Below are 56,552 nucleotides of genomic sequence, written 5' to 3'. Positions count from 1 at the left end.
GTAGTCTTGTAAGCGAAGAGCCCAACGGGTGAGACGGCCTGAGGGATCCTTCAATGATGAAAGCCAGCATAGTGCATGATGATCGGTGACGACATCGAATGGGCGACCATACAAATAAGGTCGAAACTTTGTAAGAGCCCAGACGATCGCCAGGCACTCTTTCTCCGTGACGGTGCAGTTTTTCTCGGCTCTCGTGAGCGTACGACTTGCATATGCTACGACATATTCAGGGAATCCGGGTTTTCGCTGCGCCAGGACAGCGCCGAGGCCTGGGTCGAACTCTTGAGTACCTTCTAGTGGGGCTACCCAACAAGGACGCCGTTCGCGCTGAGAGCCCGTGCTTGGCTGTGACTGTCGCCATTATATATTCTCGCTCGTTGCCGTAAAGGTGGATGGGCACCAGTGCCGATGCGATGCGTAACAACGGACGTGCGACCGAGAGAACTTCGCCCGACATCGAAAGAAGAACGATATTCTTGCAACAGGTCCAGAAGTTGGGAACGCTGTACGGCCGTAAGGTTGTCAGCGATGGAGGGGCCAAATACATCAGCAGATGACGAATCAGAAGTGGAAACAGCATTGATGGTACACGACCTGGGACCGCGCGTGTCATCGGGTACGTCCAGGACTTGTGCGTCGACGACTGGTTCCACTCTGCCGAGACATTCCCCTCGAAGCAAGGTAACAGCATACGGCGACGGGTTGGTTACAAAAATAGCAGTGTTGCCCTGGTTTACCTGCACGGTCGCGAAAGGTACTAGCAACCCTTTCCTGCTGCAAGCGCGGTCAGATGGCGAAACAGGTCCAATGGTGTCGGAGAGACCAGCGCAGTAGACAGACACAGCTGTCGTCGAGTTTGGAGGCACTGTTGTATAGTCTTTCGTTAGAATCTTGCTCAGTGTCGGGGGACTGTCTTCTGGCGTCAAATGCGAGAAGGGTGAGAGCTCAATTCCGGCGGCGGCACAATGGATGACGGCGTCATGGCGGGAGAGAAAGTCCCATCCCAGGATGACGTCATGAGAGCATGCCTGAATGATGATGAACTGGGCGACATACAGAACGTCCTGGATGACAACGCGAGCTGTGCACCCTGCTGTAGGATGAATGCGGTGCAAACTTGCAGTACGGAGGGATAACCCAGAAAGTGGCGTCGTCACTTTTCGAAGTAAGCGGCAGAGTTTTTCGTCCATAACTGATACGGCAGCTCCAGTGTCAATAAGAGCCGATGCACAAACACCGTCCACAAACATGTCAATGACATTCGAGGGGCTGCTCTGAGGGCTTTCACATTGCGATAGCGTCGCAGTCCTTGCCTCGGGGACTGCGACGACTAGTTTTCCCGCTCATGATCTGCCGCACTTGGCCGCATGGGGGACAGGGAACGACATCGTGGAGACGGCGATCGTCGAGATGGACCTGGGCGAGATCGAGGTGGCATAGACGGCGGTTCTTCGCAATAAGGACGGCTGAGTTGGCCAGCAACCGGTGAAGAAATTGGAGCCGGATGTACGCGATGGCAATAACGGGCCACGTGACCGGCGTAACCGCACGCAAAGCAGATGGGCCGGTTGTCGGGTGTGCGCCATCTGTTCACCGGGGTAGGTCTCACCCATGTCGCAAGGGCTGATGAACGGAACGGTGGCTGCATGGTGGACTGAAGCTGAGGCTGAGGGGTTACGTCAACATACGTAGCGGGCACACCCGCTGCAAAGGACGGAGGTCGAGCGGCAGCTTCGGCGTAAGTCAGAGGGGCGGTTGCTGGAACGACTTGGGGTGGCCTGGCGACCACTTGCGCGTAACTCAGGGGCGCAGGAGCCGGAGGCTGTGGGGGGTGGTACGCAGGCATTACCTCCGCTATTTCCTGTTCAATCGCTCGACGGATGGGAGGGAGAAGCGTAGTAGGCGATTGTTGAACAGTCGGTTGGTGGGCGAAGGGCAGGAGCGAGAACTGACGCGCGATTTCCTCACGGATGAAGGACTTTAGGTCTGCCATCAACGCCACTTGGTCACAACTGGCCTCCAAGCCAGCAAGCGTTGCAGCTCGTGGTGGGGAGTGTCGGGTCATCGAACGCTGCCGGCGGAGCTCCTCGTAGCTCTGGCACAGTGTGATGACCTCAGCCACTGTGCCGGGGTTTTTGGCGAGCAGCATCGTGAAGGCATCATCGTCAATGCCTTTCATGATGTTCCGGATCTTGTCAGACTCGGACATGGTGGCATTAGATTTGTTGGATAGGTCCAGGACGTCTTCAATATAGCTGGTGAATGACTCACCAGCCTCCTGAGCACGTTCACGTAAGCGCTACTCGGCTTGCAGCTTGCGAACAGCAGGGCGGCCGAAGACGTTGATGATTGCGGTCTTGAAATCGGACCAGGTGGCAAAATCGGACGCGTGGTTGTTATACCACAAACTGGCAACACCCGTAAGGTAGAATACCAAGTTGGTCAGCTTGCCGTCCTCGTCCCATTTGTTGGGGACGCTCACGCGCTCGTAAATAGCGAGCCAGTCCTCCACGTCAGTGCTATCAGCGCCAGTGAAGATGGGTGGATCGCGGATTCTGGGGACACCGGGACAAGGGGGTGGCATTGGAGGAGGCGTTTGCATAGAAGCGTCGTGGTACATAGTAGATGGCAGGGTACGTGATCGTAGCTCCAAAGGCATAGGCAGGGATCGCAGCACTCTCCACCAAATTGTTAAGGCGTTTACTAGCCGGCAACGAGCGAGAATATATAATGGCGACAGTCACAGCCAAGCACGGGCTCTCAGCGCGAGCGGCGTCCTTGTTGGGTAGCCCCACTAGAAGGTACTCAAAAGTTTGACCCATTTCAGTGTTCGGAGGCTTCGCTACAATATATGTATATATACATGAGATGACGGCAAAAATCAGCCCAAAGCGTTCATATAATTGCACAATAAAAAGAAGTTGCCCAATGAACTAATATGACTGAACAATATAAAACATGTATGAGCGCAAACTCTTTACACTAGCTGGTGATTAAGACATTTAGGTTCACCTACTTGTCTTCATTCACTTCATGAAGATGCATAGAGTTTTTTTAATTTATAGGACATTTTTATAGAGCGAAAAAACACGAATGTTTATTATATATAAAGGTACAAACTGTCTGATCAGATATCTTACAAATTAGGTCTACAATGTTCTCGCTGAAATTGCTTGCACAGTTTGGTTATCACAAATTTAGCTAAAAAACATGCCTAATGACGAATTAATTGTTGTGTTCTGGGGTTTCGGTTTCGATTTGACATGTGAGGATGCCAGGGGGCGCCGCTCTGGCATCCGGGAATTCAAGGCGACTGTAAAATAAAACCAGTGTGTGTTAGGTAACCGTAGAGTGCGGTTGTGTGCTTTTCCTTCGGCGCTGCGCGCCAACCCGCGTGTTCGGGCTGGTCGATGTCCCCGCCGGCCGCGTACGTCTCCGTCGGCCGTCTTCTCCTTCTTCTGCTTCGTCGGGACCAGCCAGCCCCCAACACAGCAATGGCGACGAGGACATGTAAGAACCCGTTTCGTTCTCCGTGTTCGTCTTTTTCTTGCTTGTAATGGACCTACCCGGCTAACCCTAGACGCTCTTTGTTCCCTGCAAGGTGGCTACTGCGTGCTGCGTCGCTTCATTTCTTCATTCAGCTACGCCGCCTCTGCCTTCGTCTTCTAACAGTGTACTGGCGTCATTTTCTTCTCGTGTGCACCTCTCCATTCTTCTTGCTTGAAATGGCGTCTCCCATTCCACCTCCCCTATTTCTTCATTCGCCCGGAGACCCGCCACTTCCGTGGGCGGACTGGAAATTGGTATTTCAGGCTTACGCAGACGCGGTCGGGGAGGACGCCAGCAAGCCCGAGCGTCGCAAGGCCCTGCTGCTCAGCGCGTTGGGCCCTGCCGGGTTAAAGCTTTTCTATACTTTGGAAGCCACCAACGCGTCGCCGACGCCAGCGTCGGGCGATGCCTTCAAGGATGCTGTTGCTCTTTTCGATGAGCATTTCAAAGATGTTTCGTGCGATTATCTCGCACGCGTGAAATTCCAAGAAAGGCGACAATTGCCTGGTGAGCCAGTCGCCGAGTTCATTACTTCTCTTCGAACGCTCGCCACGTCGTGCGGCTTCGGCGCGCTCGAGGACGATATGATCCGCCATCAGCTTTTCATCGGTGTAGCCTCGCAAAACGTCCGCTGCCGCATGCTTCAAAAGGGCTCCTCGATTTCATTATCCGAAGCCCTCTCGATTGCGCGAGAGGACGAGCTTATTCGCTCCCAGTTGGAGCAATTCGCTCTGCATTCAGTGCAGCAACTTTCTGCTGCCGGGGGCCAAGGCGGCGGCTCTTCGTTTCACGAGACGCGTCAACATGGCGGCCCTTCACCTTCGTCTCGGCGCGGCGGCCAACATGGACGCCAGCCTGCACAGTCCTTCCACGGCGACCTCTCTGCGTCGCGGGGGCGAGGAAGCCGACAATATGGCGACCCCATTCCGCCAAATTCGGGTTTTCAGGAACAGCACCGAGCTCCTAATTCGCGTTTGCAACTTTCTTCTCCAAGCGCAACCACGCATTGCTTTCGTTGTGGATCGGCTCGGCATTTAGCCAATTTTGCGCAGTGTCCCGCGAGAAACCGCACTTGTCTTGCGTGCGTAAAAATCGGACATTTTGAGTCCGTATGCAATTCCCGTCCAGCAAATCTTCCGGAACCAGTTTCTTCGTCCGCTCCTTCGAGCGCTGCACAAACCAATACGGTCACTGTTTTAAATTTGGATGGCCTCCACACTAGGCCCGAGCCCAGCATCATAGTTTCAGTGGGCCGTGTGCCCTTGTCATTTCTCGTGGACACTGGTGCCTCAGTCTCTTTAATCAGTGCCGCTGACTTCCATAGTCATTTTTCCAACATTCGGCTTTTACCTTCAAACGTCGTTCTACAAACATATTCCAAGGAAACGATCGATAATTTAGGTCAATTTACAGCTCAGGTTTCCTATCACAGTCGCACTGCTTCCATTACTTTTTATGTAACAGCCAATGGCAGCTCGCTTTTGGGACGTGATGCAATCAGGGCTTTGTCCATCATCATTGGTGCGTCTATGACGTGTGCTCAAGTCGACGTCCAAGATGATCTTCCGGCGAACGCGCCTTCTGAATTCCACCACCTGTTTACCCGTGAACTGGGTTGTGTGCGCGGTTTTGTGCATAAAGTGATGCGTCGACCAGGTGTGTGCCCTGTGCGTGCCAAGCTGCGCCGCATTCCTCTTCTTCTCCATGAGCAAGTCTCTGCGGAACTGTCTCGCCTTCAAGCCAGCGGAATCATCGAACCTGTCTCTGCTTCCGAATGGGTTTCTCCACTGGTCGTCGTCAAGAAAAAAGATGGATCCCTTCGACTATGCGTCGACTTACGAGAACCAAACAAGGCAATCGTCGTAGACGGGTTTCCACTTCCTCACATTGAAGAACTGCTTCATCAGCTCTCCGGAGCAGTATGTTTCTCCAAGCTGGACCTCGCGTCCGCTTATCACCAAGTTGAACTTTCTGAGTGCAGTAGAGACTTGACCACATTTGTATCGCACGAAGGCTTGTTTCGGTTTCGCCGCGTGTGTTTTGGGCTTGCATCTGCCCCTGCAGTGTTTCAGAAAATGATGTCAATTATTCTTAAGGGTTGTAATGGCGCCCTTTGTTACTTGGATGACATTTTAGTGTGGGGACGTACTCGCGAAGAGCATGATGCTAATTTGCATACTGTTCTCAACCGCATCAGTGAATGTGGTATGAAACTTAATAACAAGTGCATTTTTTCTGTGAATGAGTTACAATTTCTAGGACATAATGTCAGTTCCCGCGGCTTGACACCTGTTGAATCTAAAGTTCAGGCCATTGTCAATGCCCCACGGCCTACTGATGTTAAAACGTTGCAATCTTTTTTAGGTCTTGTGGGTTATTATGCCAAGTTTGTTCCCCACTATGCTGATGTTGTTGAACCACTGCGTACTCTACTTCGTCAAGCACAGCCTTTTAACTGGTCAGCTGAAGCTGAGCAGAGCTTCATTCGAGTAAAGTCAATACTGGCCTCAAAGCCAGCTGTTAGTATTTTCAATGAGAAGCTTCCCATCGTCATCACGACGGATGCGTCCGATGTTGGACTGGGAGCAGTGTTTCAACAACTCAGAGATGATCAGCTGATTACTATTGCTTTTGCATCTCGTACATTGACCCCTGCTGAACGCAGATATTCAGTAGGAGAGCGTGAAGCTCTCGCTTGTCTTTTTGCCTGTGAGAAATGGCATGTTTACTTGTGGGGCCGGCACTTCACATTACGTACCGATCACCAAGCACTAGTGGCTCTTCTTTCTGCAGGATCCGAAGGCCGCCGCCCCATTCGCATTTCCCGTTGGTGTGCCAAACTCATGTATTATAATTTCAGTGTTCAATATTGTAAGGGTTCTAATAACGTGGTTGCTGATGCACTGTCGCGCCTTCCTCTTCAGATACCGGTTACTGAAGAGCGGGATGAGGAAGTTGTTTCATTAGTTACTTCCTGCATTACTAAAGCTGAGCTTCAGGCAGCTACAGCTGCAGATTCCACTTTGTCTCAAGTTCTCAAATATTTACGTGAAGGATGGCCTTCCAAAGGTGCTCTTGCTTCTGAATTCTTGCCTTACTTCGCAGTCCGACAGGAACTGTCTTGTGTCGAGGACTTGCTTTTCCGCGATGAACGCGTGATTCCCCCTGCTTCTTTCCGTAACAAGCTAATACAGCTTGCCCATGAGGCCCATCCTGGCATTGTCCGCACCAAACAGAATCTCAGAGACAGGTACTGGTGGCCAGCCTTAGATAAGCAGGTCGAGCATGCAGTTTACAACTGCCATATATGTCAGGCAGCTGACAAGTCTGCCAAACCTGCATTTTCTCCGTTGCAGCCAGTCCAGTGGCCTGATCGGCTTTGGCAGAAACTCGGCATGGACATCATCGGTCCTTTGCATAATGTTCCGCAAAATGCCCGGTTCATTGTTTCTCTCATCGACTACCATTCCAAATGGCCAGAAATTTGTTTCACACATACGGTTACTTCTGAGGTCATCATGGAGTTTCTGTCTTCAATCTTCAGCCGGGAAGGTTTTCCTGATGCCATAGTTACGGACAATGGTCCACAGTTTCAGTCCCAACAATTCAAAGTTTTTCTTTCACAACGAGGAATTAAGCACTTGAGGTCATCAGTTTTCTATCCCCAATCAAATGGCCAAATCGAGCGCTTTAATCGCGTTCTGAAGGAACATATCCAGATCGCCCAATTAGAGCACCGTCCCCTCAAGCAAGTCTTGACGGAATGTTTAGCTTCGTACAGGTTCACACCACAAGGCACCACTGGAGTGTCTCCTGCTCAACTTCTCCACGGTAGGCAACCGCGAGTTGCTCTCGACATAGTGTCTCTGCCTCGCAACATAGCAGTGTCTTCTCCTGATCAAATCCGTACCAAGGTTTTTTCTCAGCAACAAGCAATGAAAAAGTATGTCGACACCCGTCGAGGTGCAAAGCAGTCCAAAGTTCGCACTGGCGATTTAGTCAAGGTTCGTGTGCCAGGGAAGCGGCCCAAGTATCGCGGTCCTTACAAAGTCTTGGGCCAGGTTAGCCCCACTTCTTTTCGCTTAAGTGATGGTAACATCTGGAATGCTTCGTGCCTTGTTATTTTTCATACGGATTCGCCTTCAACACCTAAAAGTCTTCCTCATCACGTTCCGTCCACACCTTTCAACTACGCATCAGATTATTACCTGTGGCCTCCATGTACAGGCATTTCTTCAAGGGGGGAGGAGTTACCAGTCGGTGTCGCTGGTTCAAGTACACCAAGTCATACTGTTCACTTCGAACCTTCAAATACGGCTGATACCGTTGAACCGGACTCCGGTCGGCAAAATTCTTCCAAAGCTCATGCTGCGAGCTCTGATGAGACCGCAAATTTTAACGCTCATTCAGAGCCTTCACAATCTTCCACTGCTCTTGATGTGTCACATCAGAGCAGAAGTGACCAAGGTGCAGAGACACCCGATTCGACACCCAAAAGGGCCCACCCTAAGCGGAAGCGGCAGAAGCCGCGTCGGTTCGAAGACTACGTGACGTAGAACTCTTGTTCCGAACGGTTGTGTACATTTTTTTGCTTGTCAGTGCATTTTCAGGACTTGTAGTGTGTGAGTTCGGTGTGCCGTGTTTTGAATTTCATATGTTCTAACGTTTATACCTTGTATATACTTTTGTATCGATTATGTATAAATATAAACAGTGTATAGGTGTGCTTTTTTCGAGGAGGGGATGGTTGTTGTGTTCTGGGGTTTCGGTTTCGATTTGACATGTGAGGATGCCAGGGGGCGCCGCTCTGGCATCCGGGAATTCAAGGCGACTGTAAAATAAAACCAGTGTGTGTTAGGTAACCGTAGAGTGCGGTTGTGTGCTTTTCTTTCGGCGCTGCGCGCCAACCCGCGTGTTCGGGCTGGTCGATGTCCCCGCCGGCCGCGTACGTCTCCGTCGGCCGTCTTCTCCTTCTTCTGCTTCGTCGGGACCAGCCAGCCCCCAACACAGCATTAATCAGAACACAAAAGTTACATCACTATATGAAATAGTAAACAACGTACATTCGGCCGTGTCGTCGTAGATTTCATCGCCGTAGTTTTTCAAAAAACTCGCAATAGTTAGCAAGGGCACCCTATATTGTCGAGTACTACCAGTTCGACAACCGAAAATAGTTTCGTAATCAGTTTTCCTTCACGGTCTTTGTGTAATTTATTTCGTGTAAATTATCCCGACGTAATCTCACAAGTTAGAAAAGTGAAGAGTTAGATAAGCACCTGCTCGGGCTAAACAGCGCAATGGCCGCCGCTGCTGTTACAACCACATAATTTTTGCCCGTGGAAAACTTATATTTGTGTTAACTCAACAGGTATTCCGACGCCAGTGCGAGTAAGTGTGCACATCATGACGTTGGGCCCAATAAACACGAACAAACTGGTGAGTTTCTGTTACCTGTTTACATTTCTACTCTGTAAATCTAGCCAGATTGTTACCTTAGCTAAATGCTGTACGGCTCGGTGGATCAGTGCTAAGGAGCTCTGCTGCTGAACCTCAGGTCGCGAGTTCGATCCCGGCACGTCAGTCACACTTCAATGGAGGTGAAGTGGTAGAGGCCTGTGTACTCGTGGTGTCGGTTCACGTCAAAGAAATCCAGATGGCGAAATTTTCTGAGCCCTCCACTACAGCATCTCTCATAATCATGTCCCAGTTTCGGGACGTAAAGCCCAAAATAATATCATTATACTTAAGGTATACAGCTGATGGCTCATCGTCTCTTGCCTTTCGTGTGGTTTCTGCACTGTTGCCAACTTTTAACATGACTCATAGTTGAGGAACGCTACCACTGTGCCTCAATGCTTATGGTGCCTCGCTCTTGAACCCAATAACATGAGTTCTATCACGGCCACGGCGATTGCATTTTGATGGAGGCGAAATGATACAAGGGTCTTCAGAGAGGTTGTACTCCAGTTCGCATTACTATAGCATTTTGCTAGTCTCGTAGAAGTAGCATAGTTCTTCGTAATGAAAGTTTGTTTGGTAATTGTGCTTTGTCTAAAAAACCTGATCAACAGGCACGTGTGATGAAGGGTCTCGGTGCACGTTAAAGCCTTCCACTGTAAGGCATGCCTCAAAACCATAAACTAACCAACTGACCACAGTTAAGGGCATCTTTCAATTACATTACATTACGCAAAGCCACGGGATCCACATGGGTTACCGAACACTTGTTTTATAATCAGAAAGATGAGGACAGCCTGTCTCTCTTTCCTGGAGGCATGTTGATCCAGCAGCAAACTTGGAGAATAGGAGGGTTCTTCAGGTTACGCGTTTCGCCGAGTGGCGTTTTATAATGACGCAATTTATGCTTGAGGATCACACTTGGAGTACGGTCGAGAAACAGTAGTAGAAAAAGTAATCGTTAATCGATAGTGAACAGAAACATAGTTGATATCTCTCTGTCCAGAAACTTTTTTTTAAACCACAAGTGAAGTGAAAGTGTTTGCACTTTAACAAAATAGAAAAGAAATTATTCTCGCTGGCGAAGCTTGAACATTTTGATTACTAAGCTGGGTGCTTTTTTGAGAAGATTAGGCACAGATGCATAAGAAGTTAGCGTTGAGGCTGCCTGAAAATATACAAGCAGCATCATAACCTCCCTGTAAAGTTAAGCTGTTTCAATGCAGTAAATGATTGCGCATAGATAATTTTCCTCTTGGTTTTTTGTGACAGATAATACCTCTGAATGAAAACAACTAGCCTATTTTACAAACATTCTTTAGAAGTATCTTTTTTCCCTTCTCTGTTTTGACTAGCGATTAAGGTCAGTTTACGCTGTTTCACTTCTTACCAGTGACGAGCAACCAAAGCTAATTTGTGATCACTGCCCTGTTAGCGTATTTCTAAGTACTTCCATTCCTATACAGGAATATATCAGAGTTCTCTAGTAATTTATACGCTTTCTATGTATGATATTGCGTGTATACTTTTGCACAGTATTAGTAACCTTGCCAGCTTTTTAGATTATTTCATCACGTTTTGCTGTGTTGTTCTTTCATCGTTTTTGTACAACTTGTTTTAGTGTGCCGCTTGAAACTTTGTTCAACTGTCATGAACACACTTCAGCGCACTGAGTAGCTGGAGCCCAAAAAAAAGTCGGCCGCATCTTCCCACTGGGGAACTAGAACGTTGTAGAGTGGCGGCCGCACCGCATGAATGTTCCGTAATTTGGTAATGTTTGGGAATGCTTATTTACAATTTCGTTTTTATTATTCCTATTTATTGAATAAAGGGGAAGCGTTGCCTTCAGAGAGTGGTGAGACGCTGATGTTGGGTTGTGCCCCACTGCTAGATGAAGGTACTGTTGCTTCTATCGCATCTAATGAGTGAAGCAAAGCGTCAAATAAGACGAAAGCCTAGAAAAAAGCCGCCCTTGCCTTTATTTCATACATATGCTCCAGTGTTCGAGGAAGAGGAGTACGGGGGAGAGGTCCACACCCCCACTGCGCATGCTCCGCTTGCTGAACACCTGGTGATGTTTTATCCTTTGATGGCTCCTGCAGCGACAGTTTTGCGGGTGTCTTCCTGGGTCAGCAGGAGACGCAAGCATGTGCCTCTCGGCACGAGAAGCGAGCATGTGCAGTGTAGGTGTGGACAGCGCCACCGACGCTGAAGCGTGTCATCGTGTGACTAAAGGCCTGACCACATGCACCCGATGGAGCGCGTCAGCGCGGAGCTTCTTGAGGCGGCGTCGTGACCTCTCTATATGAAGAGAGGGAGCACGCAACTTCGCCTGGCCACGCGCTCTCTATCACTGTAGGGAGAGCGCACAATGGCACGTCGAAAAGCCCCGCGTGACGCACTGCTACGAAATCGTGTGGTCAGGCCTTAAGAAATGCACTGCATTGAAAAAAAAACGAAGATTGGAGTCAAAGTTGAGCAAGCGTAGGAATGTCTAACAGTGAAACCTAGGCCAACGAATTGAATGACGTGGTTAAGCGCTTGACAAGGACGCGAATTATGTCCTGTGGCTTCTTAACGCGCGTGAAATCTAATTGCCACAATGATGTCGCTTCAGACGTACGACCTGGACATTCACCTGCAACAGTCATGGCACGACCCGAGACTTAACCTGCGGCGCTTTGGTGTCAACCGGACGGTGGGGCTGAACGGTGCAGAGATTGCGGACAAGATCTGGAAGCCCGACCTGTACTTCATGAACGCCAAGCGTGCACGCAAGCACGCCGTCACCATGCCAAATGAACTGGTGGACATCACACCAGATGGTGACGTCTACTACACAATGAGGTGAACACGAGGACATATCGAATTGCAAAAAAAATCACAGCATATCCGCAGAGTGAATGATCATGAGTGGGTCAAAGCGTCCGTCAGTCCTTACATCTATGCGTTTGTTCATTCTTGCTTCCGCCCGTTTGTCCGTCTGCCCGCATGTTCGTCTGTCTGTCCATCCATCCGTCCATCTAGTGCACACTCCAAATACCACCACCTCGCAACCTGTCATCCTATATTCATCTTATACAAGTACCGCCATCCAGCGGACATTGCAAGGACTAAAACGAGAAGTGGCTACTACATACCGGAGTTGCACAACCCACGCCTTAAGGAGCTTCGCCCCTAAAAGACTGTGAAATTTGTAATTTCAGTCTGACGCTTCTCGTAACTTTCATTTTGCCCCGACTCCAGCGTACTCATCTGAAGACGTCACACCCGATCGAAAATGAACTAATTTTATATGTTTTTCTGGCATCATTAAAATTTCTAAATGAAGGGTACTTCGTATGCACCATCATGAAATAAATGGTGTCTGCGAGTGACTGTCAGAGTGACTGTACAGACAATGAAAGTGTCGCTGAAACGATAGGAAAGCAAATAAAACATCTAAACAATTTATAAAGCCTGAAAATCATAATAAGCTAAAATAAGCTAAATGAGGTGCTCCAGCGGTAGTACAATTCGCGAAATCAAAGACACATTTTCGCAATGCCTTGGCTCAAGGGGTCTTCTTGCTCGAGCAAGACATTTGTCGATGCGGCCTCATCAAGTGTTAGGCCTTAAGGACGGCTTGCAGCTCTCCATAGTGGCGTACCATGTACTCTTAATTGTTCACCACTTTTTCTAAACAGAATTCGTCTTCTAGGACCTCAGTCTCTCACCACATGAGACAGCTTATTGCTGTCGCAGACTAGAGTACATCGTGTTCTAAATCATCAAACATTTGCTCTAAAACAAAACCATTCCATTTTCCTAGGATGGCGTTCTGTTCTCCTATAGTAGAGTATCAGGGGCTCTAATTCATTTAACACTTCTTCTAAACACACATTCGACACCTAGCCACATTGATGCCATCGATAACCTGAGACGGCTTTTGCCCTGCCATAGCACCAAGTACCCTAAATCTATATAACCTTTTTAGAAATCCACACTCCAATACACAAAAATAAATTGGTGTTTTAGCGCTTATTAGTATGATTTCTACACTGTTCTTACTTTTTTTCTTGTTTAGTTCCGGTATGTTCAAGTTACATGTACACTAATACTGCCCTTCTCTGATTTCAATACCATTAGCACGTGTTGCTTCCCGCCAAACGCCCGGTCACTACAGCGAAGCCAAACTATTGCTTTTTTTTTTTTAAGTTGAGCTTTTGTGCTAAAGTAAGGAAAATTACACTATCTCCAGCTAAAGGAAACCATGAGCCGATGAGAAGCAGCACAGGAGGTTCATAGCCATTTACGCAAGGAAAAACGCGCTAGCACGTGCGAGCACGTTCTGGCTAAAATACAACGCGTTGTTTTATCGCGCGTCTGTAGAATCTCGTTTCCCGACGTCATCAAATAAATGTTGATAGAGTGTAATGGGGAGTGACCACAGAGTCTCAGGCAGCCTGTAACACAGGTCGAAACGCGCTACCGTGTTCTGACAGTGGTTGTACCAGCTGTCGCGCGTGCAGAGTTAAAAAAAAAATTGGCCTCGTATCTACATGTTACACCATAAATGTCGTCAAAAGACGATAGTCTTGCGTCTGGAGAGAGTGAAAAAAAACGTTTATTTGATGTTCTGCAAGAAAATATGTGAATGATGTTCTGGAGGCGCTGCTTTAGATTTCCACGAGTATGCAGCGTATATGAACGAGCGCATCAAGTCACGTCACATGTGACACATGAGGGCTATCTGGCAGTTATCCTGGAAAACGGGGCGCGCGCCGTGCGCACCCGTCTCTGAGGTGATAAGGTGTAAAACGCAAGGTGACGGGTACGTGCCACCACCATGTCGTCTTAGCAAAGCGTTGGAAACACTTGCCGTTTCGTGCAAGCGTTGCATGGCCAGCGCAGCGTTATAAAGGCTATAATCCTTAAGATTACTTATGTATGCATTTTTCAGTAAAAAATAACATAGACGTAATATTGACATGTTATAGTGCCTCAGATGTGCGCAATAATTGCTTTTTAATTGACAATCGCACAAGTATGATCGCTGAACCTTGATCAATATCTGTGGGCATTGCGGATGTGGTCAGTTAGGTGCCATTTATATTGGTGGGCGCTGCGTTTGGTCACTTAGGCGCCATTTAAGGTACCGTTAAGGGTGGACAAACAGAAAAATACAGAGACACACACACAGACAGACAGACAGACAGACAGACAGACAGACAGACAGACAGGCAGGCAGGCAGGCAGGCAGGCAGGCAGGCAGGCAGGCAGATATTATTGCTTCGAAGGTCCCCATTAAAACCTATTGTCTTTAAAAATTATGCCTGAAACGTGAGGCGCGAACATGCTGCTCTACTTTCTTATTTTACTCTCCCCCTCCGGTACGAAGGCGAACGCCTCTAGCGGCCGCCCCCTGCGAGCACAGCAATGCTCTCACAGTCGCCTCAGAGCAGCTGAGACGTCACTTGAAAGAGCGGTACGGTAACGTCCCGTGACTAAGCGGAACGGAGGCGAGCGTTCGCACGCGGTGGACGGTTGCAGCACGCAGCAGGTGGCATGGCCTCCGAGATTGCGTGTTGGCAGGAAGCTACCAATTGAAAAGAGAGCAGCTTTCCAGGCATACTTTTTCTAGGAGGCGTTGGGTGGTCACACACCGGATTGAACTCTGCCATAGGCTGCTTTGCATCCAATAGCTTTTGCCACTTTCAGATACAAAGGAAGCGCTTGACGTTAACGACTAACTCCTATAATGCTGTGTGTAGCATAGAAGAAGGTATATACTGAATTTTCGGTCTTTGAGAATAAGGGGGCTTCTAGTTTAGGCTTTTGTTCCCCGCCAGTGCTACTAGGCTGCGCGGGCGCACAAAACCATAAGCCACCCAGTACCTGTCTTACCTAATCATCAAGTTAGTGTAAGTTGGAAATCGGGATGGCTATACTCTTCCTCAATGTAGTACGCACTACTCTAAATTGTTAATATATGTTCGAACCACTATCATCGTGATATTTTACCAGCGAAATACGAACCTGCTACCAGTGGAACAATGATAGTGTCACGTCTTGGCCGATGTTTTTTATTCAGATTATCTATGTCCGTCTTCCTATGTGCGATTATAACAACTGTTTACGTTCAACGAGCTGGTTTTCGGGACGTAAAAACCCATGCTTTATTACGTTCAACAAGCAGCTTACGATGGTACTATAGCAATGAAAGAGCGACTACAACACCAGAAAAAGAAATTAAGGCAGCTTCCTCCTGGTGGTGCCAAGACAGATGGATGTGTGGAGCTTAATGACCTTCTTTTTCTTTATCTTTCTTTCTTTTTCTCTCATCTCTGTTTTTTCATGTCCTTTTGTCTTTTATGTTTCACGTTTTTTATGCATTTTTCTTTGTCCCTTTTCTACCTTCCTTGCCTTTTTTTCTCTCTTCTTTTGTATTTCTGGGTTCCTCTTTTTTCTACTTTGTTTTTTTTTTTCGTATTCTATGCTATGCTTCATGCTATCTCTCCCCCTTTCCATCCTCATCACTCTCATTTGCACTTCCGTCCCACTTCCTATGCTATACTCTGCAAGTCTATGTTACGCTCTTCTGTTTAGAAAAAAAAATATTTTCACTATGTACAGTGCATAGGTTATGCGTGACGAATCATTATTTAGGAATATATTCAGACTTTCATAATTGTACATCACCTGACAATCACACAAAAACTAACATTTCCACACAGAGTAAATGGCAGAATCAAATCAACAGAACAACAAACGCATATAACTCACTCACAACTGACACTATAGGAAAATGATCAAATGGATTAATGAGTAGGTACAAACACTCTTTTATAGTATACATCAACATCGTGGTAGAATCACCAGGGCATGAGATACCAAGGTGACAAAATAGTTAAAATTTACAAGGCGACAAACACATCAACTCTCACCTGAAGGTAATGCTTAGCACCATGTTGTTCTGAAAATAAGTTGTGCCTGTTCACGTCCAACGTTGAAAAAAGGGCCTGACAAATAGCACAGAAACTAGAGCTCTCCCAAGAAGAAGAGCCTCTAATAGAGGAACACGAGTATCTCACGCCTCATGGGCCTCAATGTTTACCATAAGGCACGTCTGCAGCCATTCCCAGCGACAACTTTGTAACGGTTGTCGCGATAGCAAGCGCACTTGTTTACTTCCTCAGTCAACTAAATAGTTCGTTATTTTCAGCATTGCGTCTTCAAATCTGATGTAGGGCAGCTTCTTGCGTCTGATGTCGCCCTGCTGTTTAATGTAAACTTTCCAGGCAAACAATATTATTTGAAATGTTGAGGACTAATTCATGCTCGAAGTTAAGTAGTTCGAAGGGCTGATAGAACCATGCTGTACAGCATGAAAGTGCTGGAACCTAGACTTATTAACTTATTGCTCCGTTGAAAAGTCTGCAATGAAAATTATATGAAAAATAAAATTACTGCAAGATAGATAGATAGATAGATAGATAGATAGATAGATAGATAGATAGATAGATAGATAGATAGATAGATAGATAGATAGATAGATAGATAGATAGATAGATAGATAGATAGATAGATAGATAGATAGATAGATAGATAGATAGATAGATAGATAGATAGATAGATAGATAGATAGATAGATAGATAGATAGATAGATAGATAGATAGATAGATAGATAGATAGATAGATAGATAGATAGATAGATAGATAGATAGATAGATAGATAGATAGATACGCTCAAAGTCAGTGAAGTTCGCTAAGAAATGCTTCGCATTTTTTAAAAAAAGGCATGGATATAAAGAACAAGTAAAACTTCAGCGTTCATCTTCGTGCACATATCCAGAATCAGCAATTCCATGAATTCATCATTTATTTCCCGCTAATTGTTTCAGGCTACATAATATTACATCTCGTCTGTTTTCAGGCTCACGCTAGAGTTAGCCTGTCCAATGAGATTCAGGCGTTATCCACTTGACATCCAGAGATGCCCCCTGACCATTAGCACTTGTGAGTATATGACTGTCTGAAAAGCCACTCTTGCATGCATTGTGTAGAAGCAAGCGCACTTCTTAAGCCTTCACACCCTTACTAGATGGAAGATAGTACCAAAAAGTGTAGCTTGGTTCATGTGCATATTCAGGAATATTTATACTGGCGAAAACTGATACTCACGAATATGTAGTATGTCTATCAATGAAACTTCAGTGAATATTCGAATGATGACAGACGTCTATCTGTCAGCAGTCTGTCGACGACTTCTTCATTTGTATCCTTTTATTTTCAATATCCTATGTGTTCACTCTCATATTTTGTCCCACATTTTAATTGCCTTACTGATTGAAAAAGGGGATACACAAGGTTAAAAGAAAAGCTGTTGTCTGCGGTATAACTCTTTAAAGGGCCGCTAAACAGGTCCACTTAATGCAAAGAATTACCGCGCCATTCTCTCCTGGTGGTTGTCTTCTTTTCGACGCCATTCGTGACGCCAGCCATCTGTTCACAAGACGTCAAGAGAAAGTAAGCTCTCGATTGATGCATGTACCAGAGATATCAGATGTTAATTGTTTTATACCTGCATGCTTTGCCATGCAGTCGCACGCCCTTTCTACGTTGTCTTGCATGACCATCACGTATGACCAACTGACATCGCTTCTTTTAAGGCTAAAGCTGTTATGAGGTCACAACACGGGTCACGCACAGTGCCGTACTTATCCACCGCCGCCGCCGCCAGTACACCACTATTGCACTAAATAAGAAAATTTTATAAATACAAAAACATTAAGGACATGGTGGGAATCAAACTCAAGTCCACTGTCTGCCAGCATAGTATTCTACCAGAGCCATGCCGGCATTTGGAATTTGTTTGCGAACTTGCCTCAGGCAGGCTTGATGTGGGAAAAGGAATCACGTCAATAGGAGTAATAACGCGTTTTCGAACGGCAAAGGAACAACAAGGTGTCGTACAATGCCAATTCCGTAACGATTGGGCCGTCCAATACTCCCACCATTACAAAAGCTTGCTCTTTATCACCTGTTAACTGTGGCCATACCCACTTCAAGCCTAATTCTTCATCGTCGTCAGCTACTGCATCGAAAATTGGTCCGAAATTCCTTGCAAGTGTGTAGCGGTTACCCCACTTCTCTGAAGCATGACGAAGGATTGCATAGATTTTAATCCGCTATTTGAATTTCCTCGCCATTTCAATAAGGTAAAACTTCACAAAGTTTTCCAAATCGTTCCCATTAGGTTAATACGGCAGTCTGAACTACAAGCTCAAAAGCATATTACTTGTAGTTTAAATTGACTATATTACGTATAATTGCAATTTAATTTCTTTTTCTGAACGGTTGTAGCTAGGACGCCCTTCCTGTGTCTGTTTTTGTTTTCTTATGAGTGCGCGTGCATTTTTTTCTCTATCTACTCCCTCCTTTTTTGCCCCTACTTCCCCGCCCCCAGCGCTGGGTAGCAAACCAGATGCCAATATCTGGTTAACCTCCCGGCATTTCCTTTCTCTATCTATCTCTAATTTCTTTCTTGGGGCGTTTTTGTCACATACATTACTTAAAATAACATTAAACAGTCTCAAAGTCGCATTCTTGACCAATCTCCCAAAGCGGGTACGTGCCATTTATCAAAGGACACAAAACAAACAAACTAATGAATGCTGGCCTACTACGCAGCAATTTTTATTTGTTTCTTCTCGACTGTGCAAGCGGATATAACAGCGTGTAGCCGGAAATTGCGAAATCTTCATTGCCTAAACGCTTAGGGCTAAATTATGTCCTCATGTTTCGTGAAGAAATAAGTGGCAAAGTGGGAATGGCACCTGTAAAAAGGCTATTAAAGGCGAGAAAGAAACCACTAATTATTCTTTGAAATCAGAATGATTTAGGGGCCCTTGAAAATCTATGACACTTTTTAAACTGGTCAGGTTAGTTTTCTGAAAACATGGCGTTAAGATAATTTTTCAAGTTTCACACAACGACGACGCCCCATACAAATTGCGTAAATTTATTTTCCTGATCCCGCATAGAAAGCACCACCATGGACCTCTAAGTTGCACTTCAAGGTTTAAAAAATTGCCGTTTTTTTTCTGTCTTTTTCTCTGCCGTTCAAGCTTCCACAATTCACACTGCCACAACGTGCTCATTTTCGCAGATTCAGAGACAACTAAAAGAGCCATTCTGGTATGGGAAGACGTCGATCCAGTGTTCTTCGAGGGTGAAGTGCAAATCCCTCAGTTCGACCTGATGGACATGGTCTACGAGAACTTTACTATGTCCTTTGATACAGGTAGGGGGCTCGATGTTGTTTTAGATACGCGAAACTATGAGACAGTATATTATTGATAGAACGTGTGCTAAACACAGAGAGAAAATACAGCTATGACCATCTGAAAAGCATGTCACCGGGTACTTTTCTGCACAGACAGGAGAAACATGAGAACGTGATTACGATAAAATAATGAAAAAAAAGAAGCGGGAAAGGAATGTGATAGTGAGCGCATGCTACCGCACGCAGCTCAAGCCAATGATTATCAATGAGCACACGAAGGTGTTTTCGCTGCTGATTATAATGATCCATAACAGCCACGACAACGCGCCTGCATGAAAGTAGAGGAAGTCTGGACTGGCACTATCTCGCTCGACGAGTTCTGTGCCTTGTGAATAGATTATAGAAGTTACTCATAACATTATTGATTGTACTTATTTTCACCATACCGTTAACCTTTTAAAGGGTTTTTACATGAGCGGGAGCAAAAAGAAAAGCACAAGAATAAAACGGCCACATCACAAGTAGCAACAAAATTTGGTCGGAACAGCGTTGCTGAACAAGTACCAAGTAAGAAGTAGTAAACTACATGCATGAATAAACTGGTAGTACACGCATTAATAACTTTATACAATCGTGAACAAAAGGTAAAGAAAAAGTTAACATATTTGAAACAGTTGATGTAAATACAAATATTAGTAAACAACCCGACACAAAGGGTGAAGATACGGGGTAGTCTCACAAGTATAGGTACACATTCACTTGTTTGTACACACAGCGGTAGCGGTCGGTGATAAACTTGCTTGTACTCGAAACGTTCCATGAAGTCTTCCATCGTCGCTTCATCCCGAGATGGAGCCTCCGAGTGAAAGTTCAGCTCCGAGAGAAAGCACAGGATTGGCCCGGTCGGTGCCCTTCGCCTTTGAGGCTTTGCAGTTTTGGCACTTTCCCGCCGTGCTCACTGTCACCGCTCTCTTAATCGGTGTTGATCGCTTGCTCTCTAGTGCGGCGCGTAGGTGAGGGGCGGTACTGCTGGTGTGGCCGGACGTTCTGCATGTGACCTACCGGTGGTCAACGACCACCATTCCAGGAGGTCTTGGGTTAATGTGACGCTTGAGATGGTCCCATCCTCGTATAGGTGAGCGGTCTTGGTTAGTTTCTTGCACCGCAAAAGCTGGGGAACCACGCATAGCATTCGGGCTTGAAGGGTGCTGAGAATGCGAACCTCGGCGGTTGTTTGTTTCGGACACCATGTTGTGTCGCTCTTCATCCGCATTCGATCACTCGACAGCATTTTCCTCTTCAGTGTTACGCCCTTCCGTATATTCGAAGTCAAGCTGATTGTTAAGCGGAAAATGCTGTTCTTTTTCTGAGCTACAAGAACTTTGTGCTCCATTGCTCATCTGGTTGTTATTGGTGGGTGCATCTACATGATGTATTAATTGCAGTCGGTGGCGCACGCTGCTGTGCCAGCTGTTTTCAGCGGTATTTTTCAAGTCTACTTCGCCCGCGCTTGTTTGATGAGCAGTTGCACACGCTGCGGCCTCATCCCAGTTGCTTTCTCCTTCCGCATTGATGCTGCATGCGCATTCTACTTCGATGGCGACTGCAGTTTCTAATTCACGTGGTTGTGGTTCGTCAGAGTCATGGGTGCGTTTACTGGAGCTAGGCTGTGTGTGGCGAGCGTCTGTTGATTTACGCCGTGACAGATCCAGACGGCATGGTCTCATGAAATTCAGCTTGTCTCGGAGGTCTTGCCACTCGCCAAAATCACCTTCGCCCCCACTCATTGCCTGACCAAACTCGGGCTGTATGGCAGGGTCGAAGTCCTCGAATCTCGAACTCAACCCACAAAGTGGCCTGCGCTGTCGGGAAGCCATGAAACACGCCGACTCACCGAGTATACGTTGAATCCTATTACGAGTCGATGTCTTCGAGGTGACCGGTGGAGCGTTGAGGGTAGCCCTCTCACCAGGCCTCGGCTCGAACAGGGGCAGCCTACCGTTCGAGTCGCCTGCTCACGAGGGCTTGGCTCGCTTAGTGCGTGCTCTTGGGAACACGTGATGGCTCGCGCACGAGATCGCGGCCGCCGCTGCTGCTACTGATGATGTTGATCCGCAGTGTTTTGGGTTTGTGTTTCTACTTCAGACGCTTTGTTAACCCTTTGATGGCCAATATTTTGTTTCAGTGAACAACACTAAGAAAACTTTGGTTTGCATAAGGAAATGATAAATTATGCCAAAAACATTTTTAGGATAAAATTACGCATATTCATTGGCGTGTAATCAGTTTTTTTTCCTTAGCAGCATTGTGAACCTATGGTACTACTTCGGCTGGAATGCCATCCAGCAGTAGCGGCCTGAAATAAGATGTAGAGGCACGTTGCAATATTGAAGAATTAAATTCAAATATACACATCCTACAATTTTGGTTTACATCTGCCCTGCGGGACCTGGATTGAGTTGAAAAGCCTTGGGTAGCCTGGAAAAAAATTTGAAGCTAGAAAAGAGAAAATATGGTGTCGTTTTATATAATGAAAACAATCATTTTAGGTTCTTTATCGTTTAAATCAAAAGGGCACCGAACCACGCAGACACTTTTATAAAAATAAAGTTCATTTTTACATGTTGAACTAATCGGCGCGCTTATTCTGGGATTGACGCAGGCGAGAAAGAAGACAATAAAAGGAGCGCTAACTGACAATCAGAAGTGACGATCGACAAAGTTCGATGAAGTGTCCCACCATTAAATTTTTTTGGACACGCCGGATCTGACGATATTACCCCTCTGTCAATTCTGTGGAGAACTCGAAAAAATTGGCAGATACCACATACAGTGGGAATCGATGATATGTGAAGTGCGCATGAGAAATGTTGATATGTCACTTTAAAAACAGCACAACAGTACGATGTGGAGATAATTGATGCCGTGCATGTCTTCCTTGTCATAATTATCATCATTGGATGTGTCGTTTACCTTCGTCACGTGATACCAAATTTAGGATATACGGAACTAGTGAAACGGCCGCGAGCACGCAATGAGCGTGGTATGTTGTTGTTTTTACATGACGCGCGTGTCAGGATTATTATTATTGTACAAGTCATAAATTTTGTCATCCATTGAAGTCACGTAACATCAGATGTGGTATGTGTGAAGCTACTGAAATGGCCGCGACCACACCATCAGTGTGGCATGTAGTCATGTGATTACATGACACGCATGCCATGATTATCACGTTTGGATGAGTCATTTACCTATGTCATCCGTTCGCGTTGCGTAATACCGAGTTTGGTACAAGTGAAGCTAGCGAAACGGCAGTGAGCGCATCATGAGCATAGCAGGTAGTCTTCCTGCTACATGACACGCATCTAATGTTTATCATGCTCAAAGAGCTTTGTAGTGTTTGTCCCTTGCCATATATGGCACCAGAAGAGTAACGCTGCTGAGTATATTTGTATAAAAATATTTTGAGGGTTGTTGCCCCAGAGCAACAGTGGGCATCAAAGGGTTAAGAACTTTGCGATCATTGCACGGCCCCTCACAGACCTCCTAAAGAAAGACGCCTCGTTTTACCGAGGCCATGACGAAGCGTCATCGTTTTCCAAAGTTACGACGCTGCATGCTTACAACGCCACCAATCTTGGGCAACTTTGATCCATCAGTTACAATCGAGGTTCGCATGGACGCCAGCGGATACGGCATAGGAGCTGTGCTATTGCAGCCACAACGGGGGCACGACCATGTTATAGCCTACGCAAGCTGACTGCTATCTACAGCCGAGCGCTACTATTCCAGCACAGAGCGAGAGTGGTTCACCCTTGTGTGGGCAGTCACCAAATTTCGCCCGTACCATTACGGGCGCTCATTCCGTGTCGTCACCGATCAACACGCGCTCTGCTGGCTAGCCTCCCTCAAGGACCACACAGGACGTCTCACTCGTTGGGCCATAAGCCTTCAAGAATACACGTTCTCTGTAATTTGAAAAACAAGGCATTGACATCAGGATGCGGATTGTATAGCATGTTACCCTGTGCACGCATGCAATCAATACTGACACTATCGCGGACGTTTTTTGTCATGTCGCTGCTACTGAACTTTAGCGAACAGCAACGTCGGAATGCTTCTTTACGAACCATCGTGGACAAACTAAAGTCAATGCCTCGCGACCCGTTCTTACGAATGCTTTGGGCCAAACAACGGGATCCTATAACGCCGTAACCTTGATTGTTTCGGATCTAACTTACTTCCTGTCATTCCAACGCACCTGCGTTCTGTTGTCCTCCACCACCTTCATGGCGTTCCCATGGCGGGCCATTTGGGCGTTTCTCGCACATACGAAGATGTACGATGGCGTTTTTTTTACTTGAACTAGCCAGTTCTGTTCGACGTTATGTCACCGCTTCTGAGCACTGCCAGCGTCTCAAAGCGCCATGTTCCCTTTCAGCTGGCTACCTTCATTCGATCGACGTTCACGCTGAACATCTTTTTCGAGTTGGTTTGGACCTGCTCATCTCTTGTGCACTCTCCACAGCCGGAAATAAATGAATTGCTAATCCCACAGACTACGCAACACGATACGCAATAAATCGAGTACTTCCCCTTAGTTGCTACCAATGTTGCGGACTTTGTGTTGTACAACACAATATTAGTGCACGGAGCTCCCCGCCAACTCCTCATCGACCGTGGCAGCAACTTCCTCTAAGCTGTCGTTAATGAAATCCTGAGGTCCTGCCATACGAAGCACAGATTGACTACTTCGAACCACACCCAGTCGAATGGCATCAACGGAGTGCCTCAAGAGGACCAAATGTGTTGCAGTTGACCACCGCGATTGGGACATTCATTTTCCGCTTGTGACGTTCGGGTACAATTCCTTCCGTCACTACACTGCCGGCTATTCGCCCTTCTATGTCTTATACGGCCATGCCCCAACGCTACCCTTGGACACTTTGCTGCCTTCGGCCACTGTTGGGTAAGCCATCCAAGCGCCGACCACGCGTGCTAAGTCAACCGTAACAGTCAACAGGCCTCACCGCAGCACCAACGGCCCCTCTACGATTGTCACCATAGGGCTGTGCATTCTACCCCTGGTTCGTTCTTGCTCCTCTGGTCACCCACTCGGCGTGTGCGACTTTCTAAGAAACAGTTGTCGCTCTACACGGGGCCTATCGTTCGCGAAGTGACTGACGTCACGTACGAGATCATCCCAACGGATCCAACAAAGTCATCGTCAGCTCCGAGCGACACCGTTCATGTGGCTCGGCTCAAGCTCTATACCCCCCCCCCCTTGACATCATCTGCATAGCTTAAGCACCGGGACGGTGCTTCTGCTATCGGAGGTTATGATGCATAACAGCCACCACAACGCGACTGAAGGAAAAAGCACGATGAAACAGTTTTGGTTGAAGCTCGACTTGCGCTATCTTGTTCGACGAGTTCTGTGCATTGTGAATAGATTATTAAAGAAGTCACTCTTATCATTATATATATTTTTTTCAACTTACTGTTAAGCCTTCGCAGGGTTGTTGCAGGTGTGGGAGCAAAAAGAAAGGCACAGCAAAAAAAACAGCCACATAAGAAGTAACAATAAAATTTGGCCAGAGCAGCGTTGCTGAGCAAGTACAAATAAAGAAGTGAATACATCCATGAATAAAGTTGTAGTGGACGCATTAATAATTTTATACAATCGTAAATAAAGGTAGAAAAAGGTTGACGTATTTGTAACAGTTGATGTAAATACAAACATTGGCAAACAAATTAATACAACGGATACAGTTGCAGGGTAGATTCACAAGCATACGTGCACACGCACTTGATTGCACGCACAGCGGTAGCGGTCAGTGTTAAGATTGCTTTTATAACTCCTCGAAACGTCTATCAAGACTTCCATCATTGATTCATCCTCAGATGGAGCCTCCGAATAAAGTTACTGTCGGCCAGCAGAGGACTGGTGCGGTCGGTGCCTTTCGCCTTCGAAACTCAGCAGTTTTGGCACTTTCCCGCAATGCTCACTGTCGTCGCTTTCTGAATCGGTGTTGATCGCCTGCTCTCTTGTGCGGCCCGTGGTTGAGGGGTGGTACTGCTGGGGTCGATAGGCCAGATGTACCGCTTCTAGCCTACCGGTGGTCAACCACCACCATAGAGGGCGATCTAGGAGATATGTGATGTTCTCCTGTTCTTCGAGTCCCTGCTCCTGGGTGCCAGTGACCCCGGCGACGATTCGTGGGCACATTAGTCGCATAGCTGTGTTCGGGCGCTGGTAGGGCGAAACTCGGCAGTTGTTTCTTATTTCGGGCACCATGTTGTGCCGCTCTTCATCCGTATAAGATTGCTCGACAACAATATCCTCTTCAGTGTTACGCTCCTCCGAATATTCGAAGTCAACCTGGTTGTTAAGCGGAAAATGCTTTCCTTTTTCTGAGCTACAAGAACTTTGTGCTGCATTGCTCGTCTGGTTCTCATTGGTGAGTGCATCTTCATGATACATTAATTGAGGTCGGTGGCGCACACTGCTGTGCCAGCTGTTTTCAGCAGTATTTTTCGGGTCTACTTTGTCCGCGCTTGTTTGATGAGCAGTTGCACACGCTGCGGCCTCATCCCGTTTGCTTCTTCCTTCCGCGTTGATCGTGCATGCGTGTTCTACTTGGATGGCGACTGCAGTTTCTAATTCACGTGGTTGTGGTTCGTCAGAGTCATGGGTGCGTTTACCCGAGCTAGGCTGTGTGGGGCGAGGGTCTATTGATTTACGCCATGACAAATCCCGACGGTGTGGTCTCATAGAATTCAGCTTGTCCCGGAGGTACCTCCACGCGCGAAAATCACCTCCGCCCCCACTCATTGCGTGACCAATCTCGGGCTGTATGGCAGGGTCGAAGTCCTCAATTAGCGAACTCAACCCGCGATGTGGCCTGCGCTGTCGGGAAGCCATGAAACACGCCGACCCACCGAGTCTACGTTGAATCACACATTCCGAGGTCGATGTCTTCGAGGTGACCGGTGGAGCGTTGAGGGTAGCCCGCTTTCTAGGCCTCGGCTGGAACAGGGGCAGCCTACTGTTCGAGTCGCCTGCTCACGTGGGCTTGGCTCGCTTAGTGCGCGCTCGCGTGAACACGTGATGGCTCGCGCAAGAGATTGCGGCCGCCGCTGCTGCTACTGATGGTGATCATCCGCAGTTTTGTGGGGTTGTGTTCCTACTTCAGACGCTTTGTGAACCCTTTGATGACCAAAAGTTTGTTTCAGTTAAAAACACTAAGAAAACTTTCGTATGCATAAGGAAATGATAAATTATGTCAATAACGTTTTCAGGATAAAATTATGCATATTTATAGGCGTGGAATGAGTTTTTGCTTCTGAGCAACATTGGGAACCTATGGTACAAATTTGACTGGGATGTCTTTCAGCGGTAGCGGCCTGAAATAAGATGTAGAGGCACGTTGCGATAATAAAGATTGAAATTTAAATGTATGCATCCTAAAATTTTAATTTACGCCTGCTCTGCGGGACCTGGATTGAGTTGGGAAACCATGGGAAGCCTAGAAAAAAATTTGAAGCTAGAAAAAAGAAAATATGCTGTCGTTTTATGTACTGAAAAAAAATCATTTAAATTCATTATCGTTTAAATCAAAAGGGCACCAAACCACGCAGACACTTTCATAAAATAAAGTTCATTTTTTTATGTTGAATAATCGGCGTGCTTCTTCTGGGGATGACGCAGGCGAGGAAGTAGACGATAAAAGGAGTGCTAACTGACAATCAGAAGTGACGATCGCCAAAGTTCGATGAAGTGTCCCACCATTAAATTTTTACTGGCACACGGCTGATCTGACTATATCACCCCTCTGTCAATTCTGTGTAGAACTCGAAGAAATTGACAGATACCACATACAGTTGGAATCGATTATATGCGAAGCGCGAATGAGAAATGTGGATATGTCACTTTAAAATCAGCACAACATTACGATGTAGAGATAAATGATGCCGTAGATGTCTTCCTTGTCATGATTATCATCATTGGATGTGTCGTTTACCTTCGTCATTTATTCACGTCACGTGATACCAAATTTAGGATATACGTAGCTAGCGAAACGGCCGCGAGCACGCTATGAGCGTGGTATGTTGTTGTTTTTACATGACTCACGTGTCAGGATTATCACGTTTGTACAAGTCATAAATTTTGTCATCCATTGAAGTCACGTAACACCAGATTTAGTACATGTGAAGCTAGTGAAACGGCCGTGAGCGCATCATCAGTGTGTCTTGTATTCATGTGCTTACATGACACTCATGCCATGATTATCACGTTTGAATGAGTCATTTACCTATGTCGTCCGTTCGCGTCACGTAATACCGACTTTGGTATATGTGAAGCTAGCGAAACGGCCGTGAGCGCATCATGAGCGTAGCAGGTAGTCTTGTTGTTACATGACACGCATCTCATGTTTATCATGCTTGCACCAGTATCATAGCTTCGTCTTCCATTCACTATCAGTAATACCAAATTTGGTAAAAGTGAAGCTAGCCAAACGGCCGCCAGCGCATCATGAGCGTGGCATGTAGTCATGTTGTTACATTACATGACCTCATATTTATCATGTTTGCACCAGTACCATACCTTTGTCAACCATTCACGTCCCGTTATATCAAATTTGGTAAAAGTGAAGCTAGCGAAACGGCCGCGAGCGCATCATGAGCGTGGCATGTAATCATGTTGTTACATAGCACACATTTCATGATTTTCATGTCAGGGTCTGTCGTTTGTGTTCGCCATGCAACCATGCCATACCATACCAGTTTTTCAAGATGTCATGTGAACGAAACCACCGCAAGAGCTGCGGGACCATGAAATAAAATTTTGACATTCATGAAATAGATTTCATGATTTTGATGTTATGACTAGTCAAATATGTTCTTCTTCATGCAGTCATGATATGCAATACTAAGTTGGGTATTGATATCATTATCGAAACGGCTAGGAGAGCTAAAAGTCGTAGGTGGCTAGATAGGTAGATAGATAGATAGATAGATAGATAGATAGATAGATAGATAGATAGATAGATAGATAGATAGATAGATAGATAGATAGATAGATAGATAGATAGATAGATAGATAGATAGATAGATAGATAGATAGATAGATAGATAGATAGATAGATAGATAGATAGATAGATAGATAGATAGATAGATAGATAGATAGATAGATAGATAGATAGATAGATAGATAGATAGATAGATAGATAGATAGATAGATAGATAGATAGATAGATAGATAGATAGATAGATAGATAGATACGCTCAATGTCGCCGAAGTTCGCTAAGAGCTGCTTCGCTTTTAAAACACTGCACATCACTTTTTGTGATGTTTAAGATACTTTCGCGTTAGAACTAGACTTCTAATTATTCTTTTTAAAGAATTAGGCTTGACGTTCTCGGACCAAATAATTTTTAAGCTTCGGTGCCTCACGCTTGCGATATTGCCGCAGGAATACCTTTGATGCCGTGTGTAATTTCAATATAACTACTCAACGAGTACTATTTTAATCTGGTATGTAAAATTATTCGTCCTTTCATTGGGGTAACAAAGTTTTCAAAATTGTTCACATCAGGTTATTACGGCAGTCTGATATACAAGCTCAAAAGTATAATTCTTGTAGTTAAATTGAATATTTTACGCAATATTGCCATTTATTTCTTTATTATTGGTTTTCCATTTCATAGCTTACTTAAAACAACAGTCAACAGGATTCTTAGCCAATCACCCAATGTGGCTGCGTGCCATTTCGATCGGGAAACAAACAAACCGACTTCAATAGATTTCTTTTTCTTTCACACTAAAAGCATCGAATTTAACAGCTGTGCCCACTGTAAATTATTACAATCGCGTCTTCTCATATCTCCTCATACTCCAATATATGCCCACTATTGCTCATGACCAACAACCCATTTGGTATGAAGACTTCTGAGAATTAACTTGTGACCACACTAATCAGCATGTTCATTAATGCCCTACAACGCCTTTTGTGTCATTTTAGGTGTTATGATATCGCAGTAGCATCCTGTCCCACAGATTTTTTTTTATTCGAAAGAATGCCCTTTGGTATAATCTACCGCTGTAGTCGAATAAGCCTCCCTCCGTACGTAGAGATTTTTTTTTACTACATGTCAGACGCTAGAACAAAGCACTAAGAAAACGTGATGCAGTTAGATGTACGCATTTTTTAAAGCTCAAGGAGCTTTGTAGTGTTTGTCCCTTACCATATATGGCACCAAAAGGGTAACGCAGCTGAGTATATTTGTATAAAAAATATTTTGAGGGTTGTTGTCCAGAGCATCACTGTTGATGCCCCAACAGTGGGCATCAAACATCACTGTTTGAAGCCCACTGTTGCCCCAGAGCAACAGTGGGCATCAAGGGGTTAAGGACTTTGAGATCATCGCACGGCCCCTCACAGACCTCTTAAAAAAAGACGTCTCGTTTAACCGAGGCCATGACGAAGCCTGATCGTTTTCCAAACTTACGACGCTGCATGCTTACAACGCCACCAATCTTGGGCCACTTTGATCCATCAGTTACAATCGAGCTTCGCATGGACGCCAGCGGATACGGCACGGGAGCTGTGCTATTGCAGCTCCAACGGGGCACGACCATGTTAAAGCCTACGGAAGCTGACTGCTATCTACAGCCGAGCGCTACTATTCCAGCACAGAGCGAGAGTGGCTCACCCTTATGTGGGCAGTCAACAAATTTCGCCCGTACCGTTACGGGCGCTCATTCCTTGTCGTCACCGATCAACACGCGCTCTGCTGGCTAGCCTCCCTGACGGACCCCACAGGACGTCTCACTTGTTGGGCCATAAGCCTTCAAGAATACGCGTTCTCTGTAATTTATAAAACAGGGCATTTACATCAGGATGCGGATTGTATAGCATGTTACCCTGTGCACGCATGCGATCGATAATGACACTATCGTGGACGTTTTTTGTCATGTCGCTGCTACTGAACTTTAGCGAATAGCAACGTCGGAATGTTTCTTTACAAACCATCGTGGACAAACTAGTGAAAGCCTCGCGACCAGTTCTTACGAATGTTTCGGGCCAAAAGAACGGGATCCTATAACGCCGTAACCTTGATTGTTTCGGATCTAACTTACCTCCTGTCATTCCAGCGCACCTGCGTTATACTGTCCTCCACCACCTTCATGACGTTCCCATGGCGGGCCATTTGGCCGTTTCTCACACATACGAAGATGCACAACGTAAATTTTTTTTAATTGAACTAGCCAGTTTTATTCGACCTTATGTCACCACTTATGACCACTGCCAGCGTCTCAAAGCGCCGTGTTCCCTTTCAGCTGGCTACCTTCATTCGATCGACGTTCTCGCTGAACATTTTTTTCCAGTTGGTTTGGACTCGCTCATCTCTTGTGCACTTTTCACAGCCGGAAATAAATTAATTGCTAATCCCACACACTAAGCAACATGGTACGCAATCAATCGAGTACTTCCCCTCAGTTGCGCTACCAACGTTGCGGACTTTGTGTAGTACAACACAATATTAGTGCACGGAGCTTTCCGCCAACTCCTCACTGACCATGTCAGCAACTTCCTCTTAGCTGTTCTTGATGAAATCCTGAGATCTTGCCATATCAAGCACAGATTTACTACTTTGTACCACACCCAGTCAAACGGCATCAACGGAGTGCCTCAACAGGACCAAATGCGTTGCAGCTGACCACCGCAATCAGGACATTCATTTGCCGTATGTGACGTTCGGCTACAATTCCTTCCGTCACTACACTGCCGGCTGTTCGCCCTTCTATGTCTTATACGGCCATGACCCAACGCTACCCTTGGACACTTCGCTGCCTGCGGCCACTGTTGGGTAAGCCATCCCCGCGCCGACCGCGCTTGCTATGTCAACCGTAACAGTCACTAGGCCTCACTGGAGCACCAACGGCACCTCTACAATTGTCACCATAGGGCTGTGCATTCTACCCCTGGTTCGTTCGTGCTCCTCTGGTCACCCACTCGGCATGTGTGACTAAGAAACAGTTGTCGCTCTACACGGGGCCTATCGTTCGCAAAGTGACTGACGTCACGTACGAGATCATCCCAATGGATCCAACAAAGTCATCGTCAGCTCCGAGCGACACCGTTCATGTGGCTCGCCTAAAGCTCTATTACCCCCCCCCCCCCCCGCCCTTTGACATCATGTGCGTAGCTTAAGCCCCGGGACGGTGCTTTTGCCATCGGAGGTTATGATACATAACAGCCACCACAACGCGGCTGTATGAAAAAAACATGAAAATAGTTTTGGTTGAAGCTGGACTTGCGCTATCTTGTTCGACGAGTTCTGTGCTTTGTGAATAGATTATTTAAGAAGTCACGCTTATCATTATATATAATATATTTTTTTCAACTTACTGTTAAGTCTTCACAGGGTTGTTGAAGGTGTGGGAGCAGAAAGAAAGGCACAGCAAAAAAACGACATAAGTAACAATAAAATTTGGCCAGAGCAGCGTTGCTGAACAAGTACAAATAAAGAAGTAAATACATCCATGAATAAAGTTGTAGTGGACGCATTAATAATTTTATACAATCGTAAATAAAGGTAGAAAAAGGTTGACGTATTTGTAACAGTTGATGTAAATACAAACATTGGCAAACAAATTAATACAAGGGATACAGTTGCAGGGTAGATTCACAAGCATACGTGCACACGCACTTGATTGCACGCACAGCGGTAGCGGTCAGTGTTAAGATTGCTTTTATAACTCCTCGAAACGTCTATCAAGACTTCCATCATTGATTCATCCTCAGATGGAGCCTCCGAAGGGAGTTCCTGTCGGCCAGCTGAGGACTGGTTCGGTCGGTGCCCTTCGCCTTCGAGACTCGCAGTTTTGGCACTTTCCCGCAGTGCTCACCGTCGTCGCTTTCTGAATCGGTGTTGATCGCCTGCCAGTATCTTTCGAGTCTACTTTGCCCGCGTTTGTTTGATGAACAGTTGCACACGCTGCGGTCTCATTCCAGTTGCTTTCTCCTTCCGCATTGATGCTGCATGCGTGTTTTACTTCGATGGTGACTGCAGTTTCCAATTCACGTGATTGTGGTTCGTCAGAGTCATGGGTGCGTTTACCGGAGCTTGGCTGTGTGTGACGAGCGTCTGTTAGTTTGCGCCGTGACAGATCCAGACGGTGTGGTCTCATGGAATTCAGCTTATCTCGGAGGTCTTGCCACTCGCGAAAAACACCTCCGGCTCCACTCATTGCGTGAACAAACTCGGGCTGTATTGAAGGGTCGAAGTCCTCAAATCGCGAACACAACCCGTGATGTGGCCCGCGCTGTCGGGACGCCTTGAAACACGCCGACTCACCGAGTCTACGTTGAATCACATATACCGAGGTCTATGTCTTCGAGGTGACCGGTGGAGTGTTGAGGGTAGCCCGATCACTAGGCCTCGGCTGGAACAGGGGAAGCTTACCGTTCTAGTCGCCTGCTCACGTGGGCTTGGCTCGCTTAGTGCGCGCTCGCGTGAACACGTGATGGGTCGCGCAAGAGATTGCGGCCGCCGCTGCTGCTACTGATGGTGATCATCCGCAGTTTTGTGGGGTTGTGTTCCTACCTCAGACGCTTTAATTACCCTCCAATGTCCAAAAGCTTGTTTTAGTTAAAAACACTAAAAAAACGTTCGTATGCATACGGTAATGATAAATTATGCCAAAGACGTTTTTAGAATAAAATTATGCATACTCATAGGCGTGTAATGAGCTTTTTCTCCTGAGAAACATTAGGAACCTATGGTACTACTTCGGCTGGAATGCCTTCCAGCAGCAGCGGCCTGAAATAAGATGTAGAGGCACGTTGCAATATTGAAGATTGAAACTTAATTGTACACATCCTAAAATTTTGGTTCAAGCCTGCCCTGCGGGACCTGAATAGAGTTGGGAAACCATGAGAAGCCTAGAAACAAAAATTCAAAGGTAGAAAAGAGAAAATATGCTGTCGTTGTATATAAGAACAATAATTTAAGATTTATTATCGTTCAAATAAAAAGGGCACCGAACTACGCTGACATTCTTGTAAAATTAAAGGTTCTTTTTTCTCTATTCTGAACTAAACGGCGCACTTATTTTGGGAATGACGCAGACGAGTAAGAAGATGAGAGTGGTGCTAACCGTTCCTTCACTTTGATAGATTTCTTTTTATGCCATACTAGAAGCATCGAAATTTAACAGCTCCGCGCAGAGTAAATATTACAATCACGTCTTCTCGTATCTACTTATACTCCCATGTATGTCAAATGTTGCTCGTGCGCAACAACCCCTTTGGTATCAAAATTTCATTGATGTAACTTGTGAACACTAAACAGCGTGTTCATAAATATTCTACAACGCCTTTTTCAATCATTTTGGGTGTTAGAGATATCACAGTAGCATCCTGTTTTGCTGTAGATTTTTTGTCGTTGTTGTTTGAAACACTGCCCTTTGGCATATTTTCCGCTGTAGTCGAATAAGTTTTCCTCTGTGTGTGGAGCTTTTTTTTACTTCATGTCAGACACTGCAGCAAAACACTAAACAAAATGTGCGTTATAGCTTGAAACAAAATCGAAAGAATCGTTTATACTTGTCCCAAGCGAGGCAGCTTCACAATCTTAGTCTTTTTTTACTGTTAAATCACTATTACCACATAAGACAATCAAAATCTTCCCTGTGTTTAAGGCCTAAAGTACATTTGTTTCAAAGGTAAAGTCTTGACAGCTAACGCTGTATCAATAACTGGTATATATATATATATATATATTAAAATAGAGGTGTTGTACGTCGAGAAACGTTCAGCCGCAGCTTGGCAAAATGAGCTTTAACAGGCAGGTCTGGCTAATGGCGAACGGCGTGCGCGAGCTACCACTGCAGCCACCGATCATCGTCGTCTTCTTCATTGCCAGCAGAGCGTCCGTTATTTAGATTCATTAATTCATTACAATTACTCCCCGCGAAATAAGGAGCCATCCTGGCGACCTATGGACAAGTAAACACGGGAGGGTCGTAGCAGGGCTTAAGTCTCGAGACGTGGACAATTTCCTGGCCACGACGACGTTGGTCAGAAGATGGTTCCAGTGGCTCGATGAGGTAATTCACCGGTGACGTTTTTTGTAGCACACGATATGGGCCGTGATACTTGGGGACCAACTTGGTAGAAAGGCCAGGTGTAGCCGAAGGGACATGTAGCCAGACGAGTGAACCTGGATCGTAGGAAGTAGTGTTATTTGATGCGTCATGGTGGTGTTTTTGGCGTCCTTGGTCTTGAGTTGTGAATGATCTTGCAAGTTGGCGGCATTCTTCAGCGTATGTAGCGGCTTGAGACAAAGTCGTGGACTCTGAGGAGTCAGGTTTGTACGAAAGGATGGTGTCCATAGTGCAAGAAGGTTCGCGTCCGTAAAGGAGGAAAAAAGGAGAGAACCCAGTAGTGCTTTGAATGGCGGTATTATAAGCGAACGTGATAAACGGGAGCACTCGGTCCCAATTGGAGTGGTCTGACGAGATATACATAGACAGCATGTCACCAAGGGTGCGGTTGAAGCGCTCTGTCATTCCATTGGTCTGGGGATGATAGGCGCTTGTAGTGCGGTGAACGACGTGGCACTCACGCAGCAATGCTGTGATGACGTCTGACAAGAATACGCGACCACGATCACTCAGTAACTCCCGAGGTGCTCCATGCCGTAATACGATGTTGTGAAGAACGAAAGTCGCAACGTCCTTTGCTGTAGACGAGGGAAGGGATGAAGTTTCGGCATACCGTGTGAGATGGTCGACGGCAACTATGATCCAGCGGTTACCGTCAGCGGTGTTGGGAAGGGGACCGTAGATATCGATGCCGACGCGGTCGAATGGTCGGGACGGGCATGGTAAGGGTAGCAAGGTACCGCTGGCGTGACAAGGGGGAGTTTTTCGTCTCTGGCACGTCGAGCAGGCCCGAACGTATTGTCGTATGAAACGATACATGCCACGCCAGTAATATCGGAGACGTATGCGAGAATAAGTCTTCAAGAAACCTGCGTGGCCACATTGGGGGTCGTCATGAAACGTGGAACAAATTTCGGATCGCAGATGACGTGGAATCACGAGTAGCCACTGACGTCCACCGGGTGCGTAGTTGCGTCGGTACAGCACGTCGTCGCGAGTGGCGAAGTGCTCGACTTGCCGACGCAATGTGCGAGAAGGGGGGGAAGCCGTGTGCCCAGCCAGGATGTCTAGAATCGAAGCAACCCAAGGGTCCTTGCGTTGCTCAGATGGCATCTCGGCGATGGTGACGGCAGTGGCATCACAGGTTAGACTTTCGCAGCAGTCCGGGTCAGGGGGTAGCGGCGAACGGGATAGGGCGTCTGCGTCCGAATGTTTCCGGCCGGAGCGATAGACCACGCGAATATTATATTCTTGGAGGCGTAATGCCCATCGGGCGAGGCGACCGCTTGGATCCTTCAGTGACGATAACCAGCAGAGGGCGTGGTGGTCAGTCACGACGTCAAAAGGGCGCCCGTACACGTAAGGTCGAAATTTCTCTATCGCCCAAATAATGGCGAGACATTCCTTTTCTGTGACTGAATAGTTGGTTTCGGCTTTGCTAAGAGTTCGGCTTGCGTAGGCAACCACGTACTCTTGGAAGCCGTCTTTCTTCTGTGCAAGAATAGCGCCAAGCCCGACACCACTAGCGTCGGTGTGGATCTCTGTGGGTGCCGATGGGTCGTAGTGTCGCAGAATAGGCGGCGACGTGAGGAGGCGGCGCAGTTCATTGAAAGAATCGTCACAGGTGGCAGACCAGGCGGAAAGGTCTCTAGAGCCGGCGAGGAGCTTGGTCAAAGGAGCGATGATCGTCGCGAAATTGCGGACAAAGCGCCGGAAGTAAGAGCAAAGGCCTATGAAGCTTCGGAGCTCTTTCATGGTGGTCGGTTTGGGAAACGCTGAAACGGCTGTAAGTTTGGCAGGGTCAGGAAGAATGCCGTCTTTTGAAACCACGTGGCCAAGGATCGTAAGCTTTCGAGCAGCGAAATGGCACTTCTTCAGATTCAGTTGCAGCCCCGCGGCAGAAATACACGCGAGTACTTTCTCGAGGCGGGTTAAATGGGTTGCGAAATCGGTTGAAAAGACGACAATGTCATCTAAATAACAAAGGCAAACGTTCCATTTGAGGCCTCGAAGGATAGAGTCCATCATCCGCTCGAAAGTAGCTGGTGCGTTGCAGAGGCCGAAGGGCATGACTGTGAATTCGTAAAGCCCGTCGGGCGTGATGAAAGCAGTTTTTTCACGATCGGCCTCTGCCATGGGTACCTGCCAGTATCCAGAGCGCAGATCTAAAGAAGAGAAAAATTCGGCTCCCTGTAGGCAGTCTAAGGCATCGTCAATGCGTGGCAGCGGATAGACATCCTTGCGCGTGATTCGGTTGAGACGCCGGTAGTCCACGCAAAACCTGATGGATCCGTCCTTCTTCCTCACCAACACAACTGGAGAGGCCCAGGGACTGCTTGACGGTTCGATTATGCCACGTGTCAGCATGTCGTCAACCTGTTCATTGATGGCACGGCGTTCGGTAGTCGACACACGATATGGACGCTGCCGTATTGGCGTCTCTTGACCGGTATCTATACGGTGAACAACAGATGACGCTCGACCTAAGGAAGGCTGATTGTCGTCAAACGAGGCTCGAAAACGCTGTAGGAGCTTGATCAGCTGTTCCTGCTGCCCAGGGGTGAGGTTACAATCAATGGACTTGCGGAATACATCTATAGGTTCATTAGCGTCCGTTGCGGGTGTAATGGCACAAGTCGGTAAAAATGGCTTGTCTGGATAGATCGGGTCTTCGAAAATACAATTTAAAGTCTCGAGGCTTCCCAGACACTCGCCGCGTAGCAGGATGTACGGACATGCAGAAACGTTGCACGCATAAAGTACCGCCGAACCATTGGAAAAGTTGATGACGGCAAACGGGAGGACGATGGTTCGGTGTTGCACACTAGCTATAGTTGGCTGGAACAGGAGCGTCGAGTTAGTGGCAGCAGGAGAAAACACAGGCACTAGGACGGCGGACAACGGCGCGATGTGGACGTCAGCTGCGGCAAACACTTTGGAGGGACTGTGGTGGTCGATATCAAGACACGGATTCGTCAACGTGAGTTCAGCACGAGCGCAGTCGACGAGGGCCTGATGGGTAGAAAGGAAATCCCATCCTAGTATGACGTCGTATGATGAACGTGGGAGAACAACAAAGTTGACGGCGTACCAAACATCTTGAATAAGAACGCGTGCTGTGCACTGAGCTGTCGGCGCGATGAAATGGGAGGTGGCTGTACGCAGAGCAAGATTCGTAAGCGGCGTTGTAACTTTTCTCAAATCGCGACACAGTTTTTCACTAATTACAGAAACGACGGCGCCTGTGTCGACAAGTGCACGTACAGCAACACCTTCTACTAGCACATCAATTTCGTTGGTCGGACAAAGAGGAGGTCTTAGAAAGTTCGACGACGACGCAGTTCTTGCCTCCGGAACTGCGGCTGTCAGTTTTCCTCTCGAGCGGGGCTCGTGCGCCGAAGCATCGGGGAGACAGATCGGCGACGGGGCGGTAATGACCGGCGAGAATCGACAGGGCGTCGTGGGGACAATGAGTCGGTGATAGGAGAAGATGGTCGCCGGGGATTCTGGGCAGCCTGGTAATTTGCAGAATTCCCGTGGTCTGGAGGCTGGAAGTTACGACGGCGACAGTAGCGTGCTATATGTCCCACGAAACCACATGCGAAACATATGGGCCGATTATCCAAGGTGCGCCATGGGTTAACGACAGAAGGTGCATGGGGCGAAACGGGATGGGGTGCCGTGTATGTAGGCAGCGTCGTAGGATAGGAGGACCCGGTGCCCCTGTATGCGCCAGAGACAGGTGGGGCTGGGGGTCTAGCAACGACGGCAGCGTAGGTCAGTGGCGTAGGGACAGATGGCGATGGAGGCAGTGCCTGCGTGACCTGTGTCTCAATGACCTGGCGTAGACGTGGGTCTAACGATGTCACTGGCGCGGATGCTTCGGCCACAAGAGAAAGCTGACGCGCAACTTCTTCACGAATGAACTGTTTGATGTGGGGCAGTAAGGCGGTGTGATCAGCAGCGACATCGTGCACGAGGGCGGAAACTTCAGCCGTATCTTCAGCGGCCCTGCGCGTCGAGACACGCTGCTTACGCAACTCGTCGTACTCCTGACAGAGCTGGACAACATCTGTGATGGTCTGTGGATTCCTAGCGACGAGCATCTGGAAGGTATCGTCGTCAACTCCTTTGATGATGTGCTTGATTTTGTCGCGTTCGGTTAGAGATTCATCGACGCGCTTGCAAAGAGACAAGACATCTTCAATGTAACTTGTAAAGGTCTCGTCCCTGCGCTGGATTCGACTACGGAGACGCTGTTCCGCGCGAAGCCGGCGCACGGTGGGACGACCGAAGACCGCGGCGATGGTGGTCTTGAAGGCGGACCAGGTTGTGATTTCGCCTTCGTGGTTCTTGAACCATAGGCTGGCCACATCATCGAGGTAAAAGCGCACGTTTGTGAGCTGGTCGCAGGCGTTCCACTTGTTGGAAGCGCTTACGATTTCGTACTCGACGAGCCAGTCCTCGACGTCTTGTTCGTCGTTGCCGCGAAAAATTGGTGGGTCGCGTTGCCGAGGCACGCCAGTACAGTAGACTGTCGATGGTAAGGCAGCTTGAGAAGGGCCAGGAGCAGTCATGGTGAACGGTGATGGTAGCGTCCGATTGCGAAGTTCCAGGTTGATGGGAACCCCGGCTCCTCCACCACTTAAAATAGAGGTGTTGTACGTCGAGAAACGTTCAGACGCAGCTTGGCAAAATGAGCTTTAACAGGCAGGTCTGGCTAATGGCGAACGGCGTGCGCGAGCTACCACTGCAGCCACCGATCATCGTCGTCTTCTTCATTGCCAGCAGAGCGTCCGTTATTTAGATTCATTAATTCATTACAATATATATATATATTGTAGTGGGGAATTCGCAAGGCAATGATAGTGGGACCACCGCTGAGTGCGAAGCGCGAGCACGAGCTGTAGACACTGGACTGCCCGAGCGTTTGTTTCTGTACCGGCTGTCTGCCTATTATCTGGCGTCGCTAATAAACCCCCTTGCAAAGTGGTGGAAGTGTGCTGGGTACGCAAACCTGGAACTTCGAAGCCGGAAGCTGCCCACTACATCAGCAATGCCTGATCAGACGACCGAGCAAGGCACCACCCAGCAAAGCACGGCCCAATCTCAACTGGTCATCGTGCCTACCACCCTGCGCCAACGAGATCCGCCCTTCTTCAGTGGCACCGAGGACCAAGATGTGGAGGACTGGTTGCAGCTGTTTGAGAAGGTGAGCGCCGCCAACAAGTGGGACGACCCCTCGAAATTAGAGTATGTCCCATTTTATCTCAAAGACGTCGCCAGCCTGTGGTTCACAAACCACCGCACTGAATTTATCACTTGGGCCGGTTTCAAGACCACCCTCGCAGCTGTGTTCGATCGCCCCGCAGTGCGCAAGCTGCGTGCTGAGCAGCGCCTACGCGGACGTGCACAAAGGCAGGGCGAAAACTTCACAAGCTATATTGAAGATGTAATCGATTTATGCCGGCGCTTCAACCCTGAGATGACCGAACATGACAAGATCAGGCATATCTTGAAAGGCATAGACGATGATGCCTATCAAATGTTGCTGGCAAAGAGCCCAAGTACCGTATCCGAACTTGTCACGTTGTGCCAGAGCTTGGAAGAGATTCGAAAACAACGTGCAGCAGTTCGGAGGTCGACGACTGCAGACGACTCTCTCGCTGCCCTGGCCGTCGGTGGTGACAGCTCCCTGCTGGAGCAGATAAAAGAATATGTACGCGAAGAGGTCGCACGACAACTTTCATGTCTCTCGTATCTGCCGACCACCGAAGCACCAACGAACCGCCTAACGCCGACAATAAGACAGGCTATTCAGGAGCAGGTCTCCGAGGCGTTGCCATTACCTACGCCTGCCTCTCAACCAACGCCTGTTGCCGCGCCACTGACTTATGCGGCCGTCGCGGCAATGCCTCCTGCATCTCGTCTGCCAATGTATACGCCACAACCTGTGCGACCGTCCACCGCGCCGTTTCCACAGCAACACGCCGGAAATCCTTGGCGCACCGCTGACAACCGGCCTATATGTTACTTTTGCGGAATTCCAGGTCACGTTGCACGTCTATGTCGTCGGCGCTTCACAGTTAACGCACCAACATATCCCGAGTATTCGTTTCGACCTCCATACCACGCGCCTCACGTACCACCTGAAGTTCACGAACGCGATGCGCAAACTGCTTCCGGCGCCCGAACATTCGCTTCTAGACGTTCTACTTCCCGCTCGCCTTCACCTTCACCAAGTCGTCGTTCCGTGTCGCCTATGCGTCGACGACCCACCTCCAGTGAGACGGAAAACTAACTGCCGCAGCTCCGGAGGCACGAGCTGCGTCATCGTCTAATCGTTCAAGTCCTCGCCTGTCTCCCGCCAATCTTATCGAAGTAATCGTCGAAGGTGTACGAACACTCGCACTCATCGATACCGGTGCCGCGATATCTGTGATTAGTGAGAGACTCTGCCGCTCTCTTCGTAAAGTGACGATGCTTTCTCCCGTGGTTTCTCTTAGTACTGCAAGCGCCCAACAAATTGAGCCCGTCGCGTTATGTACAGCAAAAGTTGTGATTCGAGACGTGTTGTACACCATTGAATTTCACGTGTTGGCTTCATGTTCCCACGATGTCATCCTAGGATGGGATTTTTTATCACGTCATCACGCCGTCGTGGACTGCGCTCGGGCCGAAGTGGAGCTGTTACCGTTTGGTGATGCGCCTTCTGTTGATGCGGCCGTATCTAGTGTGGCTAACCTTGTCGTCGCAACCGACATAGACCTTCCTCCTTTCAGCGCCCAGTTTGTCCCTGCCTGCTGTGCTTCACTTTCTGACGCTACCGTCCTATTCACGCCATCTGACATCTTCGGTAGCCGCCACCACACATCGCTGCCTTTCGCCATTCTTGAGCTTTGTCAAGACACTACCGGGATATTTATTTCCAATCCCAACTCGTGCCCCCTCAGTTTGCGCCGCAACGAGACGCTCGGCCACATTCAGCTCATCGATGAAGGTACTATCGTGCCTGCCGATTTCTTCGACACCAAGCCGAATATGGAGCTGAACGCGTTGGTTCCTCACTTTGCCTTGAACAGCGTGTCTACCGATGCATTTCACCATTCTATTGACAGCCATCTCGCCCCGGCTCAACGAGAGCAGCTTGTTACCCTGCTGCACGAATTCAAGCGTTCGTTTGACTTTCCCCAAGCGGTGCTAGGAAGAACGAACACCGTTGTGCACACAATTGACACAGGAAAGAGTACTCCTTTGCGCCAGCGCCCTTATCGTGTGTCACCAGCGGAGCGTCGGGTAATTGCAGAACAAGTAGACGACATGCTACAGCGCGGAGTCATCAAGCCTTCTTGTAGTCCTTGGTCTTCCCCAGTTGTACTCGTCAAAAAAAAGGATGGTTCAGTCCGGTTCTGCGTAGACTACAGGCGCCTAAACAACATTACGAGGAAAGATGTTTACCCTCTTCCCCGCATAGACGACGCTCTCGATTGTCTCCAAGGTGCAGAATTCTTTTCCTCGCTTGACCTTCGCTCGGGTTATTGGCAGGTCCCAATGGCTGAGTCTGATCGTCCAAAAACGGCGTTTGTCACACCGGATGGCCTCTATGAATTTACCGTGATGCCATTCGGACTCTGCAATGCGCCTGCCACATTCGAGCGAATGATGGACAGCATTTTACGTGGTCTCAAATGGAACATTTGCTTGTGCTATCTTGAAGACGTTGTGGTTTTTTCACCCGATTTCACTTCGCATCTCACTCGTCTGCGCAAGATTCTACAGTGCCTTACAAACGCCAGGCTTCAGCTTAACCTGAAGAAGTGTCACTTCGGGGCTAAACAACTCACCATACTTGGTCATGTCGTCTCGAAAGCCGGCATTCTTCCCGACCCTGACAAGCTTCGTGCTGTTGCCGAATTTCCTAAGCCGACTACTGTTAAAGAACTACGGAGCTTTGTGGGCCTGTGCTCCTATTTTCGTCGCTTTGTCCGGAACTTTGCCTCCATCATCGCTCCACTCACCAAACTCCTTGCTGGCCCTGCAGATCTTTCGAATTGGACAGCAGCCTGTGACGAATCCTTCGCAACACTGCGCCAACTCCTTACCTCACCACCCGTACTGCGCCATTACGACCCTACTGCGCCAACCGAAGTACACACGGATGCAAGTGGCGTTGGCCTTGGTGCAGTACTCGCGCAACGCAAGCCAGGTTTTACGGAGTATGTGGTCGCCTATGCCAGCCGCGCCCTCACTAAGGCAGAAGCCAACTATTCTGTTACGGAAAAAGAGTGTCTCGCGATTGTGTGGGCGTTAAACAAGTTTCGCCCCTATTTGTACGGCCAAACTTTTGATGTGGTAACTGACCATCACGCACTCTGTTGGTTGGCTTCGCTAAAAGATCCTTCCGGCCGCCTCGGACGTTGGGCACTACGCCTCCAGGAATTCGACATACGCGTCGTCTACCGATCGGGGCGAAAGCACTCTGACGCAGATGCGCTTTCACGATCACCCGTGAAATCCGATGATACGGATATATCAGCCCTGGACCTTCCCCTCTCTGCCGTCAGCGTCACAGACATGCCATCCGAACAGCGCAAGGACCCTTGGATCGCCTCGCTATTGAATATGCTTTCTGACGCATCAACTTCCGGTTACCCGCGTGCTCTTCGCCGCCAAGCAACGCATTTCGCCATACGGGATGGCCTGTTATACCGTCGCAACTATCAAGTGACGGGTCGTAAATGGCTGCTAGTCATACCCAGCCATATGCGGTCTGATATCTGCAAATATTTTCATGCTGAACCGCAACACGCACACGCCGGTGCGCTAAAGACGTATGAGCGGATCCGCCAACGTTACTACTGGCGGGGTATGTACACGTTTGTACGCAAACACATTCGCTCATGTTCCCAGTGTCAGCAGCGCAAGACATTCCCTCATTCACCCGGTCAACTGCAGCCTTTGCCATGTCCTGCACGCCCATTCGACCGTGTTGGGATTGACCTATACGGCCCGCTGCCGTGCTCTGTTGGTGGCAATCGATGGGTGATTGTGGCTGCCGACCATCTGACAAGGTACGCCGAAACGGCAGCGCTGCCTTCGGCTGGTGCTCGTGACGTTGCAACCTTCATCTTGCACCGGTTTGTTCTTCGTCATGGTGCACCACGGGAGCTCCTGAGTGACAGAGGACGCGTATTTTTGTCCGAAGTTCTGCAGCAGCTCCTACATTCATGCCGTACGGTACACCGCACATCAACAGCCTATCACCCTCAGACAAACGGCCTAACGGAACGTTTCAACAGAACCCTCGGAGACATGCTCGCTATGTATATTGATTCCGACCACTCCAACTGGGACGTTGTTCTTCCTTTCGTGACGTACGCCTATAATACGGCGATTCAATCAACAACAGGCTTTTCTCCATTTTTTCTTTTATATGGTCGTGACCCATGCAACACACTCGACACAATTTTGCCATACAATCCTGATGCCTCAGAGTTCAGCCCAGTTTCTGAAATGGCTGAACATGCCGAAGAGTGTCGTCAACTTGCACGGTCCTTCACAGCCGATAACCAAGCCCTCCAAAAAGATCGCCACGACCATGATCTTGTTCAGAATACCTTCCCCGTCGGTTCTCTTGTGTGGCTCCGACTGCCTTTCCACTCTCCCGGACTGACTCCCAAGTTTGCACCGAAGTATACGGGCCCTTACCGCGTCATACAACACCCTTCTTCTGTCACCTATGTGATTGAACCACTCAAGCCGTCCACGGACAAGCGCCGCCTTGGTCGTGAGACGGTCCACGTCAGTCGCCTCAAGCCCTGTTACGACCCTCCTGTTCTCTCGTCACCTTGAGTCGCCAGGATGGCTCGTCTTCGTCGCCGGGGCATTGTAGTGGGGAATTCGCAAGGCAATGATAGTGGGACCACCGCTGAGTGCGAAGCGCGAGCACGAGCTGTAGACACTGGACTGCCCGAGCGTTTGTTTCTGTACCGGCTGTCTGCCTATTATCTGGCGTCGCTAATAAACCCCCTTGCAATATATATATATATATATATATATATATATATATATATATATATATATATATATATATATATATATATATATATATATATATATATATATATATATATATATATATATATATGTTATTGTAATGTAAGCTAGTCTAAGGTTGAGCCGTTCCGCGTGGTTTAAGGTGAGCAGTTCCAAGCAAGCACCAGGAGCGTGTGACGTAGCATGGCTAACAGGTGGCGCCATGGAGAAGGCTTGGAAGTTCCAGGAGTGACGTGTCACTAGTGGCCTGGCGCTTGCCTTTTGTGAGGTCGCTCACCGTCTAGTTCGTACGTTCATCCACCCATCCACGCTTCGACCGCCCAGAGTAGTTAAGGAAAATAGGGAGCAATACCCCCCTTAAAAAAACCCCTGTAAGGACCCCCTCCACCCTCCCTTCCAGGCCTGCTTTCCACCTTACAGCAGTTGGAAGAAATGTGTGGGATCATATGGGCAGAAATATATTTATGCTGGGATGTGGTTCTTGTGATGGCCGTAACCACTAAAACAAAAGTCGGGACTCTCTCTACAGTTCTACCTAAACGACCAACCACCATTCCCCCAAAAATGAGTGACATGGATCCACCCAAGGTCCCCACTCATTGTCTTTCCGTGGTTCATCAGACCCTCCGCTCTTCCATGGTTCTTCCATCCATACATTCATCCGCCCATGGTTCTTTCGTCCGTTCCTCCATGAATCAGTGGTTCGTCTGTAGTTCATCAATCCGTCCGTTAATCTGTGGTCCGTCCGTCCATCCATAGTTCACGCTACGTATATCCTGACGTAGCCGAGTTAAGCCACTGCTATATTTATTATTTCTTGCAAGTAATTAGTTTACATCACTCTCTAACACACACAGCCTTCCGATAGCTGTTAGTTCTGCTAGAGTTCTCGGTGTACTTATTACCTCCGTCTTGAATTAGATTGCTGTTTCTCCCGTTGGTACCTGTTGATGCAAGCCACAATGGAATAGAAAATGAATCTAGAGTAATTAAAATAGTACCTAAGGCTGGCGAGGTAATATCCGTTTGATGATAAATGTTTAATTATTACACTATATGCGCCTGGTAGTTGAAGGTTAATTCGTACACTTCAAGAAAAATTTATTCTGATTCCTTTTTGTTTTTTTTGGGGGGGGGAGGTCCCACGTGCATGACTCTCTTTGAAGCGGCCCGTCAACTTTCACTGGAGGTAATTATGCTTCCTTCTAAGAGTACTGTGACCCACAAGAGAGTCAGCATGCCTCTTTAAACAGAGTCATATGTGGCCAGTAAGGACCACCAAAAAGGAGTCACACACACTTTTTAGGGGTGAAGCTTTATAAGGCGAGGGTAAGTCTGGCGTTCTCGTAGCCACCTCTATTTCTCAGAATGTTCACTAGACAGCGCTGTGGCATTATGCGTAGGAGCGCATATTGTGTTGAGTGATCATTAGATGGCTCCGGAGCTTCGTCCGCTCATCATGATTCACGCCGTGTATATGCTGTATTTTCTTTCTCACACGTACAAGTTTAGAATCTATAAGGAGGTATGAAAACATATAGTCTGTTTATTTTGGGCCAAATTTTTGTAGCGGTGCGTATTGCTTTATTCTATGCTATAAGCCTTTAATACGCCGCTTTATGTCGGCAGAACTTTTTGATAACGCCATTCTGAACATTGGTCATGAGGGGAAAAAAGCTTGTAAACGCGTTGACATCAGAAAGGTAGTCGTGGCATACTAAATTCCTTCTCGTCTCAATCAAAACCATTCCCATGTCGCTAACAAAAATCAAACCTTGAACGTTCTGCCTCCTAAATTAGGCGTGGGGAAGCCCCATTCAAGTCATCCGCTCTGAATGCCTTGCGTTCCTAAATAATCTTTTATTTAACTCTATACCCTTCCTAACACCCTTTTATGTGGACTCCTACAAACAGTGCACCCTCACATGACGTGGGATTGCCCAAGCCCACTGGCTGCTATACTACCAATCCCCAACCCCACCCTTTTCTCCTGGGAGTTTGCACTTCTTAGCTTATGCGAGCAGAAACAGCAGCAGCTGAACTAGTGAGCTCGCGGAGTCGCGTAAGGCAAGACAGTCCTGGACTGAGGGCTCCACCCAACAAATATTTTTTTCAGTGCATTCGCTGAAAAAAAAGGGTTTATTCTCTCTCTCTCTCTCTGCAGGCACATACAGCGTACTGCGAGCCAACTTCACCGTATCGCGCGAGCGTGGCTTCTACCTGATAAACATGTACTTTCCTACGCTACTGAGCGTTGTCATTTCCTGGTTCGCCTTTTACCTTCCCCGGACCAACGCCCCCGGAAGACTCTTCCTAGATCTCGGCATGCTGCTAAACCTGCTCTCAGGTAAGGAGCCAGGAAAACTCTTTTCTGCAACATAGTGCGTCGAGTAGCAACAAATAAAAACAAGCCTGATCCCTCCCACGGATGATAATGTTATCTTTATTTTAAGTGCACGCAACACTTTTGGTACTTTGTTTGTCCACCATACATCTCATGTGGCACGACCACGCTCCCAGTAGATCACTCAGTGTGAGCTATAGCAAAACTGGCAATGCTCAAGCCTAGTCTGAAATGAAGGAACATGATCTCTAATTATATGCGAAACAGAAATGACCAAAACGTAATAGAATTAACTGAAATATTGTCCCCAACTTTGCATTTTACACTGCGAATGTCGTCGAAAGCTCTTGCATCTGGAGAGATTGAACAAAACGTTTATTTGATGTTCTGCGCAAGAAAATCGGTGAACGGTATTCTCGAGGCGCTGCGTCAGAGTGCCTCGAGCGTGCTGCGGAGGTGAACGAGCGCATCGAGTCACGTCACACGTGAGACATGAGCGCTATCTGGCAGTTACCTTTGAAAACGAAGCGCGCAGCGTGCGCGCTCGTCCCGGAGGCGATAAGGTGTGACAGATAGGTGCCACTACCATGTCGTCTTAGCAAACCGTTGGAAACATTTGCCTTTTCGTGCAAGCGTTGCATCGTCATTGCAGCGTGATAAGCGCTATGGTCTTGAGAATTACTTGAGCATGCCTTTTTTAGAAAAGAGACCCACATACAGAAAATTGCTGTGTTGTTTTGGTGCCTCAGTTATGCCCAATAATTGCTTTTAATTGACAACCACTCAAGTATAAACGCTAAAGCTTGAGCAATACTGGTGGGCGCTGCGGATGTGGTCGGCCGTTTGGAATATCGTTTGGTGCCGTTTGGGGTATCGTTAAGCGCGGACAAACAGACAAATGTACAGACAGACAGACAGACAGACAAACAGACAGACAGACAGACAGACAGACAGACAGACAGACAGACAGACAGACAGACAGACAGACAGACAGAATGACGAAAAGTTTTGCGTCGATTGTCCCTAAGAAAGACTATCGTCTTTAAAGTACTAAAAACGTTTCAGAAACAAGGAGCTGATTCCGACGTTAGTGCCACCGCCTCACCGAGCGATCGAATGCCCTTCTCTCTGTACTACCTCTGCCTCGGTGTGGCGCTAGATGACTACGCCTGATCGGGAAAACAACCTGACAGAACTCGCTGCAAACGACGCATATCTCAACTTCCGTAATGAGCAACAAGTGGGTAATGGGCTGCAAAAAGTTGCGCACGTTTCGCACACCAAGTTTGTGAACCGGCCTAATAATATTCTTCTCGTGTCGGGTAAATATTACACGCTTAACTCGAAACGTTGGCCTCATTTCTGCTTAGCTAAACGTATTTGGGAGAACTACTGACGGGAGTCACTGGGTGCCCATGCGGTGCACTTTCCTAGGTTTCACAAATTTTATAGCAACCATGTGTTTTAATGCGATAGCTTTAAAGAAATACTTTCGCAGAAATTCTGGCGTCCGTGTCGTTGTGAGCGAAAAATCATTATCTTATGAATGACCAAAGAATCAAGAACGATGCAAACAAAGTAGATGAAAAAATTGTGGGTCAGAGCGGACACCGAAACAGTGTCGTTTGGGTCCGAGTGGGGATGTAATACGGTTTGTTTGCATGTCAAGCGGTTGTTCAATCAGTAAGCCACACCTCTGCTTGTGAATACAATGAAAAGAATTTCCTCTGCTTACAAATGCAGTGTAAGTAGCGTTCATGTTTTACAAACACACTCGTCCTGTACACATGCTGCACAATGTAACATGAAATTGTGCAATAAATATGCGTGGTACTAGTGCCCATTGACTGCGGGCGTCAGAACACGTGATTATCATAATGGCTCCGTAGTTTAAAGCCAGTCACCCAATACAAACGGCGCACACGCTACTGCGCCTATTCTGTAGTGCACGTAGTGGGTGCATAGCATGTTCGAAAATTTTTCATGTACTAACTGTTTGGGGTACGCATTAGGAGCAGGATACTGCTATCACGGTCAACCCCTAAAGCGAAGCCTTATGGTCCACTAATTTTTATGTAGTGGTCGCTCTAATACACAGATAAATTATACACTGCAGCTATAGATATTGCTGTACAGTAGATGGTTCGCTCGCTTTTTTTTATTCATTGCTCTCATATAATTAAAGACGCACGTGACCAATAAGTACTATTCTCCTTCGTGTATCGGGTGTACAAAATGTTCGTCTTTATTGTTTTCAACAGCTAACTTTTCTTTTCCTGCTTCAGTGATATTTGTGTGCTATTTGAAAAGTAAACGTCCACTTGGTAGTCTGAGCTTGTCCCTGTTTGCGTCTTGTCCTCGTTTTCTGTCCCGCAGGGTGCATCGTTTATGACTCCCTCTTTGCGTTTCGAAGGCTGGAGCTTAGAGCGCTCTCGTCTAAATAAAACAGACTAGCTGAAAAAAATTTCATAAGGGCGATTTCCCTTGTGATAAACAAGGCACAATATATTCAAAGTGTACTTTGATCAGAATGAAAGCCAAAAAGAAAACTTGCTGCTGGCCGGTACCGAACCTACGATGAAGGTCGCAAGTTCGGTCTCCACCAGCAGCAAGCCATCTTTTTGTACACTTTATTCATTCAAATTTAAACCACAAATATAACAATAACCTTAGAACAGTAAAACGAACGTATCTTAAACCTTCCTTAGCCTATATCAGCTGGTTCTCTTCGAAGTGTCTTCATATAAAGAAACCAGCCCTTAAGAAGACCCTTATTTTCATCATACCCGTGTCAAAACCTGTACGTCCCGCACATGAGTGTTAAGAGCAGTTTTAAAAGTGAATAGAGATCGGTTTGTTATTGTGATGCTGCTGTAATGATGTGTTACTCCTCGTTCCACATGAAAGTTTAATGCAAAGGCTCCTTCTTAAATGTAGCTTTACTGAAAAACAGGGAGGGAGAAGCGGCCAATCTATTAAAGTGCTCGCCACTGTTTCTGAAGTGTTAGAGGTCACGGCAGTTTAGGGAGAACCGGCGCCCTAAAATCACCAAAACAAATAAAGAAGCGCATGGAAGGAAAACAAAATGAGCGAATAGATAGATTCAGCACGTAAGCACACGTTCGTGAGGCACTAACGCTCTAATAATGCTCACTTTTTGTGTACGTGATTCGAGCTGTTCCGCTTTATTTCAAGGAGTAGAGAAGACATTTCACGTTGCAGCCGGTTATTGAAAGGGGCTATTTGTGAAGAATCAACTATTCCTTTTTCGTATGCTCGCAGCAACTTCGGCGAATATACACCAAACACACAAACGTGTGAGGCATTCGGTATAACAATTGAAATCAAAGTGAAATAACTATTTCAAAAACGGCATTGAATGTGCATACAAAGAAATCTGCTTCAGCGCGGTTTGAGCATTTTTCACCGCAGTCTTCGAACTTGCGCGCCGCAAATTTTATGCCGATGGCCAGTATACGCTTATAAGTATGCGTGTTTGAGCCTTTCTGCGTTAGCTCCGCGCGTACAAATGTCATAAAGATTGTCAGCCTGGAGAAGAATGAGCTAAAAGATCTGAAGACCACGATCATTTCCCTTATTCTCCGTGAACTTGATTTATATTTACAGAACACTTCCGTAGCCCCTGTGATTGCGGAAAAAAATTAATATCGTTCTCCTTAACGAGGATGGCCTCTCAAGCAAAATAGCCCTTACAAACATTGTCTTTCACACCTGGCAATGTAACAGAGAGCTTAAAATGCAGCGTTTAGTACTTTTTCCAACGACAACTGTATATGGTTAGGCGGAATGAAAAATCGTTTGCCACATAAAACGATAAACGTCTTCATTGGCTGCTCCGTCAGTTACGTCGTTCTCTACGTCGCACCCAAGCACGCATGCCATTGGGAGCGTCGTCAGTGGCATCATTCTTCCGTTGGTAGACATGCCGCTGAGAACGCGCGCAGCAGTTTCAATGAAGTGACCTGGAAAGAGAGAAAAATAAAAACAGTATCGCCGTAGCTGCCTCTCTCGGTAGAGGTCAACTCAACAGCACGGCACAGGGATGGGGAGTGAGAAATTAATGTAGGAGGTAAAGACAAATAGAGTGTAGAAAAGGAGGTATTTCGGCTCCGCCCTGGCCGTGCGCGCGTGCCTCACCTCTCAGCCAAGCAAAGCCATCCAGCAGGTCGACAAGAAAGGAGAGATGTAAACAAACAACACGTGACGGTTCACGGGCGTGTGAAGTGTCAGGCGTCTCAGGAAGGTAAAACTCACGAACACCCGAACTGAAGACAACTTTTTAAGAACAGCGCTGACATCTGATTCGCGGGAGAATTCGTGTTCGCCGGGCCGACGCAGCTGTCCTTGCACATGAACACGCCCGGGTTGTGAAGGGAAAGCAGCAACTACGTCTCGAGTGTTAGGCGGCCTGCGGGAGCCAAATGCACGTGGCAACGGTGAGCCGAAGAAGCGCCGTTGTATGACGAGTAGCGTCAACGTGGTAATTGGCGGGAACGGGTTCGCCAAGGCCGAAGCCCGATTTTGGCGAGAGTTTCTAAAGTGGCACATTTGCTTCGGCTGCGTCGTCTGAAACCACGTGTGGCCACACGTTTCAGCTTCGCTGGTTACCCATCTGCACAGAGTGCTTAATCATGTTATTAAGACAAAAATAATTATTTCTTATTAGTCTCAAAATTTCATCATCGGCGTCCGGCTTCGGTGGCGTTTCGCGTACCGTGGTTTCGGGGACGATGTGATGACAAAAATCATTACGTGATGACGTCAGCATACGATGTCACCATGAGCCACAGATAACCAGAATTGTGATGTCATGATGACGTCGCGTAACGCAGCGAAACATGAAGTCAAGACATCGCATCCTATAGCTTCGTCAAAGGTCCACGAAGTCACTGCATGCAAAACCAAGTGAGGTGCCGCCGATCTTGGAGACTCTGAAAAAGAACGTTAGGTGTAGACAGCTTTCGTAGGGTGGCGGACAATCATTGATACATCAGCTTATAAGAAAAAAAGATGGTTTCAGCCTTTGCGGGGTCTTAAGTGGAAGCATAAGGGACGCTGTGAGTTCTCGTGAAAGAAAAAAAAAACCTGTGTTCGAGAAATTCATGACCATACGACAGAAAACGATCGAAGTATTGAGTAGACGTTTTGACGTACGGTGTGCCAATTACCAGTAGCGACTTAGGCTGCCCTGAAATAACGACTCTGGATCCACCTGCATGCGAGTTAATTTAGGCTTGAGCTACTAATCACTCGTCGGAGGCGTAGGCCTCCAACGAGTGATTCTACGCCGTCTCTCATTGCGCATGGTTGTAGGAGGACTTACTATTACTGAAGCGGACAGGCGGATGGCATGCAAAAAACTCAGAAAAAGTTTGCACAGCTCGCACTAAGTCACGCAAGGATGAGACACAGAAAAGCTTTTGGCCAGCCTAGCTAGTACTACCTTCTTGCCCTCTTACCTCTATCTTATTTCCACCTCTTGCTATACTATTCATAGATATGTCATTTTCCTGTTTAGTCTACGTCTATGTCTTTCCATCTATGTATGTTTGTTTCTCCGCCTTCCTATCTTTCTTTCCGTCTGTCTTCCTTTTTTTTCTCTCCTTCTCTTTTAACAACAGCGAAACTGTTCAAACTGGCCGTAAAAACTTTGGTGTGTACCAATTATTAACTATCACCATGATGAACAGACATGTGCCCGACACATTAGCATAATCCCCCTTATTCACCACTTCCTCATTAAGGAGGATAGAGGCAGAAGACGGTCGGCAAACACCAAGATTTCTAGACGCAGCCAGCAATTGAGAAAAATAACCTCTGGAGTTGACCCTGTAGCAAACACTGTGGGAGTGCTCATTTCCAGCGCGAGTGTCTGTCCCTGAAGTTCAGACATCCCTATTTTACCTGTGACTGCTTTCAACTCAAACCCCTCTGGGCTGAGAAGCGGCCTTAAAACCACCTACCAGCACCTATAGGTAAAGCCCAGCAACAACCTATAAGCTAGAAGCAATCGTGCAGACTACCTATCAGAGTAGTCCAGCAGCGCTGTTTCAAGCCTTTCGGGAGGTTGTGCAAGCTCTACCATATTTTTGCTCTTTCTATTTTTTTCTCTCCTTCTCTTTCTCTCTCTTTGTCACGTTTTAAGCTTCTCCCTTCTGTGCTTTAGGGGCCGTGGTACCTCATTTCTCGATTAAAATTTGTGTTATGTGGGTAAATAAACTGGCGAAATTTTAAGGCACGTGATCGACCATTTAATTCGTCGCTGAATAATTCTGTAAACACACAAGTGGTCTGTGAATCGAATACGTACTTTTTGCCGAAAACCGTCTGACGTTCAGAGTATTTCAATGCGACGTCATTCATTTATGCGCAGTGAACAGAGGCGTGCGCTCGGAGCTGCCCCCGGTGTCGTACATGAAGGCACTGGACGTGTGGATGGGAGGCTGCATTTGCGCCGTGTTCGCATCCCTGCTCGTCTTCTCCTTGGTCAACTACTTGGGACGCATCAAGCTGCGGCCGAAGCTGTACCGAAAGGTCGACGATGCCGCATTTGTAGTAAGGCTCCCTTCACTGTCCTCACGTCTTACATGCAGTCTGTTCGTCAGCTAATTGCATACGAAGGGCTCCACCACTGAACAAGTAGCGGACGTTTTACGTCCTAAAAATCAGGTCAAGAAGACGTAGTCATTCGCTAGTCTCGACGCGGTGCTCTCTTTTTCATGCCTTCTTAGAGTCTTCTTTCTTCACGATAAAAAATAGCAGAAAATTGCCAAACCTTTAATTATTATCTCTCCTCCTCCTTCTATGCAATGCCTATAGTGACCGCCGCCATATATATATATATATATATATATATATATATATATATATATATATATATATATATATATATATATATATATATATATATATATATATATATATATATATATATATATATATATATATATATATATATATAGTCAGCACTACATTACTTCTGCTACTCTGCAAGTTCTAGTAAATTTTTACCGCAACTCCACGTAAGCTCTTAAAGCCGTTGTTCCACTGTGTTCATTGCTACGGCTGCTACTCTAAGCCTGGCACTATACCTAGTGTAGTGCCACTACTAAACAGCAATATTGTTCCCACGCTGCTTAATAGAGGAGTTCCCATCTTTGCAGTATTATCCCAATACGCACGTTTGATTGCGATGAAGTAATTCCCGCATGCTTCTACATTAGTAGTAGTAGTAGTAGTAGTAGTAGTAGTAGTAGTAGTTGTTGTTGTTGTTGTTGTAGCAGTAGTTGTAGTAGTAGTAGTAGTTGTAGTAGTAGTAGTAGTACTAGTAGTAGTAGTACTAGTAGTAGTAGTAGTAGTAGTAGTAGTAGTAGTTGTTGTTGTTGTAGTTGTTGTTGTTGTTGTTGTTGTTGTTGTTGTTGTTGTACAGCCAGGATATTACGTCCCAAAACAACGATGTGATTATGAAACACGCCGTCATGAAGTCCTCTGGTGATTTTCACCGCGTGCTGTTCTCAAACGCGCACTTACATCGCCAAAACACGGGCCTTGAGAATTTCACATTCATTGAAATGCGACCGCTGCGGCTGAGATATAATTTGAGCCAGACATCGTAACCAATGCACCAGTGTGGCGGCCTCTATACTACAAATAACTGATATTAAACTCTCATGCGTATCACTTCGTTCTTTCATATTTAAACGCACTCAAACTGCGAACACTTGTTACACCACAAAGAAAAATTTTCTAACTGGTCCTGGCTGTTTTTCCAACCAGTATGACAATTCAAAGTGTGGCTAACCACTGTCTAAAATTACCTCGGTAATATATTGTAGCCGATGTGATACGCCATAGCCTCACTGACATAATTTTACCCCCTTACCTATTTCTTTTCTGGAGATTCATTCTTATGTTACGAAAATTAACCATCCGAAGACGTAGAAAAAGTATATTATAATTTCTTTGTTTATTTTCTAACCACCACTCTTGCACACCTCGGTTTAACTGCTTCTACCTCCCGAAAGAAAAAAAAACTCTTTGATGCTAACATTCTCAACTGACTATGCAAAGTATCTGTGCGATCACAATATGCACTGCTTTATTGGCATGATTGAACGACTAAATGCTTGTAGTGATGTCTCTTTTGCCAGCTTGTGACGCGAAAGAAGGAGCTGGCCGAAGATCCAGAGAACTACGACAGCAAAGAGTACGAGGAGCTTTACAGGAACGCCAAGCGGGCAGACAGCATCGACCGCTTCGCTCGTGTCGCCTTCCCGTTTGTCTTCCTCGTATTCAACACTGCCTACTGGTCCCTGTATTCCAGCCAGGCGTACATCAGTGTCCAGGGTGAACTGGAGCTCGCCTAGGTTGGGTCGTCACCCTTGTAAGGCTTTGGTGATGCTCGAGTAAATAAAAACTCAAACAGGGTGGAATCCTTCACGACCTCAACAAAGTTTTTCATCCATTCATTCATCAATGGGGTCTCTTGCGCAATCGCCAAAGATGAATCGAAGGTGAAAGCCAACTTCTCTTTTTTCTGAGTTCAGTGTATTGCTTATTTTCCGCCCTCCTTTGAAAGCTTTTTCAATATAACGCGGTTTTACAAGGCCTCAAGGATAGGTGGCCTGGGAAGCTTTCTGCCTTTCACCTGGCTTTGCACTGCCTCTGTTATCGACCAATGTTTGACCAAGCGACAATGTCGTGTGAAGACGTCTTCACGTTGAGGTCATAGCCACAATATACTGAAGTCACAAATTAAGCAATTTAGAAAAACATGATGACGTTCATATGGTTATTTCATCAAGTGTGATTTTTTCGTTTCTTCTTTTTTGCCTCAGTAATATTGAAACCACCGGAAGTCAATTTTCGTGCTTTAATAATTAGAACCTAATAAAAACTGAAACTAAACGCTATTCAGTAGGAGAAACGGTGGAGAAGGTTTGAAGGTACTATATTAAAAAGACAACAAGCGCACTGAATATTTCTTAAATATGGACAATTACAGAAAACATTGAGAAAAATACCATGCATAAATTTACTTTTTCTTTGTGTCCTGTATTCAAAAGAAAACACAAAGCAACTAGAATGAAGGCATAGCATGCGAATTCTCTCTAACCATGTGATATATTGGAAAAATTATCCTGTACTGTCGGCTTGTCAGTTGTGATAAATAAAGTGGAGAGATAAAGGATAGGGAGGTTTCAGTTTATTGTATTATTCTGCGAGAGACACGTCTTTTATGTGGGTAATGTTGTCTTCAAGAGCAATTTTAATAAGCAATTAAAGTGAAATATGTGTCTGTAACCCATGCTGGCTCTCCTCAATGTGAACATGAGCATGTCACGACCCTAATTTGTTTGCTAGACAGGAAGAACTTCAATGAAAAATTTTAGCGTCGAAGGTCCCCAGAGTATCGTCTTTATTAAGGCGTTTTGGTTACTATGGGTGGAGTCCTTCGTGCAGGTACTCACTGGATGTTGCAGCTCGCTGGTTTTGGTCACAGGTCCCCATCTGGCTTCCTAAGTCTATTTGGAGAGTCACGCCTCCCTCGACTAATTCATGGTCGTGGGAGGTACGACTCTGTCATTAATTAGGGGTGAGACAGTGCACATCAGACGCTTCCTGGATTGCTGTGCGTATGATGCCAGATATGTTGTCAAGAGAAAAAAAATGGCAGCATAT

At 47.0% G+C, this 56,552-nt stretch overlaps 1 protein-coding gene across 2 annotated transcripts; it reads left to right on the top strand.

The window, feature by feature from the left end:
- Positions 1-3,236: 3,236 nt before the first annotated feature.
- On the top strand, positions 3,237-55,323 carry LOC119183055 (glycine receptor subunit alpha-2-like). 2 transcript variants are annotated; one of them, XM_075893513.1, is made up of 8 exons: positions 3,237-3,510; positions 8,918-8,985; positions 11,624-11,853; positions 16,923-17,005; positions 19,158-19,292; positions 46,671-46,853; positions 53,245-53,426; positions 55,022-55,323. In XM_075893513.1, exons 1-8 carry the CDS (start codon positions 3,411-3,413, stop codon positions 55,235-55,237), a joined length of 1,197 nt encoding a protein of 398 aa, XP_075749628.1. In that variant the 5' UTR covers positions 3,237-3,410; the 3' UTR covers positions 55,238-55,323. The 2 variants fall into 2 exon arrangements, with proteins under 2 accessions (XP_075749628.1, XP_075749629.1); XM_075893514.1 differs by having other exon boundaries at positions 3,237-8,494.
- Positions 55,324-56,552: the final 1,229 nt, after the last annotated feature.

This window comes from Rhipicephalus microplus, chromosome 4 (assembly GCF_043290135.1).
Source record: "Rhipicephalus microplus isolate Deutch F79 chromosome 4, USDA_Rmic, whole genome shotgun sequence".
Taxonomy (NCBI): domain Eukaryota; kingdom Metazoa; phylum Arthropoda; class Arachnida; order Ixodida; family Ixodidae; genus Rhipicephalus; species Rhipicephalus microplus.
Note: the sequence above shows the minus strand (reverse complement) of the source record. Positions and strands in the feature narration are given on the sequence as shown.

Bases quoted from the DNA above. Each gene is read 5' to 3' on its own strand.
- LOC119183055 (XM_075893513.1), top strand. From the start codon at position 3,411: ATGTCCCCGCCGGCCGCGTACGTCTCCGTCGGCCGTCTTCTCCTTCTT. The intron at 3,511-8,917 runs GTAAGAACCCGT...TTAACTCAACAG, and splicing joins AGCAATGGCGACGAGGACAT to GTATTCCGACGCCAGTGCGA. The intron at 8,986-11,623 runs GTGAGTTTCTGT...ATGTCGCTTCAG, and splicing joins CAATAAACACGAACAAACTG to ACGTACGACCTGGACATTCA.